Below are 67,555 nucleotides of genomic sequence, written 5' to 3' on the forward strand. Positions count from 1 at the left end.
TCAAATAGGAGAAGGGAAAGAATGCATGTACATAGTGAAATATTAACATATTTTACGTATAATGTAATGGGAGTGCAACAACCCTTAAAGTTAAAGACTTTAGTTGAAACTTGATTATCCCAAGGGAAAAAATGTATGCTTAACTAACTGCACTTCAGGGAACAGAACTGAACACCCCACAAAAACATTTCCGGGGAGACAGAATCAGAACCAGGAAGGAAAGTGATCTATACTGTTCCAGTTCAGAACCGTTATTTTAAAAGCATGGGAACCGGTTAATACTATTATGTTACGTTTCAGTCCCCCCAAAAAATACTACAAGGCAGCTATGCAAAGCCCTCCCTCTGTCACCCAGGAACTTATTCCAGTGTCTGCCTGACAGCTGAAAATATTTGCCAGTGTGAGCATGTAGGCAACCTGCCCCTCCCCCTCCGAAGCTTAGGCTACTGTAACCTACTGACGTTACAAGCGTGATTCAGAAATTAGGGAGAAATGTTTAATTAGGGAAAAATGTATTCACTTTTTCAATACTATAGCTTTTACATTTCACATTGGATTGATTAACTATTGTTTTTAATTATGGTGCCACTCTGCACGCACAAGCTTGTTAGCTAGATAGCCTGCTAGCGCTGGTCCAATGTTAACTCTCGGAAGTTCAATAGACATTCAAAGATTTTCCATAGAAGCCGTTCTTCCGTAGGTATAGTTCTGTGGGCCTAATTGAGATAATGCATGTCATAACAATATGCCCAGAGCTTCAAACCAAGCCTCCTCCTTCACCCTGTCTCGCTCTCCCCCCACCCACCCTTGAAGTCGCTTCTCGCGCCCTACACTTGTCTGTCCATCGCGGATTTAAACAACTACAGCTTGCCTTCTCCATACTGCTCTATCCTCACTGATTTGTGAAGTAATTTAATGTCGAGCTAATGTAAAAAAAAAAAAAAAAATTTAAGAGGTTTAAAATGGAACGATATAAACCAATGTTTTTTTTTGGTCCGAACCAGTTCAGAACTTTATTTTGCAGGTTGGAACAGTGGGACGGAAAGAAAAACAATACATAATTATTGGAAAATAATTTTGGTTCCAACCCCGGGTGCAGGTCAACAAGCTGTAGGACTTAAGTTTGGACGAGGAGACACCTCACTAGCGACTGACATTTTCTTTACTTCCTTCCACCCCCTTCCTCCACCCTCCCCTTGCCAAACATTCCAAAAATGATGCTTGGCCGTTGATTAGCAGGTTTCAGTGATCCTATAAAATGCTTTCTTTTATCTATGCAACGTTGTAACCACATTTTGTCTTATCTTCATCTCCTTTTCGGTAATGAACTCAGAAATGTGGTTAAATCTGCTGATGTGTGGTAGTGGGGCTAGTGGATGTCTGATGCGTAAGATGTTTGCTGTGTTTGATTTCTCTACTCTGTCCCCACCCCCAGATTCCAATCATTTCTGCCGATCATCTGAGTAGTCACAAGTATCTGACTCAAATGTAGTTCGAGTCAAGAACAGTGAGTTTCTATTCATCTCGGTTTCGCTACAGTATGTTTAACTGTGCAGCTAGTGTGTTTGTTTTATTTTTATACATTTAAAGGGGCAATCGGCAATCATACATTTTTGGACATTGAAATTAATATATACCCATTGATTCTTGAAGAATATTACTTATAGATGCCTCATGAGCTTAGTTTAACTCTTGTACCCCATCAGAATCCAAATTATAAGCGTGTTTTCATCCAATATTGGTAAACAATGCAAATGAAAACATTGAATTTTGATTTGTTTGGGTAAAAACATTACACAGCAATATGTACACTGTATTTCCAGACGATAGCACTTGAAAGTATATATTTAAACACTTGTTTCCAAAGTGGTCCTTGATGGTAATAACATAAACAATTTTGATATGATGGATTGTCAGTCCTTACATCCAGTGCTCTGTCTATACATTTGAGATTGGTTCTATTTCTCCAGACCCATCTTTCAGCTTTTACCAAAGCAGTGTCAGGGTGGCCGCCAGGTTATTGATTAAACTGCAGATTGCCGATTTAAGCAACCTCTCAGCGAACAAAAATAAGATCCAGATCTTGGAAGACGAGCTACATAATGAAAATAACTTTACTAACTTAAAAAACAAAATGTCATTCCTTGTCTCTTGTTTTGCAGATCAAATGACTGTGTGTTGGCACTGTACAAGCCTAAAGAGTTCAGCCTTTATGTCTATAATGTTCAGAATGTCAAGCAATGGACAGGAGGAGAATCGGTCGTCATCTCTCAGTCGCTCCGTAATGCTGTTCTTGTCACACATGCCAACATCGGTGTGCCCAGTCGATGCCATGACACACATACATACACACACACACACACCTCCTTGTCCTCCAAGGCATCACCCAGCTGAGAAGAGGAGTGTCTGTCTATCCATGCTGACAGACAGACACTGAGTACATTCACAAAACACCTGTGTGTTCAAACACATTTCTTTCTTACATTTTTTTGCACACACATGAGGCTGAGAGCGAGATGTTGTGGCGTCTAACGTACAGAATACTGTGTTGGTACGTCGGTAGACCAAGACAACATTTTTAATTTGTTTTGTTTTTAAATTAATACATTTGTTTTCATAGTTTACAAAAAAAAAACATTGCAAATGTGCACCTTGAATTTGAATATAAATCAGAAAGGCACAACACATTTTAGCATGTACAGTTTTCTGTTTTTAAAAAGGCTTCTAGTGAAGCTAGATGATAAAATGAGGGTCAGGGACATATGAATGTTCTGGGTAAGAAACACACCTGTGTACCTTTGAAAGCACAGTCATGCTAGCTTTAACCACCTAATGTGTGCCATAGAGGCCATACATCCCAAACCAGAGTGTTATTTCAGCAGTGTTATTCTGTTTACCTAAGATATGTGTTTTTATGGCTCGAGTTTAGTTTTTTACATCATTTCTCCATTGTGTATTTTCTTTATATATATATATTGTGCCATTTGATTTTTGGTTGATATTAGGGTTCCTCTCCAGCCTTTGATCTCTCTTGCAATGAAAAAAAAATAGAGGTGCCTTTTATCAATTTGTTTTGTTTTGCCTTTCTGTTTTTGCTTTATTGTTGTATTTATCAGATGGGGTGATCTATGACTCAGAGCTCATAGTGACTGGGAGAGTTGTAAGTCAGTAGACTCTAATGCCTGTTGAAGTGATATGGGGCGTACTAGCTCTCCATGAGGTCTCATTTCCTTGTCCCCAACCTTAAAGGAAAAATCCACTCAAAAACGATATTTTGATATTATATCAAAATGTAGTTTTTGAGTTTATTTTTTCATTATAGGTGGAGGGACTCTAAAAGTGTGTCTAGAAAGAAGCACTGTCAAACCTTGTGTCGTTGAAAAAAGATACGTTTGATTAGGTCATAAGAAGATATACACTTGGTTGAGTGTTTTTGTGCTCCCCCAGAACTATTACCTCTCAATAGACACATTTTACTTCAATTGAGGTAATACAACAAATAACTCATTTCATGTGAATTTATCAAACAGAAGAAAAAAGTATCTCACTTTTTTGATCAGAATTGAACTGATTCAGGATACCGAAGCACAGTTCTGCTCATGCACGAAGGGTTACCGGAGTATATGGCCAAATTCAAGGAAGGTTCAACACAGAATTGGGGGAACAGAGATTTCATTTCAAAACCCTTGTTTTCACACGCCATTATGTTCTGTGATTTCGTTTTGTTGTTTTGACTGAGGTGTAAGATCTCTTTACTGATTGTATTGTACTTCTATTGAAGCCTTAGATTACAGGACTGGGTTCCATCCCAATCAAATGTACTTTCAATCACCATACAGGCAATGAACACCAATTATATATTATAGTCCGTACACATACATACACCTTATAATGTTTTGGTTTAGTTTTTTTCTCAAGTAACAATTTACTCTTAAATTTCATTGAACTCATGTGTTATGTATTACTTAAGGATTTTAATCTATTTGAATATTTAGTTTGTAGATTTCTGCCTTATTATATTCTACTTGACAACATTATTATATAGCCGTTGTAAATTTAGAGTTTTGGATTTTCAAACCATACTAATGATTAATAATAATATGTGGAGTCAGAATAAGTATTCACATCATTCTTGTAGCTGGACGTCTGAAGAAGTTGATCAAAAATGTTGATCAACGACCTTTTGATATTGATACAATGAACGGCATCAGTTGGTGTGTTGCCGAGGCATCTACTCTGGCTGAAAACTAATGTTTTAGCTACAAGTCGAGATCTTGTTTGAAAACACACTATCGGTAAAATGTTTTAGAACACCTACTCATTCAAGGGTTTTTCTTTTAATTATTTTCTACATTGTGCTCAGCATATGTGGGGAACTCCTTCAAGACTGTTGGAAAAGCATTCCAGGTGAAGCTGGTTGAGAGAATGCCAAGAGTCTGCAAAGCTGTCATCAAGGCAAAGCGTGGCTATTTGAAGAATCTCAAATACAAAATATATTTTGATTTGTTGAACACTTTTTTGGTTACTACATGATTCCATATGTGTCATTTCATAGTTTGATGTCTTCACTATTATTCTACAGTGTAGAAAATAGTTTAAAAAAAATAAAAAATAAACACTTGAATGAGTAGGTGTTCCAAAACGTTTGACCTGTAGTGTATATTGTGTCGAAATTTAGATTGTCCATGTTTAGAGAAGGAACAAAAAATTATTTTCTACTGTATCCATTAAAAACTATATATATATTGTTTTAATATTTCTTAAGATTGCCCTGAATGTCAGCGCAAAATGAACAGTGAGATAGATGGGTCTCTGGAGTTTGGTGAATAGTGAGAGTAGAGGTGAGGTAGTGGACTTTGCTGAATCGGGAAGGTCGGTAATGCTGCAGATGAACGAACTCTAACCTAAGGGACGAAGGTTGACTTTTTGCACTTCTGTACATAGTCAATGAACAGAGAGAAAAAAAAACATTTATCATATTGAGGTATTATTTTGAATAAAAAATTCTATAATGATAAGTACTTTTTTAGGTTAATTTAAATAAAAAAATCTAAATGGATAGACCAGCTAAACAAATTTGCTTGCAAAAAGAAAGAAAATGGTGTCAGTTTCTAGGCCAATGCATTCAGAAAAAGCTATGCGTTTTTAAGCTTTTGTCAGTGGCTAGTAGTTTGCCAGGAAATCCTCAAGGGTCATAACCCCCACATTCACTCCCACTCACTCCCCTTGTAGTATATGATATACAATAAATATCATATATTGTCCATTTTTCAAATCTTGGAACAGGCCATTCATGCCTAGCCCTACGGTACAATAACTAAAAAAATATATAAACAAAACCATTTCAAATTTTTGTTTCATTGCATGTAAAAAGAACACAAATGTAAACAATCTATATAAGTAGATATGGAAGGTTTATATTTTCAATTTAGAAAAATATGTTTGGGGAGAAGGGGGAAATAAGACTTTAGACAAGTAATCGAACACTTGCACTTGTGATATACATTTTTTACCAAGAAACTACATGAGTTCTCAAGAATAAAATGTAACGTTAACACAAAACCACCCCAGAAATATTCTCTAATCACCGTAAGATCACTCAAGTCAACATGGACTCACAGGGCACAGCTAATGCTACCAGCCAACTGTGCACTCAGCAGGTGAAGGCTCCCCACCATACCAAATGTATAGGTAAATACTCTTTCAAATGAATGTAACCGTCTTCAGTCAAGGTCATCCTATTTCTGACTTGAGGTCGCTGTATAAGTGCTATGGAACCAAAGTGTCCCTTTCTCCAAACCAACCAGAGCTGCGTGGGCAGATTTCACTGTCTCTCAGCTTAAACCAAGGTCTTTCTTCCCTGCCGGGGGCATACATGCTTGACTGTTTAGTATGTGTGAACACTTACTTTTTTTTTGCTTATAGTTGCTACAGAATAATGTACTACTTCTTGTCTTCAGATTTGTTTTATGCACATTTTATTGTTGCCATAATTGACTCTTGCTGTTCTGAATTATATATATAAAAAAAAATTGAATAAAAAAAAAACTGATTTGCTCACGCAACTCATCTGTGGTCTTCCTGTTTGCATGTTAACTTTGTCTATAACACATTACTGTAAAGGTCCAATGCAGCTGTTTTTATCTGAATATCAAATCATTTCTGGGTCACCATTAAGGACCTTGCTATGATTGTTTTCCATTAAAATGGTCAAAAAGAGCATTTTCTCAAGCAATAATTTTACTAGGACTGTCTGTGTGTGGTCTGAGTGGGGAGGGGAAAACTGAAATATAGCTGGTATTGTCAGAGAGGTTTGGAACTCTCTTATTGGTCTATTAACTAATTTACTGCCTAGTAGGCCAAATTCACCAAGTAGGCCAAAACTACATCCTGCCAAAACTCCATACCACCAAAACAAGTTAAAATTTCAGGCTGTCTTTTGAAGCATCTCTCACTCTAAAAGGGCATTATCATAATTTTCATTATTATTATTCCAACCTCATAGTGTGGAAATATATATACAACATAGGAAAATCACGTATTTGACTGCACTGGGCCTTTAAAGAGATGACAAGACACCTTTCCGAGGAGATTCGTTTTCTGTTCCTTTGTTTCCTAGAGTATAGCCCTCGTTCATGGTCATGTTTGTGGAAAGTAAATTTCAGTCATGAATTTGAAAGAGAAAATATGCTTATAATAAACATATGCCACAACTTATAATGAACAAAATATAAACGCAACATGTAAAGTGTTGGTCCCTTGTTTCATTAGCTGAAATAAAAGATTCCAGAAATGTTTCATACGCACAAAAAGCATATTTCTCTCAAATTTTGTGCACAAATTTGTTTACATTCCTGTTAGTGAGCATTTCTTCTTTGCCAAGGAAATCTATCCACCTGACAGGTGTGGCATATCAATAAGCTGATTAAACAGCATGACAATAAATGGTCATCTAAAATGTGCAGTTTTGTCACACAACATAATGCTACTGATGTCTCAAGTTTTGATTGAGCGTGCAATTGGCATGCTGACTGCATGATTGTCCACCAGAGCTGATGCCAGAGAATTCAATGTTCATTTCTCTACCATAAACCGCCTCCAAAGTCATTTTAGAGAATTTGGCAGTACTTCCAACTGGCCTTACAACCACAGAGACCAGTCACGCAGACAGCTGATGAAACTGAGGAGTATTTATGTCTGTAATTTTTTTAATTTTATTTCACCTTTATTTAACCAGGTAGGCAAGTTGAGAACAAGTTCTCATTTACAATTGCGACCTGGCCAAGATAAAGCAAAGCAGTAATAAAGCCCTTTTCTGGGGGAAAACTCATTCTGATTGGCTGGGACTGGCTCCCCAGTGGGTGGCTCCCCCAAATTGTTAGGTCTATGCCCTCCCAGGCCCACCTATGGCTGGCCCCTGCACAGTCATGTGAAATCCATAGATTAGAGCCTAATTAATTTATTTAAATTGACTCATTTCCTTATATGAACTGTAACGCAGTGAAATCTTTGAAATGATTTTTGTTTGGTATAATTACTACGAATTCCTCTTTATTCTGTACTTTCAGAAACTACACAAACTGAACATTATTTCCCAACGTAATTGGAGCTGGACATCTTTCTTAGCAAAGATTGAGGACAACTTTTGTATGCTAGCAACAAAAGTTGTTGCCAACACTGCCACTGCCTGGGTGGGTGTACCCCACCGGAATCCCCACCAGCGAGGTACAAGGTCATCAAGGTTTTCATTAGCAGCTTTGAGAATTTCCTTGTATATTATTCTCTCCCATCAGGGGGCTCTGGCTTTGTAGGACCAACCCTGCCAGGCAGGCTCAGAATCTTGAAGGGGCAGTGCTGCTCTAGTAGGTCTCTGAACGCATTATGGCTGCATACAGGCGGCTTACAGCAGGCCAATAAAACAGATAGGGACTTCTCTTTAGTGTCTGGGTTGTTCAGGTGGGTGTCTAGTGTATAAGGTTGTGGACCGTTCCATCACAACCCCTGCTCACAGGCACACATTGGTTCTGGGATATGCAACCATTTCCTTTCTCACTCACTTAACGCCACACTTCATCCAAACACCAAAAACACACACCACACCTTCCATCACAGTACATCCCCACATACTGTGCCTTCTATGTCTTCTGCTTGCTGTGTTTCTATCTCCACCATGTTCAAATAGTACTTTTGTGTTCCAATTAGTTATATTTGAAAATTCTATCTATTTTTTTGTATTATTACAATCCTAGTGGTTAGAGCGTTGGGCCAGTAACCGAAAGGTTGCTGGATCAAACCCCCGAGCTGACAAGGTAAAAATCTGTCTTTCTACCCACTGTTCCCGGTAGGCCGTTATTGTAAATAAGAATTTGTTCTTAACTGACTTGCCTAGTTAAATAAAGATTCAATAAAAAAATCAATATTAAACAAATCCCTACCATGGCTAGTATTGGGTGTTCCATTATTCACCTCCTCTCTGAGAACGTTGTATTATTTGGACTAGCCATGGAGTAGTCTTTGTGTCTCAGAACATTTGGTTGTCAATACACAGTTTGTCAACTACGAGAGCTACACACTTCCCTTTTAATCTATTCTCCTTGAAGATTGGATACAGAACTTTGCGCTATTCTGCAATCTCCCTTGGGAACTGATCATTCATGCTTATTTTCTTTTACCCAGGCTTTTAACCATTACTTTATCCCTAAAGAAAGTACATTTGGCAACGACTGGACGCTCATATCTTTGTCCGAAACGGTGTACACGTTCAAGTTGGATTTTATCGACAACATCGAGTGGGTTTTGAAGCACTGTAAGAAAGAATTCCTTCACTACTTTTTCGGGAACATCTCCTTCTCTTTCTTTGATACCCATAACTACTAGATTTTCTCTCATAGATCTAGTCTGTATGTCTAGTAAGGCTTCTCTTAGAAAGATGTTCTCCTTTTTAAGTTCATTAACGTCCGTTTCTATCTAATTGACTATCCCTTTTAGCTTGTTTGTTTCTTTCTTCATTATCGCAGCTCTTTCGTCACTCATTTCAAGGCGCCTTCAACTCCTTTATATCCTTACTGACTAATTCAAGTAGGCCCAGTTTGTCATGTATCGACTTTAACAGATCGCTTTCCACACTTACCAGTCCCAGTGGTGAAACGCATAAATCGTTTGTATCTGTGGAAGAGTCGTGTTTCCTTTTCGATATTGATTCTCCACGTTTACTCTCCATCATGTTTGAGTGTTGCTTGTTTTCATAATACATTTATCTAGCCTTGTGATTTGTGTACTTATCCAAATGGAATGTAATTACCCCCAAGTATATAAAGTGCTAATATTTTCTAACTTACTGATATTGAATATCACGTATTCATCTTGAGGCGATTTTGATATTTCTCCTTGAAATCTCCGCCTTCCCCTCTCTGCATTTTCCAAATGTCGGCACCACATGCTGTTCGAGAGAAGATGCTGGAAAAGTGTGTGACTACTGCCCCAATGTTCCACATACAAAGTGTGGCCATTCCCGAGATGAAGAGCCAGCATGGTCATCCCCATGGACCCAGACACAACAAACCCCTCATAATGTTGGATGTCAGTGGTGGATCCTCTGCAGATTATAATGTCCTGGACAAATCCTGTCTTCACAAATCAAATTCTATTTGTCACATGCTTCATAAACAACAGGTGTAGATAGGTGTAGACTGACAGTGAAATGCTTACCTCACAACAATGCAGAGAGAAAAACAGATGTATATATAAATACACACTGTATATAACAACACAAGGAATACACCATGAGTAACACATAAAACGTTGCACAAAACAAAGAACTTGACCCCAAACCTGTGCCTTTTGGAGGGAATGTATTGACGGAGCGCCAGTCTACCCTTCCATAACATCAGGGACTCGTCAATGCATAAGTCCTTTTATGGCACAAAGACCCGACCAAATGCTGATGTCAGCCTGGTGAGAACATTTCTTATTTCTCTAGTATTCTCTTAGGGAGTTCTTCTTCACTATTCCCATGAGAAGGACTGTCACCAGGAAGGTATACATTTCACTAATTGTCATTTAGCAAGCTTCTCCCTCACTCCAGCCTCCCTCTTCTCCTGTAGCGCCAAAGCATAGTGATTGGTCCACTCCACTATGTCTCCCACCAGCTCCTCTGTCAGAAAAAGTTTGACGCACTCTGCCTCAGAGGGAGATGGCAAGGGGCTTTGCACTCCAGACTGGGACTCATCAAAGTCAACAGCATAGGCAGGAAGGGTGAAATGGCTGCCAGACTTCCAGCTACCGCAGACTTCTCAATAGCCACAAAGTTGGGGTTCTCAATAGCCACAAAGTTGGCAAGCAGCTGATCACTATCACTGTCAGAATCCGATTCCTCATTTTCATACTCAGACTCGTTGTCAGAATTGACAAAAATCTCCAGAATTTCCACATTTGTGAGTTGTCTCCCTTTGAAAGACATTGCCAATGCTACATCTTAGCCCAGAAGCAACATACAATGCATTCGGGAAAGTATTCAGACCTCTTGATTTTTTCCACATTTAGTTGCGTTACAGCTGGAGATGCACAATATATCGGTGAACATATCGGAATCAGCCAATATTAGCTAAAAATGCCAACATCGGTATCAACCCGATGTCTAGTTTAACGCTGATGTGCAAAACCGATGTCAAAGCTGACGTGCATACCTATATAATGTAGGTACATGACGTGATGACGCTACGTAAAATTTGGCGCTACACATGCAACACAGAATTGCTAACCTGGCCCACAATGTCTGCTGTGTGGATCGAGCAGTCAACAAGTCGAGCAGTCATTTGAAAGAATAAGAACATTTCGGCGAGACAACTTAAAGGTGAAATCCATTAACACCAAGATAATGGAATTCTTTGCCCTTGACAATCAACCGTTCTCTGTCGTGGGTGATGTTGGCTTTCGCCGACTGGTCGAGCATCGGTAGACATATTGCCCTACCGGTGTTACACAGTAATAGCGTCACTGCTATTAGCTTCACGACATACTATGGAATGCCGTTTGGGTCTTTGATTGTCAAAAAATATACACATCAAATAAAACTATTTGACGCATTAAATAAGCTTTTAATTCGACATGTGAAATAACACAGATATATTATAGAATGTTGTGTGTTCTGAATTTGCACGTGCAAGCCAATCACCACCACGACTATCAGTAACACTGTCAAAGCTGTACAAACAAGTGTGCAAACAAGCAAACACCTGCCTCGAATGATGTGTTTACAACACCGCGTTGGCAATAAAGCATTATTTGTTCGACCACAACTTCTGGGGTAGCTAGCTTTAGCTTGGTACCTAGCTAGCACCAATACAACCAGCCTGAAAACAATGACCAGGAGAAACTGCAGTAATTTTCATTATTTTTAGCAATGATTTAGGAATCCTTGTGAGTAAGTATTAGCTAGGTAGCCACTTGTTGTTCGCCTATTGAAATTGAACTTCAGTTTGTGAATATAAATAGCTAGCCAGCTACTTAACCCTGTTGCCCAAAGCAAACATTATAAGCAGCCAGCTAGCTTCATCTGGCGAGTGATGTGTGACCGGACTGGGTTATGTGTTGTGAAGCTAGCCACAATAAGGATTGGGCACAATAGTGGAATTTGCAGTTTGCCTTCAAAATAAAAGTGTCTCTTTGAAAGCAATGCAGAAGGTAACAATTGGTGTAATCATGCCATGTTTAGACTAGATAATGTTAAACAAGGTTGGAATGTGAAGCAATGAAATGGGGTATCAGTCTACTGGGTGACACCCACAGAACACAATTGTGAAGAGTTTACGCAAATATTAGCATTGTAGCTCATATTGCGGGACTGTGACTGTTTTGAAATCACCTCCCTAGTCAGCCTATTGTGTGTATTGACATTTATATTGCACTGTACAGCTTTACCTAAGGATTGGGGATCAATGAAATCAGTCTACTCAATACCCAACGTCCTCCTCAGAGTTGTATGACTCCAAAACATGCACGCAGTATTGTTTTTCCTCAGGAATAGTGTTCAATACACATAGGTTGACAATAAATGTGGCTCAATTCACAGTTGTTTCAGAGTCCCACAATAAGAGCTATGAAGCTAATGCTCTCTGGGTGTCTCTGAGTAGACTGATACCCCATGTCATTGATGCACAATCCATAGGTAAGGCTGTACAGTGAAATAAGTATGCCCCCAATGAAATTCTAAAGTACACTGCTCCAAAAAATAAAGGGAACACTAAAATAACACATCCTAGATCTGAATGAATGAAATATTCTTATGAAATACTTTTTTCTTTACATAGTTGAATGTGCTGACAACAAAATCACACAACAATTATCAATGGAAATCAAATGTATCAACCCATGGAGGTCTGGATTTGGAGTGACACTCAAAATTAAAGTGGAAAACCACACTACAGGCTGATCCAACTTTGATGTAATGTCCTTAAAACAAGTCAAAATGAGGCTCAGTAGTGTGTGTGGCCTCCATGTGCCTGTATGACATCCCTACAACGCCTGGGCATGCTCCTGATGAGGTGGCGGATGGTCTCCTGAGGAATCTCCTCCCAGACCTGGACTAAAGCATCCGCCAACTCCTGGTCAGTCTGTGGTGCAACGTGGCGTTGGTGGATGGAGCGAGACATGATTTCCCAGATGTGCTCAATTTGATTCAGGTCTGGGAAATGGGCGGGCCAGTCCATAGCATCAATGCCTTCCTCTTGAAGGAACTGCTGACACACTCCAGCCACATGAGGTCCAGCATTGTCTTGCATTAGGAGGAACCCAGGGCCAACCGCACCAGCATATGGTCTCACAAGGGGTCTGAGGATCTCATCTCGGTACCTAATGGCAGTCCACACCATGACTGACCCACCGCCAAACCGGTCATGCTGGAGGATGTTGCAGGCAGCAAAATGTAAGCCCAACCCCCACCTGTGGACGTTGGGCCCTCATACCACCCTCATGGAGTCTGTTTCTGACCGTTTGAGCAGACACATGCACATTTGTGGCATGCTGGAGGTCATTTTGCAGGGCTCTGGCAGTGCTCCTCCTTGCACATAGGCGGAGGTAGCGGTCCTGCTGCTGGGTTGTTGCCCTCATACGGCCTCTTCCACGTCTCCTGATGTACTGGCCTGTCTCCTGGTAGCGCCTCCATGCTCTGGACACTACGCTGACAGACACAGCAAACCTTCTTGCCACAGCTCACATTGATGTGCCATCCTGGATGAGCTGCACTACCTGAGCCATTTGTGTGGGTTGTAGACTCCGTCTCATGCTACCACTAGAGTGAAAGCACCGCCAGCATTCAAAAGTGACCAAAACATCAGCCAGGAAGCATAGGAACTGAGAAGTGGCCTGTGGTCACCACCTGCAGAACCACTCCTTTATTGGGGGTGTCTTGCTAATTGCCTATAATTTCCACCTGTTGTCTATCCCATTTGCATAACAGCATGTGAAATTTATTGTCAATCAGTGTTGCTTCCTAAGTGGACAGTTTGATTTCACAGAAGTGGGATTGACTTGGAGTTACATTGTGTTGTTTAAGTGTTCCCTTTTTTGAGCAGTGTATAATACATTCAGTGTGAATTCAACAGATTTTGTCAAATTAACAAATGATTGTCTTTTGTTGATTATATAGAACAACATTCCAATCTCGATTAGCATGATCTATTCAATTATGGCATAATTCTACTATTTGCATTAATTTGCATCACTGTCAATGACATACTTTTATTTTGAAGGCCAACGGCAAAGTCCACTATTGTGGCAAATCCTTATTGTGGCTAGCATCACATAAATGGGTCCGACCACCATTAATCAAATAAGAACTGTCTTATAAATTAGGGTTATTTTAGATTACACCTAGCTATATAGTTAGCTAGCTAACTTTAGCTACTGAAACAGATTGTCGTTTTGCTATGTTTTTGGGGAAGAACATTGTTTGCATCCATGAGCTAGCTAGCTTTTTTATGACCAGCACTGTAGGTGCACCAGACAAAACTTTACCAGCATCATAGCATACGTAACGATGAATCGTTGTGACATATGAAACACGAGTGATAGTGTAATCAATGTGTAATAACTACATCAAAAATATATGAATGTGTTAAATTATTATGTGACGCTATTCATCCAAAAGTGAAAATGCTGCCCCCTATTCCAAAGAAGTTAACTGTAATAGAATGCTTAAAAGGCCGCAATTTTTTTTATGTCGGTTATTGGTATCGCTTTTTTTTTGTTGCAAGGAAAATATCGCTATCGGCCAAAAATGTCATATCGGTGTATCACTAGTTACAGCCTTATTCTAAAATGGATTAAATCAAAAATTATTCTCATCAATCTATACACAATACCCCTTAATGACAAAGCGAAAACAGGTTGAAAACAATTGATTAAAAATAGCAAACAGAAATACCTTATTTACTTATATAAGTCGTGGGTGCCCAACCAGTCAATCGCGATCTACTGGTCGATCGTGGAGTGCTTGCCATTTGATCGTGAGATGATTTTATATCTACAAAAAGTCAGCCACACAAATCAATGCCTATAATTTCTTTCTGTTTTAACGTTCGACAGTTCTCCACTCACAGCAATGTCTGAAAAGTCACGTGATTTACATAGAATTTGACCAGCCCCTGCCCACTTACTCGCCTAGTTGGCAGGCGGCATCTGACCACGCTAACTCCAAGTCGAGGTCACGGTGATGCCAGGTAGGTAGCTAGCTAGCTAACTGTGTAGCCAGATTCGTTCTTAAGTTGTGTGGTCAACAGCAGCAATAATGAGTGAAGGGAAGGATACAAAAAACAGAAAACGCATAATTTCCACAAGGAATGGGAGGAGGATCATTTTTTCGTCATGTCAAACTCAATCTCAAAATGTGTGTGCCTCATCTGCCATAATAGCCTCGCTATCCCAAAGAAAGGTAACATAGAACAACATTTTAAATCATCCACACACAATTACAGGAAAGAGATTTTCCAGCAAAGACTGAATTACGAAGAAGAAAGGTACAAGAACAAAAAAAATATTTTTACAAGGTCTGTGACCAAAGGGAGGCGGCAACCATAGCATCTTATCATGTGAGTCATGTTCTTGCTAAGCATAAAAAGTAGTTCAAAGATGGGGAGATGATCAAGGAAGCATTTACTGAGGCTGCAGACTCGCTGTTTGGGGATTTTAAGAACAAGACTGAAATTATGGCTGCCATCAATGACATTCAGTTGTCCAGAAATACGGTGACAAGAAGATGTGAGGCAATAGCTGAGAACCTCGAGGATCAACTGAAGAAAGATATTGGCAACTGAGAGTGTTAATTCCCTCTAGTTTGACGAGTCCACAGATACGGTAGATGAGGCACAGTTATGCATTTTCATCAGAATGGTATTTGACAACATGAGTACAAAGGAGGAACTACTCGCCATTTTGCAACTAAAAGGACATACAAGGGCTGAAGATATTTTTCAAGCTTTTATAGAGTTTGCAAAAAAATTCCAACTTCCCTTATGTAAGCTTGTCTTCATTACTACTGATGGGGCACCCGCTATGGAAGGCCACATTAATGGGTTCGTTGCACTGTGCAAACAATATCATTTCTCCCTGAATTTCTTAGTTATCCCTGCGTAATTTATCCGCAAGCTTTGTGCGGGAGGATGTTAAACATGAAAGAGGTGACGGATGTTGCGATGAAGATTGTGTGTTCTATTCGAGCAAGAAGCCTACAGCGGAGGCTATTTTGTGCTCACTTAGAAGAGACTGAAGTGGAGCACACAGACCTGCTGCTGCACACGGATGTGCTGTGGCTGAGCCGAGGTACATTTTTAGGGAGGATACAAGCACAGCTTGACAGTGCACGTTACGTGGAGCAAGTCCAGAGCATCTTATCTGAATTTGACAGTCGTTTGCATCACTTGAGCTTATTGCCGTATGTGCTTTCCGTTTGGCACAGACATAAATGTGAATGTCATTGCCCCTAAAAGGGATCACTTTTTTTTATTTGGACACAACTATAGTAGAAACTGAAATTGTCAACCTCCAAAATGACATTCAGCTGAAATCCAGGGCAACCACTGAGGTGAAGGAAGAGTTCTGGGAGCTACTGCTGGAGGAGAAGTATCCCAACATCAGAAAATGTGCTCTCAACTTATCAGCCCTTTTTGGATCATACTTCCTCTGTGAGTCTGCATTTTCTCACATGAAGATAATGAAGTCCAAGCACAGATCTACTATGGCTGACGACCACCTTGTGGCCTGCATGAGACTTGCAACAAGCTGCTACAGCCCTGACTATGAAAAACGACTTTCCTCCACCCAATGCCAAAATTCACATTAAAGTTAGGAAATGACATTTGTTGCACTTATTTGTGGAAAACATGTTATTGGTCCACATTTTATTTGGGTATCATGGCGGCAGGTCCATACTCAGTGGTGTGTTGCGTTTCATACATTTTGTTGGTTGGTTTCACATTTAGAGACTGGTAGATCTCCTCAGGCTGGCAAATGAAAAAGTAGATCTCACGTCAAAGAAGGTTGGCCACACCTGACATAAGTATTCAGACCCTTTGCTATGAGACTCGAAATTGACCTCAGGTGCATCCTGTTTCCATCGATCATTATTGAGATGTTTCTACAATTTGAATGAAGTCCACCTTTGATAAATTTATTGGACATTATTTAGAAAGGCACACACCTATATAAGGTCCCACAGTTGACAGTGCATGTCAGAGCAAAAACCAAGCCATGAGGTCAAAGGAATTGTCTGTAGAGCTCCGAGACAGGATTGTGTCAAGGCACAGATCTGGGGAATGGTACCAAAACATTTCTGCAGCATTGAAGGTTCCCAAGAACATAGTGCTCTCCATTATTCTTAAATGGAAGAAGTTTGGAACCACCGAGACTCTTCCTAGAGCTGGCCGCTCAGGGGGTGACCAAGAGCCCGATTGTCAATCTGACAGAGCTCCAGAGTTCTTGTTTCTCAGACCAGGAGAAACAAGATCCTCTGATCTGATGAAACCAGGATTGAACTCTTTGGCCTGAATGACAAGCGTCACATCTGGAGGAAACCTGGCACCATTCCTACGGTGAAGCATGGTGGTGGCAGTATCATGCTGTGGGGATGTTTTTCAGTGGCAGGGACTGGGAGACAAGTCAGGATCAAGTAAAAGATGAACGGAGTAAAGTACAGACAGATCCTTGATGAAAACCTGCTCCAGAGCGCTCAGGACCTCCGATTGGACCTTCAAACAGGACAACGACCCTAAGCACACAAAAAGAGAACATAGGAGTGGCTTTGGGACAAGTCTCTAAATGTCCTTGAGTCTGGGCCACTCAATCGAACATCGTTGCGAGACCTGAAAATAGCTGTGCAGTGATGCTCCCCATCCAACCTGACAGAGCTTAATTAAGAGAATCTGCAGAGGAGGGGAGAAACTCCCTAAATACAGGTGTGCCAAGCTTGTAGCATCATACCTAAGAAGACTTGAGTCTGTAATTGCTGCCAAAGGTGCTTCAACAAAGTACTGAGTAAAGGGTCTATATATACTTATGTATATGTGATTTCTGGGGGTTTTGTTGCAAACCTGTTTAATCTTTCTCATTATAGGGTATTGTGTGTAGATTGATGAGGGGGGGAAAAAACGATTTCATCCATTTTAGAATAAGGCTGTAACGTCACAAAATATGGAAAAAGTAAAGGGGTCTGAATACTTTCCGAATGCACTGTAGTATAGCTATAGATAATTTAATTGAGACTACAGGCGTACCTGATATTGTTCTCCAGCAAAGAATCAGGGATGAGGGGCAGCATCGGGCAATGTTGAAGTTTAATCGATTACAAATTGCATGTCCATCCCCTGGACTAAACCCTGACATTGAAAAAGCACTGTCCTCCCCATTTTATCTCTGGGTCCCAGTTCCGAAAATAATGATTACACCCCAAATCAGCTAGATGCAGGCAAGAGTGTGCAAGGCGGTACTGAATGTGTCACTGTCTGTCACCTTGATTACTCCAATTTGTCTCTCGACCTGTGCACCTACGTTATAAACTTTCAATTGTAGGCTAGGTTGTAGCAACCTCATGATGGGTATAGAGAAAATATGAGTGTCATGTAGTAGCCTAAGCCTATCGATGTTACATTGAGCTGGCTGAATGGAATATGAATGAGTCATCCAAAATTCTGTAATAGAAATAAGGCCATGCTGATAAAAAAATAAAAAATAATCTCCCTAATCTTAAACGGAACCTACCACCACTGGCGGTGACCAAGAAAGTTTGACAGAGGATGTATTATCTGTGCCAGCTGCGGAAACTCAAACTCTCTCGGACAATTCTGGTTCGATTCTACAAGTCCATCATTGAGTCCATCCTCAGCTCTTCTATCACCATCATTGAGTCCATCCACAGCACTTCTATCACCGTCTGGTTTGGTTCCGCATCTGCTACTGCAAGGACAAACTGAACTGCAGAACATCATCTGGTCTGCAAAGAAGTTAATTGGCTGTCACCTGCCCTCCATCAAGGACCAGCACGCCTCCAGAACAAGAAAGCGCCCAGGTTAGATGATCGCCGACCCCAGACACCTCATCTTTAAAAGACTCCTCTCTGGCAGAAGGTTTAGGTGACTCATGACCTAAACAGACAGTTACCTGAACAGTTTCTTCCCCCATGCCGTGGCCCTAATTAACCGGCCCTCAAGCGTTTATGGATTAAGTGACTTTGTATTGAGCCGATTACTACACATGGTCATCAATGACCTCCAATAAAAATCTGCAATACACTGCATTTGCACTATAAACCTCCGTACAACACTGTATATGCACAGTGTATGTTTGCCACAGCAGCATCCCTCCCTCTGTTTATATATAGATACAGTATGACCCCTCTGTAAATTATATATTTCCACTGTAATCAGACTATAATCCAGAGTTTTACGTTTTATGTTTCCTGTTCCGTTATTGAATATTCTGTATGATGTCTATGTGAACTTGTCTGTATTCTGTTTGAAAACTCAGCAAAAAAAGAAATGTCCCTTATTCAGGACCCTGTCTTTCAAAGATCATTCGTAAAAATCCAAATAACTTCACAGATCTTCACTGTAAAGGGTTTAAACACTGTTTCCAGTGCTTGTTCAATGAACCATAAACAATTAATGAACACGCACCTGTGGAATGGTTGTTAAGACACTAACAGCTTACAGGCTGTACAATTAAGGTCACAGTTATGAAAATGTAGGAAACTAAAGAGGCCTTTCTACTGACTCTGAAAAACACCAAAAGAAAGATGCCCAGGGTCCCTGATCATCTGCGTGAACGTGCCTTAGGCATGCTGCAAGAAGGCATGAGGACTGCAGATGTGGCCAGGGCAATACATTGCAATGTCCGTACTGTTAGACGCCTAAGACAGCGCTACAGGGTGACAGGACGGACAGCTGATCGTCCTCGCAGTGACTGACCATGTGTAACAACACCTGCACAGGATCGGTACATCCGTACATCACACCTGCTGGACAGGTACAGGATGGCAACAACAGCTGCCCGAGTTACACCAGGAACGCACAATCCCTCCATCAGTGCTTAGACTGTCCGCAATAGGCTGAGAGAGGCTGGAATGGGGGCTTGTAGGCCTGTTGTAAGGCAGGTCCTCACCAGACATCACAGGCAACAACGTCACCTATGGGCACAAACCCACCGTCGCTGGACCAGACAGGACTGGCAAAAAGTGCACTTCACTGACGAGTCGCAGCGTTGTCTCACTAGGGGAGATGGTTGGATTCGCGTTTATCGTCGAAGGAAGGAGAGTTACACCAAGGCCTGTACTGTGGAGGGTCCGTCATGGTCTGAGGCGGTGTGTCACAGCATCATCGGACTGAGCTTGTTGTCATTGCAGGCAATCTCAACGCTGTGCATTACAGGGAAGACATCCTCCTCCCTCATGTGGTACCCTTCGTGCAGGCTCATCCTGACATGACCCTCCAGCATGACAATGCCACCAGCCATACTGCTCGTACTTAAAAAACACTTCAACTTCAACCAGTAAAATAATTGGCTAGCTTTTGCCACAGCATATATTAATGAGCTGCTGCATACCAAGAAATTATTTAGCAAAGATCACAACCAAATATAATCTTAGCGACTGTTCAAGCAGGAATCAAAACGTCATTGTAAGCATATGAGAATCCCAAAAAGTTATTTTGTTTAGAAGTAATAATAACGTACAGTGCCTTGCGAAAGTATTCGGCCCCCTTGAACTTTGCGACCTTTTGCCACATTTCAGGCTTCAAACATAAAGATATAAAACTGTATTTTTTGTGAAGAATCAACAACAAGTGGGACACAATCATGAAGTGGAACGACATTTATTGGATATTTCAAACTTTTTTAACAAATCAAAAACTGAAAAATTGGGCGTGCAAAATTATTCAGCCCCTTAAGTTAATACTTTGTAGCGCCACCTTTTGCTGCGATTACTGCTGTAAGTCGCTTGGGGTATGTCTCTATCAGTTTTGCACATCGAGAGACTGAAATTTTTTCCCATTCCTCCTTGCAAAACAGCTCGAGCTCAGTGAGGTTGGATGGAGAGCATTTGTGAACAGCAGTTTTCAGTTCTTTCCACAGATTCTCGATTGGATTCAGGTCTGGACTTTGACTTGGCCATTCTAACACCTGGATATGTTTATTTTTGAACCATTCCATTGTAGATTTTGCTTTATGTTTTGGATCATTGTCTTGTTGGAAGACAAATCTCCGTCCCAATCTCAGGTCTTTTGCAGACTCCATCAGGTTTTCTTCCAGAATGGTCCTGTATTTGGCTCCATCCATCTTCCCATTAATTTTAACCATCTTCCCTGTCCCTGCTGAAGAAAAGCAGGCCCAAACCATGATGCTGCCACCACCATGTTTGACAGTGGGTATGGTGTGTTCAGGGTGATGAGCTGTGTTGCTTTTACGCCAAACATAACGTTTTGCATTGTTGCCAAAAAGTTCAATTTTGGTTTCATCTGACCAGAGCACCTTCTTCCACATGTTTGGTGTGTCTCCCAGGTGGCTTGTGGCAAACTTTAAACAACACTTTTTATGGATATCTTTAAGAAATGGCTTTCTTCTTGCCACTCTTCCATAAAGGCCAGATTTGTGCAATTACGACTGATTGTTGTCCTATGGACAGAGTCTCCCACCTCAGCTGTAGATCTCTGCAGTTCATCCAGAGTGATCATGGGCCTCTTGGCTGCATCTCTGATCAGTCTTCTCCTTGTATGAGCTGAAATTTTAGAGGGACGGCCAGGTCTTGGTAGATTTGCAGTGGTCTGATACTCCTTCCATTTCAATATTATCGCTTGCACAGTGCTCCTTGGGATGTTTAAAGCTTGGAAAATATTTTTGTATCCAAATCCGGCTTTAAACTTCTTCACAACAGTATCTCGGACCTGCCTGGTGTGTTCCTTGTTCTTCATGATGCTCTCTGCGCTTTTAACGGACCTCTGAGACTATCACAGTGCAGGTGCATTTATACGGAGACTTGATTACACACAGGTGGATTGTATTTATCATCATTAGTCATTTAGGTCAACATTGGATCATTCAGAGATCCTCACTGAACTTCTGGAGAGAGTTTGCTGCACTGAAAGTAAAGGGGCTGAATAATTTTGCACGCCCAATTTCTCAGTTTTTGATTTGTTAAAAAAGTTTGAAATATCCAATAAATGTCGTTCCACTTCATGATTGTGTCCCACTTGTTGTTGATTCTTCACAAAAAAATACAGTTTTATATCTTTATGTTTGAAGCCTGAAATGTGGCAAAAGGTTGCAAAGTTCAACGGGGCCGAATACTTTCGCAAGGCACTGTAAATCTAGGCTGTTGAATGAGTGCAGATGGCGATGGCTTTCTTACTGCCACCAAGAGTCACGCGCATCTGTTCGTGACGTCAGTATGTCATGTACTGAAAAGGGGTCTATTGCTGGCAGCATCTTCTCACTAAAGGCCAGTTTATACTTGGTCTAACGACATGTCTGTAGACAATTAGAATGCGAAAAGTGTCGCTGTTAAAAACAACATTTAATTTATACTCTGGTGGAATGTATGTAGACTGATGCTGTGACTGTCAGTTTCTTTGTTGCACAGACATGAAAAAATGTTAAGTCTCTGCGACTGTTGGAACGTCCGTTGTTATGGTTACCGGACTGCCAGTGCAAGGAGACCAAATCCTACTGTGACAAAAATATAGCAGGAGTTCTAAAATTCTCAGGTAGAATGACCTGCTTTTATTTTGTCACACTGTGGCAATAAGCTATTTTCTGTAAGCTCGTCTTTACATTGTAAATAAGTATGTTGTTGTGGGTTAATTTTTCTGTAATAACGATTTAAAAGTAGCTACATTTGCCGCTATACTCTGGTCGTTATTTGAAATGACTAGCCAGCAATGAACCAAAACAATGTTTCTAAATTTGCTTTTAGTTGCCTGGCTTCGTAGGTTGACATTTACTCAATTCATTTTTAAACGGATGTGTTTATTGGTGTTAAAATGAGCACCGGCCTGCCGATGTCATGCATAGGCTGTATTTTTGTGTTTATACATGTTTGATGTCGGACGACAATATGTCGTGATGTCCCTATGACAATTGTCTACAGACATGTCAATAGACGGACTGTAAACCAGCCTTAAAGGGGAATTTCACCCTGGGGGAATCTGGGCTTGTTTTCATCATGTCCGAGGCATTTCTAGGACAGTGAGATGTGTTTCACACATAATTACCCAGAAGGAAGTGTTGATGATCTACTTACAGGAGAGTTGAGACCAAATCATGGACGCTGGACAGAGTGGATTTCAGTTGTAACAAAAAGGCAGTTTATTGAGTCAAAAGATATCTTGTCCTGCAGTTTTAACGTGCACGGACCTGATTCATATAACTCAAAATGGAGTTAGCTGAAATAGGGCTTAGACAAAGGTTACAACAGTTTTTATACATAGAATAATGTAGGTGGAGTCTTGTCGTGGTGGTCTTCTGACTGGTCCCGAAGGGTTGGAGGCGGATCTGCTCCAGCCAGAGCAGGAGCCCCCATGGTGCACAGCAGAATCTTCTGCTCTGGGCACCCGACCAGTAGAGGGGGGATGGAGTGTGTGTTTATGCAAGAAGGTATTTGTGTGTCAGGGGATCGTGAGGTAGGGAGAACTGAGAGGGGCAGTTTAAGGTTGGGGGTAGGGTGCTTCCTGTTTGGACAGGGGTGCGTGCAGTGACTTGAGTCAAGCGGATAAGTTTGGCGCTGTATAATATATGAGCTATGTGTATGAATATATGTATATATGACAGAAGGCAGGTCTGGGCGTCGCACGCTGAATGATACACCCACAATTGACACGTTTAAAAATAAATATAGTCTTGCTTTGTGGCATTTTGTGACGGCTCTACGTTGTGCTGATTGCGCTATACATTTTTGTGCGTGAAGATATGGTTGTCCTTGTCCACATTTTTTCCAGTCTGAAAGACTTTAACTTGTGTTGGGCGGTGCTTCGTGCTCTGTCCCCAGTCTCTGCACCAAGGCGGGCTTTTTTGAAAGCTAGGCAGACACTAACAACACAATCCTTTGGGAAAAATTGAAAGAACTAACCAGACACAATGGCTTCAAGTGATTCCTCTCATCAACACAAATTCCACGATGGAGCATTTATTGAGCATTCTATTATTATTATTCAACCATACATGTTTCAACCCGAATATAGGGAAGAGGATTCGAAACAAAGAGTTGGATTTAGCTAACGTTAGAAGCTCAGCTACAGCCAATGACAGCACCAAGAGGGCAGATGACAAATATGTTATTTTTCCTGCAAGTCAACTAGCTAGCTAACTTTAGTATATCTACTGAAACCCATATTGTGTATTGCTGGCTAACATACAGTGGGGGGGGGGATTTTTATTTTTGCTAACTTAGTATCTATGATTAAAAATAGAAGAGCTTTCACAAAATCTGAGATCTTTTGTATCTCGATTGTAAAACCTCTTCTCCTTTTAGTCGTAGATATGGCTACTAAACAGCAAGTTACAACTAGCCACCTAAAGCTACATTTACCAGCAAACGTTAGCACATGACTGGAGTTGGCTAGCTAGTTAGCCTGGTGCCTGCTAACTAACTTTTTAGCAAACGTGTGTCATGACGTTGCCCTGTTGGGTTAGGTTTATGACCCCCCCCATAAATACATACCCTTTTTCTCTCCACTCTACAGAATGGACCCTTGGAAAGCCTTTTTGTTAACATAGAGAGTCTTGTAACATCAAAAGTTTGGGGAAAAGGACAATCTTTATGTAATCCAACCAGTTGAAAGTGTATGTTGGTACTTAAAGAATATGATGTCAGACCAGTTGTCGTCTGAGACATTATTACTGATGACAGGATGACATAAACTGTATCTTAGAAAGTCTACACATTCTAGTCATCAGATTCACATGGAAATGTTGTGCAATTTAAATGTTTAAATATGAAGCTATTTGTGAAAAGATTAAATATAATTTTAGCTTCTGAGTGAGAATTGTTTTCATAAGTGAACTATGCTCACTCAGTGGCCCCGCCCAAGTGAACAAGCATTGGTTGTGAACTATGAAACATGCCTTTCTCTCCCCTACTACAAAAGCCCATTGACAAAAGTCAACCTCTTGTGTTCTCGATGACTGCTGTCCATACGTTTAAAAGGGCTAATATCAACTACAGAACTAAGCCAACCTCAGCGTGAGCTCTGGTTGCGAATGGTTGAACGATTGCAACCTAACGAAATTAACATTATGTTCCCAATGACGTGAGGACTGCTGTCCATACGTTTAAAAGGGCTAATTTCAACGTGGAGATGACGATCAACACGCTGGAAGGATGAATTTCGACTATACCAGCCAGAACATAGCATGAGTTTATAGTATGGAAACTTGGTATGAACTTTGAACTCTTATTCACTAAAGAAGTGATACATCCTATGCGTCGAGTTCTCAGCAGCAGCTGTAAACGTGCTCTAGGAAAGGACAGACAATCTCTTGAATGACAGGGTGCTACTGTATAGACTTTTACAGTATAGACTTTACGTCCGTCCCCTCGCCCCGACCTGGGCGCGAACCAGGGACGCTCTGCACACATCAACAGTCACCCTCGAAGCATCGTTACCCATCGCTCCACAAAAGCCGCGGCCCTTGCAGAGCAAGGGGAACCACTACTTCAAGGTCTCAGAGCAAGTGACGTCACCGATTGAAACGCCACTAGCGCGCACCAACGCTAACTACCTAGCCATTTCACATCGGCTACACTACCTCGTATCCGTTCTACCACCAGACGACAGGGCACTACAACGTATCCGTTCCACCATATTCTCAAAGGACAAGGGAGATATCTGTGGGGCAACCCAACCTTCCATCGACCAATCTATCGAAGCGCAGCTCAGAGTAAATACATTTATTGCATTTTCCTTTTCCAAATGGGCGGTTATTTAGAATGCATAAGATTCTGTATTTACGATAGTATAGCTTCATAAGACCCAATCCTTTTGTTTCTCAGTTTTCCTATGCTATCATTCAAACCCAACCCCCTTTCTTTGTGTAACCAGCCATCATATCGGTTTCGCTCGCTAGGGACGTTTTCTTTTATGACATAATTAGTAATCAATGTATGATCCATCCTGTGTATATGTAATTATGTGTTATTATTTAGGTATTTAGTAAATAAATAATTAAACCAAATTTTGTATTGCTGATTCAACGTGTTAGCCAGGGTTCGTGAAGATTAAGATATCACTTAATCCATAGTAAAGACATGACACGTGTAACATCAGCAACTGTAAATCATTTTATTAGCTAGCTATGTAACATAATTGACAAGGATTGACATTAGTTATGATTATGCATTTCAATCTCACAAAATGACAGGCATGACGCAAGATAGTATTCTAAACAGATGTAAATATCAAGTGTTGTATATCCAACAAGCTAGCTGGATATACTGTACAAGTTTACTTGCAAACAGTGAGGACAAACAATAATGCAACAATTTACTGTTGTAAATCTCTAAAACTGCAGCTGGTTTTACTATAAAAATATTTGCCTAAGCATGCCTGATAGACATGGCTGTAGGTAGATACTGTCTGCCTACCTAGGTACATTTGTAAGGTCTGGTCACTGAGCAAAGGTAGAGGGTTATGTCGATATTTCTTCCTATTAAATCAAATTTTATTTGTCACATGCACTGAAAACAACAGACCTTACAGTGAAATGTTTATTTACACGGCCCTAACTAACAATGCAGTTTAAAAAATAAATAATAATTAGGCTAGATATTGTTATAAATGTTATCTCTGTGCCTGTGCACATGTATGCATGTTCAACTAGTCTACCCTAATGTTGATGCTATACTGGCACAGTTTAACTGTCGTTCAAACGGTAGAATATTGTATAATTATGTATATTTTTTTGTCTTACACCGTGTGGCTTCTTCCTGGAGTGGATTCTAGCTACAGAGACATAATTCCTTTGCCTGTGTGTATCTCTGTATTCCTCGAAGGATTAGACATTATGCAGGATTTCAATCAGATGACTCATGAGGAGCTTGATCATGACAACACTCCTTCCATAGCTTTACAAGTATTCCCTGAACTTTACTACATGGATCTTACTGTATGTGAGCACCAGTTCTCTTTAACTACAGATTGTTACGCCAGATAATGTGATTGAACCAAATATTTGACCCGTTTCAGGAAACTAGGTGTATGTCGCGGGTCACAACTTCACACGAGAGCCATTTAAATGTCATCTTTATTTTTTTTAATCAAAATACGTTTTTGGGGGCAGAAATGCCTTCTGGAACATGTGAACTTTCATGTGCCTTAATAACTTGTATGCCATCTGTAAATACAAATGAAATTGTTAAATTACGAGCCTAGTTGGTTTAGCCAGAGCAACCTTCTAATTGGTTTAGCGCAAGCAACCTTCCCGCTAACCATGATTGGCTGAGATAATGAGTGGGCTGGACATGCAGAGAGATGAGTTTGGATTGGTCTGCCATATAGCACACTTCTGTCTATTTGAGCTGGTTATTATGTGTAGATAATCCTGTCTAATGCTGCCTTTTGATATATATTTGCTTGGTAGAACTGCATAAGTATTGCTCTCCACTTTCTGGAAGACTGAGTTTTGAAATCAGTGGAATTAGAGTTAGATAGCCTAAGGAGAAAGAGAAAACAGGACAGGGAGAAGCATCTAACCATGATGTATACACGAGTAAGATAGTCTAGCTACATTACAAGTTTCTAATTTTGACATAAAGTATTTTCATTTCAAGTTAACTAGCTAACTGGCTCGCTAGCTAACGTTACGTGTATGAACTCATTATTCATATCTCAGAGACATTTGCTTGGCTAGTTATAGCCTAATGTTAGCTAGTTAACATTGAACCTGGTTGTTTAGCTACCTGCAGATTCATGCAGGGTAGTAACGTCATGAGTTGGGATTATGGCTCATTGTTTACCTAGCTAGCTACATGTTTTAACAAAATACTCCACTATGCAAGTAACCATTACGGGTGCATTCGTAAATTCAGTCTGGCCATCTTACTCCGATTTCAGAGCACTCTAGTCTGTGTGCCAGAGCGCAGAATAACTGCTGAATTTACGAACGTCAACATCCGTTGAATATTGCCGGTGTCTGTAAGCATCGGCAAAAAAATCGTAATTCAATTGTTGCCAGCAGCATAGTTACAGTCACCAACGCTCCGAATAACATTAAAACAGCCTAACCAGCTCTGCTACGGCGAGTAAAACGGTCAGAGTGGGGTGTTCCCTCATTTGTGTCTGGAAGTAGCTAGCAAGCTAGCCAATGTAGGCCAGTTAGCTTGGGTGCTTGTGAGGTCAGAACGCTCGGATCAAACCCTCCTCGGCCAGAGCGTTCTGAACACTCCGAGAGCGAAACGCTCTGAATTTACAAATGGACAATCTGACAAATTCTCTGAATTTACTAATGCCCAGAGCGCACTCTGAGCTCTCTCTGGCACTCCAGATTAAATTTACGAACACCCTATATATTCAATAACCAGATTACCCCGGATTCCTGACTTCGATGAGAGAATGTTGTTGACATTAAGAATTGACTTTAGACTTCCGGTATGTATTGTAGTTTCATGACCAGAAACAAATCTTCAAAGGCAAAGTATTTATTTATTCGGCGTGGTACATGCATTCACAGTTTTGATTTATAGGATCCCACTATATGATTGACATGTCAAGTGATATATTCCCAAAATATCAATTAAAAGTTTATGGAACAACTGCACTTGTCCTCATGTGAAAATTATAGTTTATTAAATACTTTACAGCTAAATCAAACATTAATATTGCACATTTCTTACAACAAATGCATTTCAAGGTTCTCAAAGTAATCTATTGAAAGGCATGTGTCACTTAACAGCCTTCCTCTTTGCAGGTCTCTATAGGTAACCAGGAGATTCTCTCTTCCACATGCAAATGCCTGCGTGGAGCTCATATGTTTAGCCATGAAGCCTGTTTTGGCGGTTCACAATATTGGCCGATTTTGTGTGACTCAAACTTCTACGAAGATCCAGTGAAAAAAAAAGGACCATGTTCATTTCAGGTTAAACAACCCAATGTTTATATCCCAGGACAAATTAGCTACCAACAGTAAGCTAGCTAGATAAATGTCAATGAATATTTCATATGTGATTCAACCCGTCCCCAAATTAATATAGTTGGCTCATTTTGATATTTGCATGTCCTGATCATGTCTGGTGTAGATGGACAAAATCAACATGTGCACACAGATGCACGCGTGTGGCCGGTGTAGTTAGCATGTAAGGAACCGTCTCTGGGGCACTTTCAGTGGAATGGCATGTCTCCTTGAACCTGAGCAAGAACAACTGCTGTCATCCCTGTCTGTACCGGACATTGTTAAAAAAACAAGGGCACCTGGGGCATGCTGGCATCCTGGCTGGCATGGCGCTGTTGGTGAAGCAGCAGGAATACGGCAGGCAACAGTTGGACAGCAAACCAACCCCAACTGGAACACCATGAGGAGAGGGAGGTTAGCTCCACTTCAATGGAAGGGAGACCTCTGACAAACTCATGTTGCTCCTCCTGTTTTCTGGGAAGCCAATTGTCCCAAAATATTCTACCTAGTTCATACACACAGGCTAGGCTCCCAGAATAGGTTATGTTCAATACAAGTTTTGCTCAAAGCAGCCAATTAAAGTAATGTAGCTAATGATAGTTCAATCAAAAGGCTGGTATGAGTGCATCTCATCAGTTTCATTTAGTAGTACAACACAATTCACATTGTATTTTATCATGGGCACAGTGGGAATTTATATTTGTGTGGTTTAAATGATGTTTTATCCCCAGAGTGAGAGAGAGTACATCACTTCCATCAGATCTCATTGCTGAGGATGGCATTGATCATGCACTGCTTCTTGTGGGGTGAGCCTGATGTTCCACATGTCACGGCTCATGTCTAAAACATGGAGAAAAGGGGACATTGTAAATGCATCAATATTTAGACTAATTCAATGTTTTACGCAATATTGTATCATATTTGATGAGTTACTGACCTGTCATCCACAGGCTCCATCCGCTGTAGTCTATACAACTAGACGCATGCACTTGGATCAAACTGGCACAGGATGTCCATGCACCGGATGGCCTGAGAGATGCACTCCTGTTGGACTGAAAAACAAACTAATTTGGTCAGTGGTGGGTCTTTTTCAATGCTCAATGATGTATCAGCATCCTTATCTGGACAGAAAATGCATTGTTTATCATAACAAAAACCCACCTTGGAAAAAGTGGTCCCCCAACACCCTCATTGTTTTCTAATTTCCCAATCAATAGTCTGGATTATCCTCTTCTGCCATGGTGGATGAGCTACTTTTTCTGGTAAATACAGGGCCATTTCTCTTTCCCAATGGAAAATGGTAGCTATAGACCCAAGTGGTCACTGGGTTTCCAGTCCGCCATCTGAAAAAAAAAGGCCACTGTGTTCTTGGGGACCTTCAATGCTGCAGACATTTTTTGGTACCCTTCCCCAGATGTGTCCCTAAATTGAGGCAGTTGCACTGTCAACTGTGGAGCAGTCACATTGATTGCCCTACACATGAAGGCCAATGAGGTCACATGATCTACTACCATGGTTCTCTGTAATCAAGCATTTATGCACGCATTTCCCATTAACAAACGGCTGAGGTTCCACTGGAGGCCTCGGCGTGGCCACTATCTGCCGATATGTTGTATCTGGAGTATTTTGAACACTAGGTGTGTTATTCACTTCCCAAACAGCCTCAGCATAGGATACATTGTTTGTAATTTTGTACCTCTGCGCTTCCATGGCTTTCTGTTGTACTTCACATCATCCATATGCGGCACTATGTTCTGTGTCACAGTTTAACATGAGCATCAGGCCCACATTTCCCATACTCGTGATCCCCACCACACGTTATACATCTCATTTTACCTTTGCAAACATTAGCAACATGCCCCTTGCATTGGCCCTTAATGCACCGAAGGGGAGGCGGCATGCACTGTCTAACCGGATAACGGAGTGATCCTAGCTGCAACCTATGCAGCAGGTTCCCTTCAAATTGTAACAGTACAGTTTTAGTGTCCACTCGACTGTCACTCTTTTTGCTTCAGTAACTTAACCTCCTTTCAGGGAAGCATTAACTTCTTCCATGATAATTTCAATGGCATCCCAGCAATTACTCTTCTCAGTTTAGACATAGCACCAGGAATGTTCACTCTAGATCCAAACTGCTACAAACCTATATCTATCCTACCCTGCCTTTCTAAGGTCTTTGAAAGCCAAGTCAACAAACAGATCACAGACCATTTCGAATCCCACCACACCTTCTCCGCTATGCAATCTGGTTTCAGAGCTGGTCATGGATGCACCTCAGCCACGCTCAAGGTCCTAAACGATATCATAACCTCCATCGATAAGACACAATACTGTGCAGCTGTATTCATAGACCTGGCCAAGGCTTTCGACTCTGTCAATCACCACATTCTTATCAGCAGACTCAACAGCCTCGGTTTCTCAAATGACTGCCTCGCCTGGTTCACCAACTACTTCTCTGATAGAGTTTAGTGTGTCAAATCGGAGGGCCTGTTGTCCGGACCTCTGGCATTCTCTATGGTGGTGCCACAGGGTTCAATTCTCGGGCCGACTCTTTTCTCTGTATACATCAATGATGTCACTCTTGCTGCTGGTGATTCTCTGATCCACCTCTATGCAGACGGCACCATTCTGTATACTTCTGGCCCTTCTTTGGACCCTGTGTTAACAACCCTCCAGACAAGCTTCAATGCACATACAACTCTCCTTCCGTGTCCTCCAATTGCTCTTAAATACAAGTAAAACTAAATGCATGCTCTTCAACCAATCGCTGAATGCACATGCCCGCTCGTCCAACATCACTACACTGGACGGTTCTGACTTAGAATATGTGGACAATTACAAATACCTAGGTGTCTGGTTAGACTGTAAACTCTCCTTCCAGACTCACATCAAACATCTCCAATCCAAAGTTAAATCTAGAATTGGCTTCCTATTTCGCAACAAAGCATCCTTCACTCATGCTGCCAAACATACCCTTGTAAAACTGATCATCCTACCAATCCTTGACTTCGGCGATGTCATTTACAAAATAGCCTCCAATACCCTACTCAATAAATTGGATCCGTTTTGTCACCAAAGCCCCATATACTACCCACCACTGCGACCTGTACGCTCTCGTTGGCTGGCCCTCGCTTCATACTCGTCGCCAAACCCACTGGCTCCAGGTCATCTACAAGACCCTGCTAGGTAAAGTCCCGCCTTATCTCAGCTCGCTGGTCACCATAGCAGCACCCACCTGTAGCACGCGCTCCAGTAGGTATATCTCTCTGGTCACCCCCAAAACCAATTCTCTCCTTCCAGTTTTGTGCTGCCAATGACTGGAATGAACTACAAAAATCTCTGAAACTGGAAACACTTATCTCCCTCACTAGCTTTAAGCACCAGCTGTCAGAGCAGCTCACAGATTACTGCACCTGTACATAGCCCAACTATAATTTAGCCCAAACAACTACCTCTCCCCCTACTGTATTTATTAGATTTATTTATTTTGCTCCTTTGCACCCCTACCATTCCAGTGATTTCCTTGCTATATTGTATTTACTTTGCCACCATGGCCTTTTTTTTGTCTTTACCTCCCTTATCTCACCTCATTTGCTCACATTGTATATAGACTTATTTTTCTACCTACTGTATTATTGACTGTATGTTTGTTTTACTCCATGTGTAACTCTGTGTTGTTGTATGTGTCGAACTGCTTTGCTTTATCTTGGCCAGGTCACAGTTGTAAATGAGAACTTGTTCTCAACTTGCCTACCTGGTTAAATAAAGGTGAAAAAATGAAAATACATGTTCAATAGTCTACTCTATTACCCTATACATCACATTAAATTACGAGATTGGAAACCACTTTTCCCAGTGTGACATTAACTTGACCTAATTCGAATGATTGCCCTTTATTAACAAAAGCATTTTTTTTTCCTAGGAAGGACAGTCTGATAGGCCTTTATAATTGTATTAATATGTTAAAGCCTTGTTAGGCTATTCAATTAAGTAGATTAATGAACAGATAATTAATACATTATTTTTTTCCCAATATTTTTTTTATATGATAGGATGTATGCAATATTATGTGAATAATGTTCATTAATGTTAATTTGTGTATTAATAATAATCTGATAATCAGACTGAAATGTAATATTTCTCATGTTCATATGGACATACGTTACCTGATTATCAAAAGCACTCTGGTATATGGACCCCCATCCAAAGAAGTTCAAAGAGAGAAGCTTAGCCATAACAGACAGATTCCTGCAATTACCACAAGGCTGTGGATCCTACAACAGATACCAGGAAACACGACACAAGGCACCAAAACTAAGTTAAGATCAGCTTCGGGATCATTGCAGTCAGCTCTCTATCTCAATATCCCAGCCCTGGGCACATCGGAATCACTTCACAGGTATTTTAATGAATGTATTGTGTCATTTTTCTATATCAATTAAGTTTGTGGCACACTACTACTCCTTGTACATTCATGTCAAACACACTGTGTCTAATATTGTAAAATGTAACCAGTTATTCGGGAAACGTAAAACGTTTGTTATCGAAAGTAAGTGTTAGCTTTATGTTTTAAACCTCTCAACTAAAACTGCCTGTATTCCTTGTTCACATTAGATCTCAGAGAAGAAGTGGTGCGTCTAACAGAGTCCATAGCAGCTGATGCATCCCATTTGGAGAAGGTGAATCAAGCAATGACCAGACTTCACCAACAGCCCACTCCACCACCTACACCAGAGTCCATAGCAGCTGATGCATCCCACTTGGAGAAGGTGAATCAAGCAATGACCAGACGTCACCAACAGCCCACTCCACCACCTACACCTGAGTCCATAGCAGCTGATGCATCCCACTTGGAGAAGGTGAATCAAGCAATGACCAGACGTCACCAACAGCCCACTCCACCACCTACACCAGAGTCCATAGCAGCTGATGCCTCCCGCTTGGAGAAGGTGAATCAAGCAATGACCAGATGTCACCAACAGCCCACTCCACCACCTACATCAGAGTCAGATTTTTTTAATGCTACACTGTGAGAGCATCATGCGGACCGGTCAGACCCCAGTACAGCACTCTGTTACAAGCTTTGGAGAAAGTGCCCCAATACCACCCCCTCTTTCTACTGGACTTTTCTTCTAAAGATAGATTCCAAAGAAGGAAATGGATTGAAAACTTGACTTTCACTTTGTACAAGTATGCCTGTGGTAACTACCTAGGCACTCTGACATTCATAAGGAAGGTATCCTAACATAGCCATGATGTTCATGAGACCAGGCTTCTGTCATCTCCACACTTAGAAAATAAATACCAACATACCACACTAGAGCAATACAAAAAGCATTCCTGTACAAATACACACATGCTGCCAAAGTGAACAGCTACTTCCTGTCACGTGTGCTCTCTCTCCGGCTTCTAGGTCACCAGGCTGCTCATTATGGTGCACACCTGTCACCATCGTTACGCGCATCTGCGCATCATCAGACGCACCTGGACTCCATCATGTCCCTGATTACCTTCCCTACATATGACACTCCATTTGATTCTTTCCCCAGGCGTTACTGTTTCTGTTCCAGCTTCATGTCTGTGCGCTACCCGTGTTTCTTGTTTTGTATTATGTTTCGTTTTTCTATAAAAGTATTAATTTCCTGAACTTGCTTCCCGACTCCCAGAGCACATTGTTACACTTCCTGAGAGAAACAGTGCCCACTTGATGAGAGAGTATCATTGTTCCTCCTTGATGGTGATGACCCAGACTTGAAATGGATTCTGAGGAATCTTAATGGCAAATCATAATCCTCATTCCAGGCCTTTTGAGATGAAGCACAGAAGTATTTTAATGAATACACAGCTCAGGTCAACGATCGCAGACATGGGGAGTACTTGTACTTACCTTTTGCTATATCAGTTGAGGACTTGTGTGACGCAGTGGAAAAGTGGCATAACCAGAAATTAAAATCCCATCAATACAGTGGCTAGGACTGCAGTTTACACCCAATAATCCATGGTCCATGTCTGCTCTCCAGTACATAGGAAGGTTTGACCTCAAGTTCATGGTCCAGCCTCGGGTGATAAGGGACACCTGTTGCAGTACAGTGGAACTACATTAAACAGTTTGCCTGCATGTGGCAGAAGGACTGTGAAATGTTATGTGTGGATGATAAGGCATTCATCCTTGTCGGAAAACCTGGCCAGCCTATAGGGACCTGTACCAGAGGCAGACATCCAAGCATTGCTCCTGTGAGTGGGCCAGTTCTAGCAGCTGCCAACCATGATTACCACATCAGCGGACTTGTACCATCTGTCGACTTGTACCATCTGTCATGTTGATCCCACCATCTCCATCTAGTTCATTCTATGATGGGAACATTAATGTCACTGTCAAGGACAAGGTTTTCCAGCCATCCAGCCCCTTCGACACAGTTCAATCTCAGCATCCTCAGAAGAGAGAACTACAGTGAAGATGTCAATCTTGATCATTCAATCTGACGGTGGGCCAGATCACAGAACCACATATGTCTCTGTTCAAGCATGCCACACACTCTTGTTTGTTCAACCGGATCTTGACATGCTTTTGGCCTGTAGAACAGCACCAGATGACAGCTGGGCCAACCCTGCCAAGAGAGATAATTCCGTTCTAAACTTGGGGCTTCAGGGAACAGCCCTGGCGAGGGTGAAGATGGAAGAATCAAATAAGAAGCCGTGTGAAGAAGTGTAACACAATGACAAGCGTAAAACAGCCTCCAAACAGCCAGACCTGAAAGAGAATTTTGAAAAAAGTATGCATCCTGTTGCGGCTCTTGTGATTGGCCGGTTTGAGCGCCTTAAGTGGAAAAGAACCCACGTTGAATTACATCAGGCCGCAACACGGGAAGAAATTGCCAATATTACACAATTCAACATCATTAATAAAGAAGTTGACATGACCTCAGCAGAAAAGGCCTTGACAAGGAACAGTACAAGCAATTCCAGGACAGACATTTCAAGATGTCACAATACATGGTACAGATCAAGAAATGCGAGGGAGAAGATCCATGCTGGTACTGCTTAATGAATCCTCCATGCTGGTACTGCTTAATGAATCCTCCATGCTGGTACTGCTTAATGAATCCTCCATGCTGTTACTGCTTAACGAATCCTCCACGCTGGTACTGCTTAATGAATCCTCCATGCTGGTACTGCTTAATGAATCCTTCATGCTGGTACTGCTTAATGAATCCTTCATGCTGGTACTGCTTAATGAATCCTCCATGCTGGTACTGCTTAATGAATCCTCCATGCTGGTACTGCTTAATGAATCCTCCATGCTGGTACTGCTTAATGAATCCTCCATGCTGGTACTGCTTAATGAATCCTCCATGCTGGTACTGCTTAATGAATCCTCCATGCTGGTACTGCTTAATGAATCCTCCATGCTGGTACTGCTTAATGAATCCTTCATGCTGGTACTGCTTAATGAATCCTTCATGCTGGTACTGCTTAATGAATCCTTCATGCTGGTACTGCTTAAGAATCCTCCATGCTGGTACTGCTTAATGAATCCTCCATGCTGGTACTGCTTAATGAATCCTTCATGCTGGTACTGCTTAATGAATCCTTCATGCTGGTACTGCTTAATGAATCCTCCATGCTGGTACTGCTTAATGAATCCTTCATGCTGGTACTGCTTAATGAATCCTCCATGCTGGTACTGCTTAATGAATCCTCCATGCTGGTACTGCTTAATGAATCCTCCATGCTGGTACTGCTTAATGAATCCTCCATGCTGGTACTGCTTAATGAATCCTTCACGCTGGTACTGCTTAATGAATCCTCCATGCTGGTACTGCTTAATGAATCCTCCATGCTGGTACTGCTTAATGAATCCTTCACGCTTGCCAGAAGAACAATTTATGAAATGAAGGTTTGTGCCTTATCCAACATTGACAGCAGACAGACGTGAGCACCAGAAATGTGATGATCTGTACAGCTTGGACACCACTGACAAGGATAGGCCTTCTCTGACACCAAATATTAAACATGTAAAGAGGAGTGCTGCCATGGTCAGTGCAAAGGTGAGAGCGACCATCAACTGTGTTGAATGTGAACAACCAAGGTGCTTGTATGCCAAAAGCAAGCTGTCTAAAGATGAACAGAAAAGCAGTCAAACGCATTCGGGATGAGAACATTTTTACATGTGGTTCAGAGATTTTCCAAGAAGACAATCCATATCATGAGCAGATAGTGGCTTTCAAGGGGCTAACCTGTGGAATGCAAGTGGAGACGCAGAATTACCCAGCAATCAGTGTCATTCCTAGATATGTGTGTGTGTCCATTGTGGATGTCCAGATTTTCTTGAGGGGGAAGAGTTGGTGAGGTTCAAACAATTCCAACATGTCAGGCCAATGTGCCCAGTGTATAAGCAAGAAGGAAAGCAGTTCATTACGAGAGCTCCAATAAATCTTAAAAATAAATGAACACCCTAGAGACCAGAATAAACAACAAATGAAGGGCTAAACACACTGTGCTGTTGAACAGTAAGAAGCAGCAGGTGATTGTGCTATTGCGTCTGACCACAGAACATTGGCTGTCATTTTCATTTCCAGATGATTCTACATTGTTTGTTGACACCCAGTAGGTGATCTACTGCACACGGCCAACTTTAGTTATGGTGTCTTGTGAAGCTGTTCTTGATTTTTATCAGATATTTTTTTAAATCAGGAAAATAAACTGTCACAAGTTATACTTCCCATTGTGTTTAATTTCTCATGGTTATAACAACATTGCAACATCTGCATTCTTTTAAAGAAAAATAGTGTAGGTTTTCGCGTGGCGATAATATAACTCTTGAAGCTCACATTAGGCCTAGAGCCTGCACAAGTGCCTAGGACAATGTGGTAAAGTACTGTTATTCCATATAAATAAATAAAAAATTGCTTGCTCGCCTCACTTTTCTAGGGGGAAAATCCGTTAAATAGTGAATACATTTTGTCTGTCCTAACCATACTATTTGTGACAAATTTAGTATGTTTATTGGTCATAGTATGGATATAGTTAGTATGCCAAAAGTTCCAGAATGTCATACATTTGCAAAAATACAAAGTATACAAGCAGTGGACACTATTTCCTTGCTTTTGGGGCCCATAATGCAATACTTCAGAAAATGGGCGTGGCTTTAAAACATTTTCAGATTTGAAGAAAATGGCAGAAAATATGCAGCCAAAGTCCGACGAGAGCGGATACATATTTATTGCTTGAACAATGTAATAAAGTAATGCCTTTTCAAATTAGTTACATTACACGTTATGTTGTCTGACAATTTGTTAGCTACGCTAGCCTTACGAACCGCATAGCATATTATTACAGCAGTTGCTTGTATGTACAGGTATGTTTGCTAGCTACAGTCCTAACGTTAACGTAAACTCACCCCATTCCGTACAAATGTGCGCAACCGCAACATTCAAACGAGGCTACAAAGAAAACTAATGGGACTGTAGCGACTGTGTTGACTTCAAAATCGGGGGTGTGAACTACGTTTCTATTCAAGCGTTGATCGACATGGTAACGGCTCTATAGTATTGGAGAAAAGTTTTTAAAAATTGACCCTCCGTTACATCGTGACGTGTCATGTCGTAACGTACAGCACGCATAAAGCAACTATTTCTGTCTTACAATCTCTCTCCACCAGGTGTAGTACTTCTCTCATCCTTTGGAAACAAGAAATGGACAGTGACGGGGGTAAGGGGGAATACCTAGTCATTTTTTGCGTCATCACTGCATGTGATCATGACTCTCAAAGCCGCTGTTTACTTCTGAAGATTCGACACAAACCTTCAAATAGGTATGTAATGACACATTATATAAACTCTTTATGGTGTTTTATTTACATTTTAGAGGCGATAAGGTGATAAGTTGGACAGATCGGTTGAAAAAAAGCAATTTTCCCACACAACATCTCTCGTTCTCACTATCACGCATTAGTTTCCCTTCCCCACCCGCCATTTTTAAAAAGACCCGACGGAGCTCATTTCCTTGTTGAATTATGCAGAAACGGGCAGCGTGGGGGTCATATAATTGATTCTGTTGGAAAGGGGAGAAATTGTGCTTTACAATGGTATTGACATTACAGTTGATCTGGAAGTATTACGTTTTTGGGGTGCTAACATAAGGTCAATTGTACGGACCAAGGCGATATACAAAAGTGAGTGAGTTTACGCTAGTTGGCTAGTAATACATCAAACTTGCCAGTCAGTATATTATATGCTATCTAACTAACTACTCAGCGTTTAATGACTTGATTATTCACGTCATTCTCAGCTAAGCAGTAAAGTCGTTGTTTGTTCTCAATGGACATTGTTAATGAAGTCACAATGAAGTCATAAGATGTCTAGCTAGAAATTTGTTAGCTATGCTAACAAGCTAGCAAGAAGTTGCATATCTCAACTTCCAGTAGACAGGCGAAGCGCTAGTACACTCAACTGAAAGGATACTGTTTGCTTACAGTATACTAAAATGAACTAATAATATGTAGTATATACTCTTGTATGTAGTATACAGAATGTTAGTATGGATATTCGAACAGCTGATGTCTCAAATTTGCAGGGTGGTGAACACATTCAGGTTTTTTTTTAGTTAACTGGCGCACGCACATATTTGGGGTATATTTTGTATGCAAGCACGGTTTATAAATGAGGCCCCAGGTGACTAATATTTGCGTAGACTAATGTTTTGGGTGACTGCCCCTTTAAGAAATCACAGAACTAAGCCTTGGTTCGTGACGTTAGTTGTCTTGCGTTGAGAAACTGTGTGCAGGAAACGCCAGCCATAGAAGAGATCACGCTTTTTAACACGGTGGCACGGTACAAACAACGGAAAATGTGCAACGCGTTATATTATTAATGTTCGGAAACGGCCGCTCTCTTCGGATTCTTACCAGGACCTTCGGAGACGACCCTCGAAAGCGTTTCCGCCGAGGGATTTGACAACTCCCACCCTCGAAAGAGCTGCCTTTCTGCGGTCTGAAAACATCGGGTCGGCCAGCGGGTGGGTAGAGGATTCGTGGAGAGGGGCTGTCTGTTTTCCGAAGCCATGAGGGAGTATAAAGTGGTCGTGTTGGGCTCGGGCGGCGTGGGTAAATCTGCATTGACTGTCCAGTTTGTGACGGGATCCTTCATTGAGAAATACGACCCCACAATAGAGGATTTTTACCGAAAGGAGATCGAGGTGGACTCGTCTCCCTCTGTTCTGGAGATACTGGACACGGCGGGGACCGAACAGTTCGCCTCCATGCGAGACCTGTACATCAAAAACGGGCAGGGGTTTATTTTGGTCTACAGTCTGGTCAACCAGCAGAGCTTCCAAGACATCAAGGCGTTGAGGGATCAAATCATCCGAGTGAAAAGATACGAGCGAGTGCCCATGGTATTGGTTGGAAATAAAGTGGACTTGGAAGGCGAGAGAGAGGTCTCTTCCGGGGAAGGCAAGGTGCTGGCTCAGGAGTGGAATTGCCCGTTTATGGAAACTTCTGCCAAAAATAAAGGCTTGGTCGACGAACTGTTCGCAGAAATCGTGAGACAGATGAACTATTCCTCTTTACCCAGCGGTGGAGATCGCTGTTGTTCTTGTGTTCTTTTCTAGGAAAACATCTTTAAGTTTGCAACTGTGATTGTTATCTAGCTAAGTAAAACTCATTTAAAAAACAAGGCCTGTTTTGATAACCTGTTGATAACAAAATTATACGGCCTCTTTTTGATAATGCGACCGTCAGTATTATTGGAAAGTTATTTGCACACAACAATCGACGATGACAACAATTTATATTGAAATAGCCTAAAAAGTGTTTACATGACAAAGTACTTGAATGTTTGAGATTTAAAAAAAAAAAAAATATCACACAGCTTTGTAATTGACACTTTTTCTGGAAACGTGCCTAACTGGGAATGTCTTATTGTAAAACCTAAGAGACGCTTTTTGTTCTGGAACTTTGGTGGGGTTTGATTACTGTTGAGTTGTACTTTTTCATGGTTTCTGGGCGGGTCCTTCTGGCCTGGAGAGGGATTAGAGGATTAGTCCCTTTGCTGAACAGGGATTGGTCACTTTTTGTGTGGATTCTGATGGGCTCAAGGACCCCCCCCCCTCCCCTCCTCCTCCATGCAAAAGCTCATGTTTGGATTTTTAGTGTCAAATAAACCCCAAACTCTGTGAATATGCACTGGTCACTGGAACTAGCTTAAACCTGAGCAACTAATTTAAAATGACTAAACATAACACATAGTCTAAACATCAAGAAATTGTGTTTTACCTGCAGAAAAAAAGTCCTACCAAGATGTGTTGTCAGGCCATGGAGTGTTGTGGGTTGCTTTTTTTTGTGTTTTTCTTCAGGATTTGGTAACGTTGGTTTTAACTTCCCCTGCCCATCTCACTCTTCAATGTGCACAAACAAGGTCCTTACTGATGTGACATGGGGAGGGGAAACAGGACACCATGTCAAGTGCCTTCCTAAGAAATACACCTGTGTCTGTATGTGCCAACCAAGGAGCCCTACAATCACAACAGTACTTTACCGTTTCATTTTCATTTCAGTTGGGCTCATAGTGAAAGAGGCTTACTTCCGGGTTGTTCCGTTTGATTTCAATCACTTTTTGACCTCACTCCTTTTTGATTACAACTCAAGTTTGTTTACGTTTGATGTAATTTAAAAGCTTAACAGGCTTGTCAAACTATTAAAAAAACAAAAACATTTTAATGTCAATTATCTAAAACGTGTAAACCCCAATTTACATATTCTGGGGTATATGTGTTGTGCCCGCCGCCATCAGTTGAGACACAGCATACTCTTAAATACAGGTTGGGTGCCATTTGAATCTTTAGAAATAGTTCCATTCTATGAATTATATCCCTTCAGACCAGTGGAATTTAGCTGGTGGTACACCATTGAAATTAACATTTTTATTTTTTTCACAAAGATCCCCTCACCGGTCCACTCACCGTTGAATGTCAACTTAATTGGGAATGTCTATTATGTATATTTCTATGATTTCAATAGGTGTCACATGGACTATTGACAGTGTAATTTCAAACAACTGATATTCTAATTCAAGTCAACATTTTTTGATATGTGGACAAATCATCTTTGTGGTACCATTTGAAAGCTGAAATTTCTGTTATTCCCATTTTAATACATTTAGCCAAAACATAACACCCACCCTGTATTCAAGAGCATGCTGTGTCTCAACCAATGGCAGGCGCAATACAAACACCTCACATTATGTAAAATAGGGTCTATGCTAGTACAAAGGACACTGCCCTGTGTAGGGTGCCGTCTTTTGTATGGAACGATAAACGGGTGTCCTGACTCTGAGGTCATTAAAGATCCCATGGCACTTATCGTAAGAGTAGGGGTGTTAACCCCGGTGTCCTGGCTAAAATTCCTAATCTGGACCTCAAACCATCACGGTCACCTAATAATCCCCAGTTTACAATTGGCTCATTCATAAAATAAATAAAATATTTTTTAAAATGCGAAAAATGAAAAGGTTGAAGTTGATGTGTTTTTAGATAATTAGTTAGATAGTTTTAGATAAAAGACAAATGAAGAAATTATGAAATAGTTTGACAACCCTGTTTGTAAGATTTAAAATGTTGTTAAACCCAGCTGTTTATATTTTCCAGTGATGAAGACATGGTGTTCAAATCAAAAGGTGTACAGTCAAAAAGTGATTTGAAATAAAATGTAATGGCCCTTTTTGTCTTTTTCAGTGAGGAAGTTGAGGTGTAGATGGAATAACAGTTATTTCAGTGCAAAGTTTGAGCTCTTTTTTTCCTCACACTGGTATTCCTTCACTGATAGTATGAGCCCAAACAGCTTTATGTTGTGGGTTCAGCAAAAAGTAAGCCATGTTTGTTTTTATCTTAGAAATAGTTTCTTTCTGAAATGTGAATTCCTGATTTCAATTGTAATTTTGACCCCAGACAAGCCTTTTACCACCCACTTGTCTGGATTGAACAACTTTTAATACAAAAGGCATTTTATGTAAAGTTTTGGTGTGTACTCTTCATTCTGTTGGTGTGGTTGTGTGAATGCTTGTGCACACGCTACACTTGAACATCTGGGGGTGTAATCATTAGTGTGAACAGTTGCATTTTGCAACGAAAACAAGTTTTTATTGGACAAATTCAGGTAGGTTCCGTTCCTATGGCATCCGTTTAAAGAAAAATGTTGCTACAGAATTGGCGTAATGAATACGCCTGTGGTCATTGGCATTAGGCATTGTATTTCTGATTTACTTTTGCCTCATACCTCAGGGCTAGGCCTGACTCTTAACAGACCTCTCCTTTTTCAACCCTCCACAAACCTCAACAAATAACTTAATTTCCACCCTATTTCATAAACATGTTGATCTCTTTAAATTGCTCTGACACATGAATTGCTCTTTGCTTTGTCAATGGTTGAACATAAACAATATTTTTCTGTGGTATAGTCAACCTATTAAGTAGGCTTTTTCTTCCCTCCAGCTTTTTGAGTAGAGGGCAGGCTGGGTGTTCAGTTGGAGGGCTTGTTGGTTAGGCGTACTTCCCTCTTCCCGCCACATGTTTTCTGGGTAGAGGGAGTCAGGAGGGCGCAGAGGGTACTTTCTGTGTCTGGAGCCAGGCCGAATCAGCAGCAAACAGACAGACGTTTGTGACACTGTGTGTGTGAGAGAGAGATGGAGGGACGAGTACTGGGAAACACTCAGCAGAGAGGGTGAAATCAGATGTGTGGGGGTGTTTGTGTTTGAAAGAAGCAGAGAGACTGATTTTCTGGGAAGTGCCAAGCCCGAGTGTTTGGGTATGTGTATGTCCATAAAGTGAACAGTCAAAGCTTTATCATGCTGAGTGGTTGGAGGCAAGACATTCCATAAATTAAGGTAGATGTAGCATAGTCATGGCAGAGGAAGGGAGAGAAGCTGAACTGTGGTGAAATGGAGAAGGAATTGAAAGATTATATCCTCAATACTACCAAGGATATTCTAATGTGTGTATGCGTGTATACTTTATGGTTATTGAGTTGTGTGTGTGTGAGTGTGTGTGTGTATAAATATCAGAGACATTTATTTCTCTTGGTCTGAGAGTCCTTTAGGTGCCTTTTGGTAAACTCCAAGCGTGCTGTCATGTGTCTTTTACAGGAGTGGCTTCCGTCTGGCCATAAAGGCCTGATTGGTCCCATCTCCACAGAGGAACTCTGGAGCTCTGTCTGAGCAACCATCCGGTTCTTGGTTACGTCCCTGACCAAGGCCCTTGCTCAGTTTGTTCGGGCAGCCATCTGTGTTCTTGGGGACCTTCAATGCTGCAGAAATGTTTTGGTACCCTTGCCCAGATCTGTACCTCGACACAATCCTGTCTCTGAGCTCTACGGACAATTCCTTTAACCTCATGGCTTGGTTTTTGCTCTTACATGCACTGTCAACTGTGGTGCCTTTCCAAACCATATTCAATCAATTGAATTTACCAAAGGTGGACTCCAATCAAGATATAAAAATATCTCAAGGATAAATAGATTCAGGATGCACCTGAGCTCAATTTCGAGTCTCATGGCAAAGGGTCTGAATACTTAATAAGGTATTTCTGTTTTTTATTTTTAATAAATCTGAAAAATGTCCAAAAACCTGTTTTCACATTGCCATTTTGGGGTAGTATGTGTAGATTGAGGGAAAACATGTATTTAATACATTTTAGAATAAGGCTTTAAATGTAACAAAATGTGGAAAAAGGGAAGGGGTCTGAACACTTTCCGAATGCTCTATATTTCCGGGTCAGGCCATCTTTTAACATCTATCTGAGCAGAAAACATAAGGAACCGGTTGTAGATCACAGTCATGTCAGACAAAATGTAGAAACCACCGTAGATGATAAGACACAGTAGATGTCACACTCACAGATGCACATGTCGATAAAGGTGATGTAGTTAATGAAGATGACCAAGGGGCATTATTGAGTATCTTGACCTTGTTTTACCTGAAGATGCAAGCCCAAATGCTGTTGCCAGCCAGCACAATACAGTCCACAGTTGGAGGTGTACCTGTGTACCTGTGGATGTATTTCAAGGCCTACCTTCAAACTCAGTGCCTCTTTGCTTGACATCATGGGAAAATCAAAAGAAATCAGTCAAGACCTCAGAAGAAAAGTGTAGACCTCCACAAGTCTGGTTCATCCTTGGGAGCAATTTCCAAATTCCTGAAGGTACCACGTTCACCTGGAGGGCATACTGGACTGCCGAGTCGCACTATAGGCCTGGTGCGTGGTGCCGGCACTGGAGGTACCGGGCTAGGGACACGCACCTCAGGGCGAGTGCGAGGAGTAGGAACAGGGAGTACTGGACGATGGAGGCGCTCTGGTGGCCTGGTGCGTGGTGCAGGCACTGGTGGTACCGGGCTGGAGACACACACCTCAGGGCGAGTGCGGGGAGCAGGCACAGGACGTAATGGGCTGTGGAGGCGTACTGGAGGTCTGGAGTGTAAAGCTGACACAACCCGACATGGCTGGATGCTCATTCTAGCTAGGCCAATGCGAGGAGCTGGAATATAGCGCACCAGGCTAGAAATGTGCACTGGAGACACCGTGCGCATCCGTGCATAACACGGTGCCTGACCAGTTACACGCTCCCCACGGTAAGCACGAGGAGTTGGCTCAGGTCTCCTACCTGACTTAGGCAATCTCCTCGTGTGTCCCCCCAAAAATATTTTTTTGGGGGGCTGCCTCTCGGGCTTCTGTGCTAGCTGTGTACCCTTATATCGTCGCCATTCCTCCATTCTCCTGTATCCCTCCTCGCACTGTTCCAAAGAATTCCATGCAGGCTCTGGCACTCTCCCTGTATCGATCGACCAACTCTCAATCTCCTCCCAGGTTGTAACCCATTCGTCCTTCTCCCGGGTCCATTTCTCCATTAAGCGCTGTTCCTCCCAATCACTCTGCTTGGTCATTTTAAGGTGGGTTATTCTGTCACAATCGTCGTAAAGAGGAGACCAAAGCGCAGTGTGATTAGAATACATTCTTCTTTTAATGAATGAAGAATAAGAAGAACACTTACACAAAAACAACAAAACGACCGTGACGCTTTGACAACGAGTGCAGACACAGGCAACTACACAGACAATAACCCACAAAATACCCAAAGAAGATGGCTGCCTAAATATGGTTCCCAATCAGAGACAACGATACACACCTGCCTCTAATTGAGAACCAATCTAGGCAACCATAGACATATATAAACACCTAGATAGTAAACAACCCCAAAAACCTACAAAACCCCTAGACAGCACAAAAAACACATACGTCACCCATGTCACACCCTGACCTAACCAAAACAATAAAGAAAACAAAGAATACTCAGGTCAGGGAGTGACAGGGGGTGGCAGAATCATGTTGTGGGGGTGCTTTGCTGCAGGAGGAACTGGTGCACTTCACAAAATAGATGGCATCATGAGGCTGGAAAATTGTGTGGATATATTGAAGCAACATCTCAAGACATCAGTCAGGAAGTTAAAGCTTCCAAATGGACAATGACCCCAAGCATACTTCCAAAGTTGTTGCAAAATGGCTTAAGGACAAAGTCAAGGTATTGGAGTGGCCATCACAAAGTCACAATGCTATAGAAAATGTGTGGGCAGAACTGAAAGAGCATGTCCAAGCAAGGAGGCCAACAAACCTGACTCAGTTACACCAGCTCTGCCAGGAGGAATGGGCCAAAATTCACCCAGCTTATTGTGGGAAGCTTGTTGGAAGCTTGTGGAAGGCTACCTGAAACGTCTAACCATTTAAATTCAATGCTACCAAATACTAATTGAGTGTATGTAAACTTCTGACCCACTGGGAATGTGATGAAAGAAATAAAAGCTGAAATAAATCATTCTCACTACTATTATTCTGACATTTCACATTCTTAAAATAAAGTGGTGATCCTAACTGACCTGAGACAGGGAATTTTTACTAGGATTAAATTAATTGTGAAAAAGTTTAAATGTATTTGGCTAAGGTGTGTGCAAACTTCCGACTTCAACTATATATATATATATATATATATATATATATATCTATATATATATATATATATATATATATATATATATATATAGTATGTATGTATATAGTATGTATGTATATAGTACCAGTCAAAAGTTTTGACACACATACTCATTCTAGGGTTTTTCTTTATTTTGAATATTTTCTACCTAGTAGTGAAGACATAACACATACGGAATCATGTAGCAACCAAAAAAGTGTTAAACAAATCATTATATTTTTTATATTTTTTATTCTTCAAAGTAGCCACCCTTTGTCTTGATGACAGCTTTGCACATTGGCATTCTTTCGACCAGCTTCATGAGGTAGTCACCTTTGAAACATCAAAGTCAGTCACTCATTTCAAGAACATCAAAAAACTGAAAAGTTTCTTTAAGTGCAGTCGCAAAAAAACATCAAGTGCTATGATGAAACTGGCTCTCATGAGGTCTGCCACAGGAAAGAAAGACCCATAGTTACCTGTACTGCAGAGGATAAGTTCATTAGAGTTACCAGCCTCAGAAATGGGCAATTAACTGCACCTCAGATTGCAGCCCAAATAAATGCATCAAAGTTCAAGTAACAGACACATTTCAACATCAACTGTTTAGAGGAGACTGTGTGAATCAGGCCTTCATGGTTGAATTGCTACAAAGAAACCACTACTAAAGGACACCAATAAGAAGACACTTGCTTGGGCCAAGAAACACGAGCAATGCACATTAGACCAGTGAACATCTGTCATTTGGTCTGATGAGTCCACATTTTAGATTTTTGGATCCAACCACCATATCCTTGTGATACGCGGAGTACGTGAACGGATGATCTCTGCATGTGTAGTTCCCACCGTGAAGCATGGAGGAGGAGGTGTGATGGTGTGGGGGTGTTTTGCTGGTGACACTGTTGGTGATTTATTTAGAATGCAAGGCACACTTAACCAGCATGGCTAGCGCAGCATTCTGCATGATACGCCATCCTATCTGGTTTCCCCTTAGTAGAACAATAATTTGTTGTTCAACAGGAGAGTGACCCAAAACACACCTCCTGGCTGTGTACGGGCTATTTGACCAAGAAGGAGAGTGATGGAGTGCTACATCAGATGACCTGGCCTGTTTACAATCACCCGACCTCAACCCAATTGAGATGGTTTGGGATGAGTTGGACCGCTGAGTGAAGGAAAAGCAGCCAACAAGTGCTCAGCTTATGTGAAAAGACTGTTGGAAAAGCATTCCTCATGACGCTGGTTGAGAGAATGCCAAGAGTGTGCAAAGCTGTCATCAAGGCAAAGGGTGGCTACTTTGAAGAATCTAAAATATAATTAGTTTACATTTTTTGGGGTTATTACATTATTCCATATGTGTTATTGCACAGTTTTGATGTCTTCACTATTATTCTACAATGAAGAAAATAGTAAAAATAAAGAAAAACCCTTGAATTAGAGCTGTGTCTTTACTTTTGCCTGGTACTGTATATACAGAGCATTCGGAAAGTATTCAGATCCCTTGAATTTTTCCACATTTTGTCACGTTACAGCCTTATTCTAAAATGTATTAAATTAATAATGTTTCTCATCAATCTACACACAATACCCCATAATGACGAAGTGAAAATATAATTATTTTTTGTTTTTGTTTATAATAATAATTACAATATTTTATTTAGATACATATTTAGACCCTTTGCTATAAGACTCAAAATTGCATTCAGGTACATCCTTTCCATTGATCATCCTTGAGATGTTTCTACAACTTGATTGGAGTTGTCGTGGAATATTCTAATCACGTGAGAGAGACTGTCATTTCTTCAAACAATCATCTTTATTCAATAATTATTGAATAATCGAATCACCTTTTTTCGATTAATTGTAATAATGAGGATGGTCGAAGGGTATTGGATCGAGAGTCTAACCTTTACAAACAATGCTGGTCCTTATATAGCGGATACAAAAATGCTTCGTCACAGTTGGTTCCACCCCTCCCATGCAGATTGGGGGGCACCATAAGCCACTTTGGGTTCATCCTGTGGTCATCTGTCTTTGGTGTTGTTTCCCAGATGCAAGAATGATTAGACACAATAAGTGTTTTGTTCTATTCCTCCAGGCTCTCTCGATCTTGGTTACACCCACCACATCTTATCTATGGAATGCCAGCTGTAGGTCTTTAGGCTCCTCTCAGTTCACATAGACACAGATGAGAAGGTACTCAAAGCTATTCAATGCATAAACAGTATTATAACATCATCTTGTCATTCTGCTCTCACAGAGTTCACCTGTGGTAAATACAATTGATTGGACATCATTTAGAGAGGCACACACCTGTCTATATATGGTCCCCTCAGTTGACAGTGCATGTCAGAGCACAAACCAAGCCATGAGGTCAACTTGGTCAAGAAGTTTGAAACATCCAAGACTCTTTCTAGAGCTGGCTGCCTGGCCAAACTGAGCACTCGGGGGAGAAGGGCCTTGGTCAGGGAGGTGACCAAAAATCCGATGGTTGCTCTGACAGAGCTCCAGAGTTCCTCTGTGGAGATGAGAGAACCTTCCAGAAGGAAAAAAATGTCTGCAGCACTCCACCAATCAGGCCTTTTGGGTAGAGTGACCAGCTGGAAGCCTCTCCTCAGTAAAAAGGCACATGACAGCCCACTTAGAGTTTGCCAAAAGGCACCTAAAGGATGCTCATACCATGAGAAACAAGATTCTCTGGTCTGATGAAACCATGATTGAACTCTTTGGACTGAATGCCAAGCGTCACGTCTGGAGGAAACATGGCACCATCCCTATGGTGAAGCATGGTGGTGGCAGCATTATGCTGTGGAGATGTTTTTCAGCTGCAAGGACTGGGAGACTAGTCAGGATTGAGGGAAAGATGAACGGAGCAAAGCGCAGAGAGATCCTTGATGAAAACCTGCTCCAGAGCGCTCAGGACCTCAGACTGGGGCAAAGGTTGCCCTTCCAACAGGACAATGACCCTAAGTATACAGCCAAGACAACGCAGGAGTGGCTTTGGGACAAGTCTTTAAATGTCTTGAGTGGCCCTGCGAGAGTCCGGACTTGAACCCGATTCCACATCTCTGGAGACACCTGTAAATAGCTGTGCAGCGACGCTGCCCATCCAAGCTTGAGAGGATCTGCAGAGAAAAATGGGAGAAAATCCCCAAATAGAGGTGTGCCAAGCTTGTAGCCTCTTACCCAAGACTCGAGGCTGTAATCGCAGCCAAAGGTGCTTCGACAAAGTATTGAGTAAGGGTGTGATTACTTATGTAATTGTGATTTCAGTTTTTTATTTTTTATAAATGTGCAAAATAATTATGGGTTATTGTGTGTAGATTGACGAGGAAAAAACAAATGAATCAATTTTAGAATAAGGCTGTAACGTAACAAAATGTGGAAAAAGTCAAAGGTTCTGAATACTTTCCGAATGCACTGCAGATGTACACGTATTGTTTTTCTTACAATATTACATTTCAGGGATCTGTCTTCTAAAGACAACCTGCAATGCTGTTTAGTACTGTAAAATAATTGTACATTACGTTAGGTATGTCCCTGTAAACTTACAGCATTATGCTGGCACCACAGTTGCCAGCTTAATACTGTAATTTTGCTTGACTGCAGAGATGCTGTAATATAGTTTACAGTACTATTTTCCTTACTGTAGTACATATTGAGCCATATTACAGCATCCCTGCTGTAAATTTGCAGTGTCGGCTATCCGAGTACATGAGTACATGATCAATTGATGTTTACTGATCATGAAAGCATGTATTGCTGTATTGCCTGACTCTAATAGCGAGCTAAATGTGCACAATTGTTTTGCTTGGAATAATCTGAAATTTGTAGTTCTGACTATGCTCTTCAAGGGGTGATATTACAACCAAATGTATAAAATGTCTTTAACAATCCCTTACACTGCACGTAGTTGTCTATGGTTTTAGCGAAGCTGGGGGTCTCCTTGCACCCCATCAGCCAAATTGAACACTCTGCAACATATTGTATATTGTACAGTATGCTGTAGTATTTACTGTAGTGTTTTTTGCAGACATTACTATAGTATTTGCTAAAGTGCTTTTGTTTTATAATTTTTGACAGAAGTGGGGGCTTTCTCCTTGAGGAAACCTACTGGAGAAATACTAAAAGAGCACATTGTCCCTAACATGTAGGTAGGACAAAAATTGTTATGTAGTCCAGTTTCTTTGTGTATAATAGTATTCTACAAAAGTCTATACTAAGTGCTACACATGATCGATGGATACTACATTATGTAGTATAGTATTGTTCACAATTCTATAGTATTTTGTTATGTATGTATCTTAGCTAAGGTCAATGCAAGCTGTACAAACACTTGGCCCCTAAGCCCTTTATTAAGTGGCTAGTTTCAGTTTATTCATTTAGCAGACACTTTTATCCAAAGCATCTAGGGTTAAGTGCTTTGCTCAAGGGCACATTGACAGATGTTTCACCTAGTCAGCTCAGGGATTCAAACCAGCAACCTTTCGGTTACTGACCCAACACTCTTAACCACTAAGCCAGTGGTTCCCAAATTGTAGGATGCGCACCCGATGATGGGGAACTCAGTTCGGATTAAAATTTAGTCTTGAAAGTTGTAATAGTAGAATGCACAGGGTGCAATTTCGAAATTGGATAGTGCATCATCAGTTCCTCTTGTCATGTCAGTCATTGCATACCTTAAAGTGCTATATATAACTTGTCTGAAATGTCCAGATCAGCTAGCCCATGTCAGGTAACAATTTATTTAGGTTTTTTAGCCCATAGATATTATAATTTTTGAGTTGCTCAAATTTCACATGAATACACATTAGAAATGGCAAAATGTATAGAATTGCAAGAAAATTTGCTTTAAAACTGCTACATTTTCTTTGCACTATTTTATACATGTCATTCTTTGTTGTGTATAATTATTTATCTCTATTGTACCATTTTGTGAAGTCTAGATACTGTAACAGTATGAATCTTATCAAAATGTACAAAAAATCTGAGGCCTGTAGTTTTTCCTGATCTGTCAACCTAACCAGGTAAAACTGCGGACCCATAATATGGACTCTGATGGCACCAGAGTTTTTCTAATCAGGTCACATGGTTTAAAAAAAACTCCTGGCCTTGGGAAGGATGAAAACCCTGTCAAACTGCAGCAACCTTGCACTTGTTTATATTAATGATATTTTAAAGAAGGACTAGTGGGGGTTTCCTATACACAGAGAAAGAAACATGATTGGACATTAAAACACACAGGGGTGAGCTTGCTTTTTGATGACAGATTCCACCAACATTTTCTAGTTCAATGGAGATGGCCAACTGAGAACAACCTATTGCATTTGTGTATTTTTTTCAATGAACATGCGGAAGGTGACAGAATTCTGTAAACAAATGTAAACAAATCCACAGACGTCATTTGATCTACAAATGCAGATTCAACAGTTCTAATGCAAACGTGTTCTTTTGAAATGGTTGGAATCCTACACAATGCAATACTTTTATTTCAAACTCTGAAAAGATGCTTGTCAGTGCTTCTGTTTTTATCTACACATTGTGATGTTAGTTTGCAAATGTGGGAGCATTTACTAAAAAAATCATTATCCATATTTATAAATAATTTAGCATTTATAAAAAATGATGTTTTACAAATACAAGTCAAGAGGTGTTTGTAAATGGATAGTCCATTATATTTGTGCATTGTGTTTTTTTGATTTATGGATTATGGTACATACAGTGCCTTGCGAAAGTATTCGGCCCCCTTGAACTTTGCGAACTTTTGCCACATTTCAGGCTTCAAACATAAAGATATAAAACTGTATTTTTTTGTGAAGAATCAACAACAAGTGGGACACAGTCATGAAGTGGAACGACATTTATTGGATATTTCAAACTTCTTTAACAAATCAAAAACTGAAAAATTGGGCGTGCAAAATTATTCAGCCCCTTTACTTTCAGTGCAGCAAACTCTCTCCAGAAGTTCAGTGAGGATCTCTGAATGATCCAATGTTGACCTAAATGACTAATGATGATAAATACAATCCACCTGTGTGTAATCAAGTCTCCGTATAAATGCACCTGCACTGTGATAGTCTCAGAGGTCCGTTAAAAGCGCAGAGAGCATCATGAAGAACAAGGAACACACCAGGCAGGTCCGAGATACTGTTGTGAAGAAGTTTAAAGCCGGATTTGGATACAAAAAGATTTCCCAAGCTTTAAACATCCCAAGGAGCACTGTGCAAGCGATAATATTGAAATGGAAGGAGTATCAGACCACTGCAAATCTACCAAGACCTGGCCGTCCCTCTAAACGTTCAGCTCATACAAGGAGAAGACTGATCAGAGATGCAGCCAAGAGGCCCATGATCACTCTGGATGAACTGCAGAGATCTACAGCTGAGGTGGGAGACTCTGTCCATAGGACAACAATCAGTCGTATATTGCACAAATCTGGCCTTTTAGGAAGAGTGGCAAGAAGAAAGCCATTTCTTAAAGATATCCATAAAAAGTGTTGTTTAAAGTTTGCCACAAGCCACCTGGGAGACACACCAAACATGTGGAAGAAGGTGCTCTGGTCAGATGAAACCAAAATTGAACTTTTTGGCAACAATGCAAAACGTTATGTTTGGCGTAAAAGCAACACAGCTGAACACACCATCCCCACTGTCAAACATGGTGGTGGCAGCATCATGGTTTGGGCCTGCTTTTCTTCAGCAGGGACAGGGAATATGGTTAAAATTGATGGGAAGATGGATGGAGCCAAATACAGGACCATTCTGGAAGAAAATCTGATGGAGTCTGCAAAAGACCTGAGACTGGGACGGAGATTTGTCTTCCAACAAGACAATGATCCAAAACATAAAGCAAAATCTACAATGGAATGGTTCAAAAATAAACATATCCAGGTGTTAGAATGGCCAAGTCAATGTCCAGACCTGAATCCAATCGAGAATCTGTGGAAAGAACTGAAAACTGCTGTTCACAAATGGTCTCCATCCAACCTCACTGAGCTCGAGCTGTTTTGCAAGGAGGAATGTGCAAAACTGATAGAGACACACCCCAAGCGACTTACAGCTGTAATCGCAGCAAAAGGTGGCGCTACAAAGTATTAACTTAAGGGGGCTGAATAATTTTGCACGCCCAATTTTTCAGTTTTGGATTTGTTAAAAAAGTTTGAAATATCCAATAAATGTCGTTCCACTTCATGATTGTGTCCCACTTGTTGTTGATTCTTCACAAAAAAATACAGTTTTATATCTTTATGTTTGAAGCCTGAAATGTGGCAAAAGGTCGCAAAGTTCAAGGGGGCCGAATACTTTTGCAAGGCACTGTATTTGTGAGTTGTACTCTATCTGTCCTGGTCGGTCCCTGTTTGGGAGACCAGATGCTGCTGCAAGTGTTGTTGGAGGGACAGTTGGAGGCACTATTTTCTCTGGTCTAAAAAAATATATCCCAATGCCCCAGGGCAGTGATTGGGGACATTGCCATGTGTAAGGTGCCGTCTTTCAGATGGGACGTTAAACGGGTGTCCTGACTCTCTGTGGTCACTAAAGATCAAATCAAATTGATTTGTATAGCCCTTCTTACATCAGCTGATATCTCAAAGTGCTGTAAAGAAACCCAGCCTAAAACCCCAAACAGCAAGCAATGCAGGTGTAGAAGCACTCATGACACTTTTCATAAGAGTAGGGATGTTAACCCCGGTGTCCTGGCTAAATTCCCAATCTGGGCTTCATACAATCAGTCACCTAATCATACACAGCTTCCAATTTACTCATTATTCCCCCTCCTCTGCCCTGTAACTATTCCCCAGGTCGTTGCTGTAAATGAGAATGTATTCTTAGTCAACTTACCTGGTAAATTAGGGTAAAATAATCAATTAAAACATGTATTTACAATAATTTTGGCACTACTCTATGTCCATACAGGGGCCTCATTTATAAACGTCTGTCACAACTCTCATTTAATTGGACTCACTTCAGAGTAGTGAATAGCTTTATGCAATCCGATCCGAAGCACAGTTTGACGGTAGAACAGACCAGACCAGACCAGACCTTTTCCATCCATATTTGTAAGCTACGTCTGAATACTGTCGTGAAATTTCTCGAGGAGGCAATAGCATACATGTATCGTAACCATTACAGAATAAATTCCTCATTCTGAAGTAGCCATACAACAAATTTCCTTGTTGGATTGGGCCTATTAGATAAACAAAATTATATTAGACTATCTGTCCCGTGCATTAGAAAGGGGGTGCGGGTTATAACATACAGGTGAACTGTCACGACTTCCGCCGAAGTCGGTCCCTCTCCTTGTCCGATCCACTTTTCATTTTCCATTTGTCTTGTCTTTGTCTTACACACCTGGTTTCAATTCCCCAATTACTTGTTCAATATTTAACCCTCTGTTCCCGCATGTTTGTTTGGGAGTAATTGTTCATTGTATTGCGGTCCGTATTTGTGGCCTTGCATTTACACAACGTGTATTGTTATATTATTGAGTAAAATTGCTTTCAGTACTCATACCCACTGTCCTGCGACTGACTCATCTCACCAGCTACACACAGACGCATTACAGAATTACTCACCTGAAATGGAGTCAGCAGGAGTAGACGCTCCCGTTTCTCGGTTGAAGAGCTAGTGCTGCAGACTATGGAGAGATGGGAGAGAGAAGGAGGTCTTCCAAGCCTTCACCAGCCCCACTACAGCAGGCTCCACAGTTCACCTCTCCTTTACCCGGTCCCAGCGGGATTACCAGCTGGAGCTCCCAGCTGGAGCTCCCACCTGGAGCTCTACCTGGCGACCGTCCACCCGGATCCTTCGGGACGTGAGAGCGTGTCCAACCTTGTCTCCTGCCTCTCAGGCAAAGCCCTGGAGTGGGCTAACACATTATGGAGTGAGGGAGACGCAGCTTTGGACCATTACGCAGTTTGGACCTTTACGCTTTCGGCAGTTTTCGACCACCCGTCTGAAGGTCGAGAGGCGGGTGAACATCTGTTCGCGCAGGATTTCGCTTTGGACTTCCGGACCCTGGCCGCCAGTGCGGGATGGAACAACAGGGTCCTGATCGATCACTACCAGTGCAGTCTGCGCGAGGACATCCGTCGGGAGTTGGCCTGCCGAGACACCACCCTCACGTTGGACCAGCTGGTGGACCTATCCATCCGGCTGGACAAGCTGCTGGACACCCGTGGACGTCCGGATCGGGGCCCCGATCCGACGCCCATGGAGCTGGGAGGTGCTGCGCTCAGGGTGACTGGAGGAGGGGTTATTCCCTGCACCATCTGTGGCCGCAGAGGGCACACTGCTGGTCTGTGCTGGGGGGGTTCCTCAGGGAGTCGAGGCAGCAGGCAGGGCATTATTGTGTCACCCCAGGTCGGCACCAGTCGGCACCAGGCTCACCCAGAGCCCCCTGTTGCTCACATGTACAGTGCCTTGCGAAAGTATTCGGCCCCCTTGAACTTTGCGACCTTTTGCCACATTTCAGGCTTCAAACATAAAGATATAAAACTGTATTTTTTTGTGAAGAATCAACAACAAGTGGGACACAATCATGAAGTGGAACGACATTTATTGGATATTTCAAACTTTTTTAACAAATGAAAAACTGAGAAATTGGGCGTGCAAAATTATTCAGCCCCTTTACTTTCATTGCAGCAAACTCTCTCCAGAAGTTCAGTGAGGATCTCTGAATGATCCAATGTTGACCTAAATGACTAATGATGATGAATACAATCCACCTGTGTGTAATCAAGTCTGCACTGTGATAGTCTCAGAGGTCCGTTAAAAGCGCAGAGAGCATCATGAAGAACAAGGAACACACCAGGCAGGTCCGAGATACTGTTGTGAAGAAGTTTAAAGCCGGATTTGGATACAAAAAATATTTCCCAAGCTTTAAACATCCCAAGGAGCACTGTGCAAGCGATAATATTGAAATGGAAGGAGTATCCGACCTCTGCAAATCTACCAAGACCTGGCCGTCCCTCTAAACTTTCAGCTCATGCAAGGAGAAGACTGATCAGAGATGCAGCCAAGAGGCCCATGATCACTCTGGATGAACTGCAGAGATCTACAGCTGAGGTGGGAGACTCTGTCCATAGGACAACGATCAGTCGTATATTGCACAAATCTGGCCTTTATGGAAGAGTGGCAAGAAGAAAGCCATTTCTTAAAGATATCCATAAAAAGTGTCGTTTAAAGTTTGCCACAAGCCACCTGGGAGACACACCAAACATGTGGAAGAAGGTGCTCTGGTCAGATGAAACCAAAATTGAACTTTTTGGCAACAATGCAAAACGTTATGTTTGGCGTAAAAGCAACACAGCTGAACACACCATCCCCACTGTCAAACATGGTAGTGGCAGAATCATGGTTTGGGCCTGCTTTTCTTCAGCAGGGACAGGGAAGATGGTTAAAATGTATGGGAAGATGGATGGAGCCAAATACAGGACCATTCTGGAAGAAAACCTGATGGAGTCTGCAAAAGACCTGAGACTGGGACGGAGATTTGTCTTCCAACAAGACAATGATCCAAAACATAAAGCAAAATCTACAATGGAATGGTTCAAAAATAAACATATCCAGGTGTTAGAATGGCCAAGTCAAAGTCCAGACCTGAATCCAACCTATTTAGTAAAAATATCCTTGCATGACCAAGCACCCCTATAATATTTTTACACTATTAAAATGCTCAGAATTGAAGAAATTGTACCTTTCTCTAATCTATCAGGAAGCTTGAAAGAACAGGCTGAGTGGGCGGGGAGCTTATATTCATGAGCTCGGCTTGACGGACAGCTCTTTGAAATACCCTTGCATTAGTTGCCAGGTAACAAGATAAACAATGGGCCACATGTCATTCTGAGCCTAAATAGTATGCCTCCAGGCATTTTCTCTAAGGAGCTGAGCACAGACTGTCGGATATTCAGACAAACTATAGCAATACACAATTGCATTTCTATTGTTTTGTCACTAATTATAGAATACGGTTCACCAATACACTTCTTCACAATAATTAGTAAAGCCTGAGTCACCTTAAGTTTACACATAAGGGAATGTACATGAAAACAGCATACAATAAGTGTACTGGACAATTTAATGGTGCCTTTCCATTAGCATTATAAATTAAAATATGTTCAGAATTGTATGTATTAATCAGACATTTATTTGATTATTTACAATAGGCCAGCATAGCCGAAATGTTGATCAACATGAACGCTTATGAGAAATAATGGTGACACATCATTAGACATAAACTTATTAGCGCCATAATTCTAATATAGGCACCCGGTGCCCTACAGTGTACAGGACCCCATTTGTAACACACATCCCCCCCCCCCCCCCCCCCCCCCGAAAGCTTGAAAAAACAATGCAAAGTAACAAAATGTGATATCATGTCACGTAAAAGTTAACTACAGAGATTGATGCGGAGGGGAGGGGAGCGGGACCCATGTACCCCGTTTCAATCAAAAAGGCTTCAGTCACCGACTTGGCTTCAGTCATCCCCAAGATAGAAGCTGTAGACAAATCCAGCTATGGCCTCCTCATCCGGCCTCTCACACTGGGATGGACATCTCGCCACATGTTTTTGAAAAGGGAAATGTTTGTTAAATGGGTATTAACTAAATATCCTTTTTTTTTTACTGTTCTGTGTTATGATGCTATCAATTCATTGAGGTAGTGATCTACTCATTCATTCTACAATGCGTTATCTGATGTTTTTGAAGTACTCAATTTGAAATACGCAATATTTGGTTGTGGACTTTTTTGTGAAACTTTTCAGTGTTTGAATTTTGAATTTTTGTGTGCCTGAAATGCTCAATTGATTTGAAATGAATAACTATAAGTTAAAGTATGCTGGGTCTGTCTTCACAGGCTTCACAGCATATGCCCCCCTTCTTTGCTTGGGAAAGCTGATTTTGTATTGTAGCAGGTGGTTGGTTGCCTGGGAAGCTGTGCAGACAGAGTAAATGTTGAATTTTCTAAAATGTCTATCATTACAGCTTGATGATTGTGGAAAGACAAAGGAGATGGAAAGTGAAATAATAATACCCCCCCATCATCAGGATTAGACCCGATGACACAAGCTACATCGACCGTAAGACAACAACACACTCAATGGAATGGCAGAATATGACTTTCAGGGGTGAATTACAAATCCTATACACACCGCAACTCCTTTTGTGGACAACATTCCTTCATGTCAGCTGTGTGCTGGCAGTTCTCAGACTCAACGTAGGGGGCTGAGGGATGGAAGAACAAAAATCATATAGTGACTATCAGGTGTGTTACAGAAAATATACTGTTCACAATTCAAAACAATCACCTAACCCCCCCCCCCCCCCCCCCCCCCCCGCCAGTTCGTGCGCATTCAGTATGTGAGTTGTTGCCCTTTGATTGTTTATGTTCATCAATTCCGCATTACATATATCACCAGTAGTACATTTAAAATGAATCCCTGTCCTTTTTAATCTACAGTGATTGGTTTAATATGGCCATTTCTGTTAATGCATTCAATATTATTACAGTCATTTATTGTGGACACGTTGTTTGCAGAGCTCACAACCTTTGCTACCCGCTGCACTATCAATTATCAGGAAATAAAAGGGTTTTTTCACAGTGACTTAGGCTATCTCCAATATTTGGGTAAAATATGTGTCCGTACAAATTAATTTCAAACAATCAAGAATTTTTTTTTTTCATGTTGCATATCCAATACTGAGTGTACCAATGCCTGATTCACACTACCGGACCAAACCAAGGAAGGGGTTTGGTATGAAACACACTCCCTTCTAGATGTACTGTGTGGTACGACCTCAAGGATTACTATAAAAGCAGGTGAAGTTACGCCTTATTTGGCAATGGTCTTGGTAAGTGGGGTGTGCCAATATTTTTTCTAGGATGCTTCCTTGACGAGACTACTAACATTACACAAAATTCGAAAGGCAGTAAGGCACATTTCCACGTGACCAAATGTAGCGCTTTTGTTTACGCTTTCATACACATCTAAGTCATTTAATGTAGATAAAAAAAAACATGTAAGCTGTGAGAAGTGTGCGTTTATATTCGGAGCAACATCCATCATAACCAGAAACAGATGACAATGGGGGTCGTGTCAACTCGTACTTTCACAAAGCCGTTTGGACTGACCGGTGGTGCAGTCTGCTAAGACAGTTGGCTCATAGTTCAATGGCTGTAAGGTCCATTACCACATGGGGCAATTATCATCGTATTTTTCAAATCCTTTAACAGTATTCATCCCATACCCACGCACTTCTAATTCTGACAAATTAAAGCATGTTTGTGAGAGGGGTCGCCCTGGTAGTAGTTGTAGGTTTTAAAACATTACCCAAGACTAATCTGTGAGTTAATTTGACCATTGGAAGGAGCTACTGCATAAATTCTCCAATGCAGGTTGGATTGAATTGAGCACCTAATCTTCATTTTCAAGGTGATGATTAAATTCTCCCAATGGGGTAATCCAAATTACACCGCAAGTGGCAATAGATGTCAGCAACTCACCGCAGTGAGCTAACTGTCCAAACAATATATATGCTTGCAATGCACATACTTTTATTATCAGAGCATGGCAGTGGACTTCTGGTAAGTATGCTTTATGCCCTGTACGCATTGTGATGTATTTCATTACACCGTACATCATCTTCACGGAGTCTTGTCCTGCCACTGAACAGTTTCAGACAGTCCAGAATAGATGTTTGGCTTATATCGAAATGTGTTGAAAGTGTGTAACTCAAAATGTTTTTTAATACTCCCCTCACAGACCATAGGCCATTTACATTTATGTGAAATTAGTTACCCCTTACACTAACCATTGTAGAGCATCCTACTGGAAGCTAAATAGCTCCTTATTGAATAACCATATAGTTCAGTTTGAGGTTAAAGATCTACTTTCACACTTATGGGAAAGGGCTTGTGCAAAAAAAGTCTTATTGCAATAGCTGGGAGCACTTTAAATGACCTTATATGGTAATACTCTTGCTTAGACCGGAAGAGCTGAGGAGGAAAAGGTGGTAATAGCTTCCTCTTTCTCAAAAACCTCCAGCTGGCCTTTCAGGGGAGGAGAAGATGGAACTGATTGAGTTACAAAATAAACTGGATGATGATACACTGAGGGTACAAAACATTAAGAACACCTGCTCTTCCCATGACAGACTGACCAGGTGAATCCAGGTGAAAGCTACATTCCTTTATTGATGTGCCTTGCTAAATCCACTTCCATCAGTGTAGATGAAGGGGAGGACACTGGTTAAAGAAGGCATTTTAAGTCTTGAGATAATTGAGACATTGATTTTGTATGTGTGCTATTCAGAGGGTGAATGGGCAAGACAAAATATTTAAGTACCTTTGAACGGGGTATGTCAAGGACTGTGTCAAGAACTGCAACGTTGCTGGGGTTTTCATTTCCATGTCTATCAAGAATGGTCCACCCCCAAAGGACATCCAGCCAACTTGACAACAGTGGGAAGCATTGGAGTCAACATGGGTCAGCATCCCTGGGAAACGCTTTTGACACCTTGTAGAGTCCATGCCCTGACAAATTGAGGCTGTTCGGAGGGCAAAACGGGGTGCAACTCAATATTAGGAAGGTGTTCCTAACGTTTTGTACACTCAGTGTATAGATAAAAGCAGAAGGAGCCTTTATTAGATACAGGGAAAACTGGCAGAACAAAATTCATACTATTTCTTTAGACTTGAGAAATTTTACTGGAATGGAATCAATGGAACGGAGTCAACATGTGGTTTCCATATGTTTGATGTGTTCAATACCGTTCCATGAATGCCATTCTAACCAATACTGTTACGTTTGTAGAATGGAGGAGACCAAGGCGCAGCGTGATATGAATACACATTCTATATTTAATGAAGAAAGAACACTAAACAAACCTACAACACAACAAACGAGACGCTATATATAAACAGTGCAGACACAGGCAATTACACATAGACAATGACCCACGAAATACTCAAAGCAGATGGCTGCCTAAATGTGGTTCCCAATCAGAGACAACGATAAACACCTGCCTCTAATTGAGAACCAATCTAGGCAACCATAGACATACATAAACACCTAGACGGTAAACAACCCCATAAACCTACAAAACCCATAGACAGTACAAAAAAAACATACATCACCCATGTCACACCCTAACCGAACCAAAACAATAAAGAAAACAAAGAATACTAAGGTGACAAATACAATGAGCCTGTCCTCCTATAGCTCCTCCCTCCAGCCTCCTCTGGAATCCACAAATATATTTTTTTGACTCACTGAATACTGTTCATTTTACCATTGATACAGACTATGAACAGTGTGATGAACCCATCATTGTTGAAGAGATTATAGAGTTTATCAAACATCTAAAGAACAATAAATCCCCAGGTATTGATGGAATTACGTCAGAATTTTACAAGTTATTAGTCGGGCTCCCGCGCCTCGGCCGGCTCGTCGGGCTCCCTCACCTCGGCCGGCTCGTCGGGCTCCCGCACCTTGGCTGGCTCGCCCAGGTAGGACGCCAGGTGTAGCCCCTAGAGGGGGGTACTGTCACGTCTGCTCCCGCTCCCCCTATCTGGCACTTGAGGGCGCCAGGCTGTTCATCATTACGCACACCAGCCACCATTGTTTCGCGCACCAGCGTTTCATCGGACTCACCTGGACTCACGTCATTGATTACCTCCCCTATGTCTGTCACTTCCTCAGTTCAGATGCTGATTTAGCTTTTTTCATGTCTATTTATTATTACATCTTCACCCTGTACTTGCTTTCCATCTCCCAGCATCTGTCGTCTCAAGACTGGTACACAATCAAACTGAAAAATGGCACCTCACCTAGATTTGAGAGGAATTCGGCAAGGTTGTCCTATCTCATCATGTCTGTTTTTATTACTCACCCAACTACTTACAAATGATATTATATTATATATTATTATTAAGTCCTGTACAAGGTATTTCCATAGCTGGTAAATCAATTATTATAAGCCAGCTGGCTGACGATACTACATTTTTTGAGAAAGACACTAGTCATATTCCCATATCGATCAATATGATATAATCATTTTCCGTAGCATCTGGTCTATGTCTTAACATTCATACATATGAACTTATGGCTGTCAAAGATGGTGTGACTATGGTATTCCAGTGAAAGAAGAACTTGCATATTTAGGTATAACTATTACTAAGGATCAGAGGCTTTTAGGGGGTAGATCAGCGTTTATATTGCAGCTAGATTGTGGCTTCTATCAATGCAATTGTCTGCATCATTTCTAAACCCCCAAATACTTAACATATATACATATATATATATATATATATATATATATATATATATATATATATATATACAGTACCAGTCCAAGGTTTGGACACACCTACTCATTCCAGGGTTTTTTCTATATTTTTACTATTTTACTATTTACTATCAAAACAATGAATCATGTAGTAACCAAAAAAGTGTTAAACAAATCAAAGCATATTTTATATTTGAGATTTTTCAAAGTAGCCACCCTTTGTGTAAAATGAGTTCCCTGTATAATATAGATATTATATTCCTTCTCGTTCAATTATATTCCTTCTCGTTCAGCCAGGTAAAGACTGATCATCTTTTGTTATTATCTGCTAAAGCCATTACAATTATAACTAGCTATTTTATTATACTTACCATAATATGTGTTTGTAAACTTACCATTAAGAAATACCATAATAATTGAGTATCCATATAGCAGTACCATGATATTTACACTGTTAAACATACTGTAACTGCGACAAAGTAAACCTCTAATTGTCCTCCAATATTCCTAAATTGTCCTAAAACTTTCCCCCATCCCACATTGGGTTGTCATCCCAGTGACTGGCTGAGCATCCCTGTACACATGGATCTGGAGCCTTTAAAACTTCTTGTGACTCCCAAACCGGCATGCGGGAGCGTAATCATCGCCTGAAACTAATTAGCATAACGCAACGGACATAAATATCCCTAGAAAATATTCCTATTCATGAAAATCACAAATTAATATATATATATATTGAGACACAGCTTAGCCTTTTGTTAATCACCCTGTCATCTCAGATTTTCAAAATATGCATTACAGCCAAAGCTAGACAAGCATTTGTGTGAGTTTATCGATAGCTTAGCATAGCATTATGCCTTGCTAGCAGCAGGCAACCTTGTCACGGAAATCAGAAAAGCAATCAAATTAAATAGTTTACCTTTGATGAACTTCGGATGTTTTCACTCACGAGACTCCCAGGTAGATAGCTAAAGTTTATTTTTTCCCCAAATATTATTTTTGTAGGCGAAATAGCTCCATTTGTTCTTCACATTTGGCTGAGAAATTGCCCGGAAATTGCAGTCACGACGGCAAAAATATTCCAAATTAGCTCCATAATATCGACAGAAACATGGCAAACGTTGTTTATAATCAATCCTCAAGGTGTTTTTCTAATATCTATTCGATAATATATCCATCGGGACAATTCGTTTTTCAGTAGGACCGATTGGAGTAATAGCTACCTCTGTATTTTACCGAGAATCTCTCTCGGAGCCACCATGTGACCACTTACGCAATGTAGCCGCCTACGGCTATTCTTCAACATAAATGCGTAAAACTACGTCACAATGCTGTAGACACCTTGGGGAATACGTAGAAAGCGTAAGCTCGTTGATAGGAAATTCACAGCTCAATAGGGACTCATTGGAACGCAGCGCTTTCAAAATATGGGGCACTTCCGGATTGGATTTTTCTCAGGCTTTTGCCTGCAACATCAGTTCTGTTATACTCACAGACAATATCTTTACAGTTTTGGAAACGTTAGAGTATTTTCTATCCAAAGCTGTCAATTATATGCATATTCTAGTATCTGGTCCTGGAACGTGTTTTTTTCCAAAAATGAAAATACTGCTCCTATAGTCGCTACAGGTTTTAAGAGAAAGGGGCCCCATCCTTAAAAAGAGCAGATGGTGCTACCTACAACAGAACCAGATCCACACCATTTGGAACCCCCTCGACTTAGTTGTACTGCGTCTAGTTTAAAAAATATATATATATATTCCCACAGTTGACGGATAATTGCGTAATAATATAAGCACTTACCTAGCTGGCATGAAAATAAACCACGGGGGAAAGTGTCCTCCATTCGCTATTTAAGTGCATAGATGACATGTATTTTTGCCTGCTGCCCCCATTTCGATAGAGGTGAATGATAATGGTCCATTCTAAATCAAAACAAATGTCACACATTTATTATTTACTATATGTTAAGACAAGATTAAATTAAGAATATGGGTGACAATGGGTGACAATATTCGCCTATCACTTGTGAATTTTAAACTCAGCAAAAAAAGAAACTGTCTTTCAAAGATAATTTGTAAAAATCAAAATAACTTTACAGATCTTCATTGTAAAGGGTTTAAACATTGTTTCCCATGCTTGGTTCAATGAACCATAAACAATTAATGAACATGCACCTGTGGAACAATTGTTAAGACACTAACAGCTTACAGACGGTCACAGTTATGAAAACTTAGGACAATAAAGAGGCCTTTCTACTGACTCTGAGAAACACAAAAAAAAAGATGCCCAGGGTCCCTGCTCATCTGCATGAACATGCCTGCAAGGAGGCATGAGGACTGCAGATGTGGCCAGCGCAATCATTTGCAATTGAGACGTGAGACGCCTAAGACAGCGCTACAGGGAGACAGGACACACAGCTGATCGTCCTCGCAGGATGTTTTAAACATAAATCTTCAATCATGTTCCAACCGGAGAATTCCTTTGTCTTCAGAAATGCAATGGACCTCAAGCTAACTCTCACGTGAAGGGGAACACCACAGTCCTGGTTGTTGTGGATTGGTTTCCTAAGTCCTGCCGTCTCCTCCCGTTGCACGGTCTCCCTACGGCCCTACAGACTGCTGAGGCTCTATTTACCCACGTCCGGGGTTACGGAGGACATCGTGTCTGTTCTGGGTCCCCAGTTCACGTCCCGAGTGTGGAGGGCGTTTATGGAGCGTCTGGGGGTCTCGGTCAATTTGACCTCTGGTGATCACCCTGAGAGGAATAGGCAGGTGGAGAGAGTGAACCAGGAGGTGGGTAGGTTTCTGCGGTCAGGACCGGCCAGGGGAGTGGTCAAGGTATGTCACATGGGCGGAGTTGGCCCAGAACTCACTCCGCCACTCCTCCCTGAACATGCCACCATTTCAATGCGTGTTGGGCTACCAGCCGGTCCTGGCGCCATGGCATCAGAGTCAGACTGAGGCTCCTGCGGTGGAGGAGTGGGTGCAGCGCTCCAAGGAGACCTGGCGGGCCATCCAGGAATCCCTTAAGCAAGCCTGTGGACGGCAGAAGAGGAGCGCTGACCGCCACCGCAGTGAGGCCCCCGTGTTTGTACCGGGGGACAGGGTCTGGCTCTTGACCTGAATCCTACCCCTCCGCTTGCCCTGCTGGAAGCTGGGGCCGCAGTGTGTGGGGCCCTTCAAAGTCCTATTATCGTATTAACCCCTCGTTTCATGTGTCTCTCCTCAGGCCGGTGGTAGCTGGTCCCATGCAGGAAGGTGAGGTGCCGGAGGTCCCTACGCTCCCTCTGGACATCGAGGGGTCCCCGGTGTCCACAGTACGTGCTGCTCTGGACTTGAGACGTCGGGTGAGGGGCCTGCACTACCTCGTGGACTGGGAGGGGAGAGGTGCTGGGTACCGGTGGGGGACATCTTGGATCCGTCACTGTTAAGGGATTTCCATCGCCTCCATCCAGATCGCCCTGCGCCTCGCCCTCCGGGTCGCCCTCGAGGCCGGTGTCGGCGCGTCAGAGGGGGGGTACTGTCACGACTCCTACCGAAGGTGGCCCCTCTTCCTGTTCGGGTGGTGCTCGGCGGTCGTCGTCACCGGCCTACTAGCTGCCACCGATCCCTTTTCCCTTTTCTGTTGTTTTTGTCTGATTAGTAACACCTGTTTCTTGTTTAGGTTTAGTTGGGCTATTTAAGCCGGTAGGCCCACCTACTCTTTGTGCGGGCTTGTTTCTTTTCCCACTGTGTATTTTGTGTGGTAGTGCTGGTTGTTTTGGATTTTCCCTCCGGACTGGTGTGGTCCTGGTTTTGGACAATTGTTTATATGCGCCCAGTTTACTGGCAGTACATTTTTCCCAGTGTGTAATAAAGCGCTACTCTGTATCTTCTGCCTCCTGTGTCTGACTCAGCACCCACTACCCCAATGCGTTACAATGAGAGAGATATTGTCTCTAGAAACATCATTGAAACCAGGTGATGTCATCGCATGTGTGGGTGGTGGAACTGAAAGGTTGGATAAGGTATAGTGAGCAGGGCTAGAGGCTCTACAGTGAAATAAGCCAATAAACACTAACCAGAACAGCAATGGACAAGGCATATTGACATTAAGGAGAGGTATAATGAAACGCTTCACTGGATCAATCTGAAACTTTGCACACACAATGCTCGAAATTGCGCCGAAACTGCAATAATACATTATGGCCTTTCTCTTGCATTTCAAAGATGATGAAAAAATAAAAATACAAAAAAATGTTGTTTTTTTGTATTATCTTTTACCAGATCTAATGTGTTATATTCTCCTACATTAATTTCACATTTCCACAAACTTCAAAGTGTTTCCTTTCAAATTGTATCAAGAATATGCATATCCTTGCTTCAGGTCCTGAGCTACAGGCAGTTAGATTTGGGTATGTCATTTTAGGTAAAAATTTAAAAAAGGGGTCCGATCCTTTAAGGTCAATTGGAATTAAGAATTCCTAAGAAGACCCACTTCTATGTGGAACTTTATTCCTCATCATGTCTTCTCTACTTTTGTTGGCTTTAACTTCATGTTGGTTTGCAATTATAATATTGACAAAGTTCCAGTGAAACTCTCTGCTTTTCATGGTCCTTAATTCATAAGCATAATTT

At 41.4% G+C, this 67,555-nt stretch overlaps 2 protein-coding genes, 1 long non-coding RNA gene and 1 other non-coding gene across 23 annotated transcripts in view; 2 read left to right on the top strand and 2 right to left on the bottom strand.

Annotated features, from left to right (window-relative positions):
- LOC110508342 (muscleblind-like protein 1) overlaps positions 1 to 6,065 on the top strand; it is a 105,732-nt gene extending 99,667 nt beyond the window's left edge. For all 19 annotated transcript variants that reach the window (XM_036967000.1, XM_036966999.1, XM_036967001.1 and 16 more), the window contains 2 exons: positions 1,436 to 1,507; positions 2,163 to 6,065. In XM_036967000.1, coding sequence (XP_036822895.1) covers positions 1,436 to 1,492 — 57 coding nt within the window. In that variant the 3' untranslated portion in view covers positions 1,493 to 1,507; positions 2,163 to 6,065. The remainder of the gene's footprint in view (positions 1 to 1,435; positions 1,508 to 2,162) is intronic.
- A 22,235-nt stretch (positions 6,066 to 28,300) lies between these two features.
- LOC110508344 lies at positions 28,301 to 33,352 on the bottom strand. Of its 2 annotated transcripts, none has more exons than XR_005040279.1 (3): positions 32,808 to 33,352; positions 29,579 to 29,693; positions 28,301 to 29,481 (listed from the first exon to the last, which is right to left on the bottom strand). It is a non-coding gene; the product is annotated as an uncharacterized LOC110508344 (long non-coding RNA). The 2 variants fall into 2 exon arrangements; XR_002471275.2 differs by lacking the exon at positions 32,808 to 33,352 and adding an exon at positions 29,803 to 30,899.
- A 6,027-nt stretch (positions 33,353 to 39,379) lies between these two features.
- LOC110508345 (ras-related protein Rap-2b) lies at positions 39,380 to 42,651 on the top strand. The gene has a single exon (XM_021588795.2). The coding sequence runs from the start codon at positions 39,703 to 39,705 to the stop codon at positions 40,249 to 40,251; it is 549 nt and encodes a 182-aa protein (XP_021444470.1). The 5' UTR covers positions 39,380 to 39,702; the 3' UTR covers positions 40,252 to 42,651.
- Positions 42,652 to 50,738: 8,087 nt separating this feature from the next.
- On the bottom strand, positions 50,739 to 50,791 carry LOC118944896. Its single transcript, XR_005040301.1, has one exon. It is a non-coding gene; the product is annotated as a U7 small nuclear RNA (small nuclear RNA).
- Positions 50,792 to 67,555: the final 16,764 nt, after the last annotated feature.

Source organism: Oncorhynchus mykiss, chromosome 28 (assembly GCF_013265735.2).
Source record: "Oncorhynchus mykiss isolate Arlee chromosome 28, USDA_OmykA_1.1, whole genome shotgun sequence".
NCBI classification, from domain to species: domain Eukaryota; kingdom Metazoa; phylum Chordata; class Actinopteri; order Salmoniformes; family Salmonidae; genus Oncorhynchus; species Oncorhynchus mykiss.

Coding starts and splice junctions, on each gene's coding strand:
- LOC110508345 (XM_021588795.2), top strand. CDS start 39,703: ATGAGGGAGTATAAAGTGGTCGTGTTGGGCTCGGGCGGCGTGGGTAAA.